Source organism: Eurosta solidaginis, chromosome 1, assembly GCF_040869045.1.
Source record: "Eurosta solidaginis isolate ZX-2024a chromosome 1, ASM4086904v1, whole genome shotgun sequence".
Taxonomy (NCBI): domain Eukaryota; kingdom Metazoa; phylum Arthropoda; class Insecta; order Diptera; family Tephritidae; genus Eurosta; species Eurosta solidaginis.
The window spans coordinates 20,357,567-20,429,655 of record NC_090319.1 but is presented as its reverse complement, the minus strand read 5'-3'; the positions used below and the strand labels follow the sequence as shown (position 1 = coordinate 20,429,655).

The window sequence follows — 72,089 nt, the reverse complement described above, 5'->3', positions numbered from 1 at the left end:
CATAAAAGCTCATTATTAAAAAATCAGGTGTGCTGATCAACCGGTTTCGAAAAGTCATTAAATGATTCCGGAGGGGTCACAAAATGATATAAAAATAGTCCCTAAATGATCCCGACGTGATCCCGGACAAATCCCGAAAACAATCCAGAAATTATTCCGGAAGAGCCCAAAATCATCCCGGAAAAGTCCCGAAATTTCCCTAAAGGGATCCCGAAAACCATCCAGAAATTATACCGGCAGAGTCCCCAAACGATACCGAAATAGACCCGATGCGATCCCGACAACCATCCGTAAATGATCCAGGAATACTCCCGAAAAAGTCCCGAAATAATCCTCACGGAATCCCGAACGGATCCCGAAAACTATCCAGAAATGATGCCGGAAGGATCCCCAAATGATCCCGAAAAAGTTCCGAAATGACCCTGACGGGATCCCGAAAGTCATCCAAGAATGATACCGGAAGGATTCCCAAATGATCTCGCAATAGTCCCGAAATAACTCCGACATATTCACGTACTTAGCAATGAATTCAAGTAGCCAGTTTTGATATTTTTATATACAAGTGGGTGTGACTTCAATTCGATTTTAAAACCTTTTAAATATGAAGTTCGCTTACCAGTTTGCAAAAATATTGCTCAAAGTATGTACGAGTCCAAGAAATCTTATTTGGAAAGTAGTTGATGACATGCCCGTTGTCCAAAAAAATTATGTGGATCAACTAAATGCAATATCAGTAATTTACGTGCCAAATTTAAATAACGTGGCTTCTTTAGATACTCAAATATTGCATGTTCTGTGCGGAAATTTCTATATACAGAAAGAGGCGTGGCTACTGACCGATTACGACCATTTCTTTTTTTGGAAATCTTTCCTATCATAGCAGAATACGGGTTACCAATTTTCACTTTAATAGTTGTATTGGAAAGAAATTTATTGCAAAAATCCACCGCAAGTTCACCATTTATACTACGAGATTTTCGAACTAGTTTGTTTATGATAAATTTCTAGTATTATTAACAGATATTTTCAAAAGTCGATAAGGTTTTAAATTTTAGGAATCCAGGAGAATCGATTGGTACCAAATTTTTTTAATTCGGATAAGCCGTTTCTTTGTTATCAAGCGGGACTTTTATTTCGGCCTTAAAAAATAAAAGTCTTGATTTAACTTTTATTTGTGGACTTTTATTTTTAAAAGTCCGAGTTTAACTAGTTCTATCGGACTTAAAAAATAAAAATACAGATTTTACTTTTATATGTGGACTTTTATGGAAAAAGTTCGAAAAATAAAAAGGATGCATGATTCGACATTATATTGCTATAGGGATACCTGGGAACTCAAACCTTTTCACCTAAGACAATTTTTTTAACAAGGACTTTTCGACTCCGAAAAAAATAATAATTATTTTCCGTCGCTGCTATAAAGCTTTGTATTGCACTTATTAACCCCTTTGAACCCCTGACCACAACTGTATGGTTTTAGCATTCTGCATTCAAAAACATGTTCGTGGCACAAAAGCGTTTGACCTATGCCTTTTTTAGGAGTACAAAACGATGACAAACCGGCTCGTCTGCATTGGGCCTAAGAAACGTATTTTCGATTTGACCACGGATTTAATCCAGAAATCGATGCATATGTATTATCGGCAAATAAATTAATTAAATATCTAGTTTTCAATATTTTTATTAAAAATATTTATTTAATTTTCAACTATATTGAAAACAAATAAGCCCTGGAAAGAATATTCCAATTGTTTTGAGTTGCTGGATGAAAAAAATGCTTTTTACTGTAATATGGAAAACTTTTAGTTTTTTATGCCTTCTAGACATAGAGAATGCCCATGATTCAATCAGAAGAGGTTTGCTCGACGGACAAATTTGTTGACAATTGCAGCCATTTTGCTCCCAAATCGAATTGACATCCGTTAACTGTGTTGTTTCTTTGCGATTTTTCGAAAAATATTAGTAGTAGAAATAGGAAGCAATCAGTTTACAAATACCCGATAAGTACTGAACTGCACAATTCCTTGAAACATTTATTTAAATTTTATGTTTAATTTATTAACTATGCCATGATCTATTAGTGTGGCTGAACATAGGTTTTATGAAAAGTACGGACACCAAGGAATCGTGCACTTTCATAAACCTATGAACATATGAAACCTAAACCACTTCAAAATGCATCGCTCAACGTCAAAAACTCGACTAGTAAATCGATTCACGTAAAAATGTTAGTAAATAATGGAGATGCCATTACGAAATATTGGTAAATTGAGCATGTTAACTTATTCATTCCGTATGTTCGGAACATTCGTCTCCGTTTAAGAATTTGGGGAATCGGTTTATATTTTGAATATTTTGTATTATGCGGTAGTATCAAACGAACGTGTTCCGAATATTCTAAATTAACGTTTTATCCGGAAGACTTCCATAAATACTTAACGTGAAGGAGCTCTCCGAAATGTCAGAATTAAATACTCCCTGTGTAGCAGGACCGCATAAAAGCTGAACTCTTCTGTCAAAGTCAAGACCGGAATATAAAGTTCTAAGACGATAAGCCATTTTCTTTTATTTTTTTTTTTTGTCAGACTATGTCGGCTGCGTTTTCAATATCGTTCAATCTCTAAATATTTTTCAAAAAAATTCCCATTATTAGAATTAGATTGTAGAACGCCTCACAATGTTTTTCATTAACTCCCTCTTATATCAAAATGCATTGAACTTATGGGGATATAGGGAGTTTTTGAAACAAATTTTGATATAGTGTATTTTTGAATAAAATTCTAAAGCAACATAGCTCTTTATCAATTCACGAAATATTTAGTAGAAAATGAATTATTTCCTCCAAAACCTGTTGGCATTTACAAATTTGTTATCAGTACTAATATACTACTAAAAGTACTTTTCTACTACAATTTTCGCTAAAGGGGATTTAATTATTACCCGTTTTCCTTACTTCGTAATAGCAACCTGTAAATATTTTTCAATTTGGGAGTGTCAAAGCTCTGCCGTCATTGAAGAACAAGCCTCTAGTAATTGAATCATGGAGAATACCCTAAACATTTTTTCCTTCAAATTTAATATTTATCATGATGACAAATTAATAAATTTCTATATTCTCTGCATCATTTCCCAAACACAAAATCAATTGTGCAGAGCAAAATTATTTAAATACGCAAATGGCTGCCGATAATCTTGAACAAATTCCAAATGAAATTGTCGTACCATTTAATATACCACGAATGCGTACTGTCACCGAAGAGTTAGCAGCTTGTCAACAATTATTCCAAAAACGAGAGTCACGTAAAGCAATCGAACCAATTTATGAGCAGAAATGCATACGAGAGCAAGAGGAGTCAACTATTTTACTGGCAAGGTCACGTCTACAAAATAAAATAGAAAGAAAATTTAACGTGCTGCGTTCACCATCATTACCACCATCAGTAAACAATAACACTCAAGCCAAAATTTCGCCACGTTCTGTAAATCTTTATAAAAAATAAATAACACAAATAAGTGAAGTTGTTCAAAAACGGTGATAATGTTGTTGCTTGGAAGACAAAATAAAATTCTGTAATATAAAACATTACATAATTATTAGCAAAGTTGATTGCAGTTACCAAAATTAAAAAATAGTTCTTAGTCATCCAATGTTGTGTTTAAATGTATTGTGTGTACTATGATACAAAAAAGAAGGTAGTTCCACTGAAATTTTTTTTGACGTATTTGGGAATTTTTGAAGTTTCACAATTTTTGTTGTTTTGCCAGAAGCGTTGCTATACCGTTACTGTTTAAGGCGAAATTGTGGTTTTTCGAAATGGAAATTTCCTTTAGGATGAAAACGAAATGGTCATCTCAAGCAACAATAATATGCTTTAGTACGATTTATGTGTATATATATCGATTGAGAATAAAGTAAAACATGCAATTTTATTGAAAAATAGTGGATAATGGCTCATACATTGGTTAATGACTCATATATTTATGGCAGATTGACCCGTAGACAGAAAAAAAAAATACACGAAAAATCCGGTTGTTCTAGCATGGCCCTACTATCATTCGTCTACAGTAAATATTTCTGAAGGCGTGTTGATAAAAAGTGTACCTCCAAATTCTGAACATCTATGTCAATGCTAAAAGGGCACAGAATGTGTATAAGCGGGGCTGCCTCAAGGTGACCCCTGGTACAATTGGAAAAAACACTCTCATAACTAGTGGCTACCTGAAGAGCTACAGGGTACTGTTCTCCCTAAAAAATGGTTTGACAATTCCCTCCTCAAGCGCAGCGCTTGAATTATACAATAAAAAAAAAAAAATGTGGACCTGTAGCCAATTTATTAAGAAATTGCGGTGTCGGTTCATAAGGACCTCCTTTGAGCAAGCAATTGACAAACGTGTATGTGTTGTCAAAATGTTCTGAGCAACGTACGGACACTTAAGAAGGCTATATTCACTTGCTTTGCATACTTCGGTCCATGTTTCTTCCACCAAAACAATTTTCAAGAGCTCGAAAAACTCAAGTGGCTAATGTCACACTAAACTGAACTACCTCCATTTTTTGTATCATGGTATGTACAGCAAACGCGCAAATAGCAATGTGAAATTTTAAAAAATTTCTTCAGTTAAATAAGTTTTTTTGTTCTTGATAATTTTCTCGAATCTCGTGACCATTGTGAATTCATACAAGTGACGTATGTTTGACAAAAACGTTCACAATAGTAAACAGCCTCGATCACCTGTTCAATCGCTGTTCGATTACTTAAATTATTTGCTCAATAGTTTTTTTTTTTTAATTTTTGTAGACGACTGGTTTATTGCATTATTTACATATTATAAAATGTTTGCTTAACTGGCTGCTCAGATTTTATCTGTTAACTAGATTTTTAAAAGTGAATGCAGTATGATTTTCAGTATACACATTTAAAATAAAAGCTGATTTGAGACGCAAATAGGCAATTCATTGCAGTTCAGTTTAATAACCGCGGGCAAAAAACAAACCTGTCTTCCATTCTCTGGCCATTCGCGACAGCCGTTTTCCCTGTCAGCAATTATTTGACAGGTAGGTATGGCAATGGAGGAACAGAAAGTTTTTTCACTTGTATGAATTCACAATGCTCGTGACTTCGCCTTTTTTTTTAGTTTCAGTTCAAAATCTTGCAATTGAAGTTCAGAAAATTACAATTGAAGTTCAGAAATTTCATACTAAGTTTAGAAAATTGCAACTGAAGTTCGGAAAGTTATAATTGGGGTTAAGAATTTCAATTTAAGTTCAGAAAATTACAATTGAAATTCAGAAATTTCATATAGAAAATTACTTTTTTTTTTTTTGAAATTTGATTTCAATGGTAGGGATTCTGAGATCCACATATACCAGATTATATTCCAACAGTATTGAATAAAATCGTATGTATATTATTTCAATATATGGCATGCCGCCATCTTTTTTGAAGTTGCTCCACCAACACACAGGTAATAAATACACTAAGACCAGAACCATGTGCGTAGGTTTCTGCGTAATTGAGGTTATATTATATTTAGATATATTCTGATTTCATCGTTTACTCCAAGCACGATACATTTTTTAGTTTTTTAAATGTTTTTAATTAAATTTTTTTGTCATTTCAATTCACGCCATTTTATTCGCAACCACATGAATAGCGTCCTTTTATAGCACGCGGTTGAGTTGTGGGGAAAAACGAACTTTACGCGACGACGCTACAAAACGAAGTGAGAAAATTACATTAAAGTTAAGAATTTTCAATTGAACTTCAATTATAATTTTCTGGACTTCTATTGTAACTTTCTGATAATCAATTATTATTTTCTGAGTTATGTAAGGCGCGATAACCTCCGAAGAGATCTAAGGCCGAGCTTCTCTTCCAATTTGCGTCGTGCTTCTCTTGATTTTCCCTACAAATTGGCCGGACGGGACCTAATGTTTTATGCCGACTCCGAACGGCATCTGCAAAGCAGATGAGTTTTCACTGAGAGCTTTTCATGGCAGAAATACACCCGGAGCGCTTGCCAAACACTGCCGAGGGGCGACCCCGCTTAGAAAAATTTTCTTCTAATTGAAAAACCTTATTTCTAAAATTTTGATGTTGCTTTGCCCGGGGTGCGAACCCAGGGCATACGGGGTGATAGGCGGAGCACGCTACCATGACACCACGGTGGCCACAATTTCTGAGTTACAAATAAGAATTCTTCACTTCAATCTAAAATTTCCGAACATCAATTGCAACTTTCTGAGCTAAAAAACGAAGAAGTGTAGAACAATTCAAACTAATGCGAATTCAGTACCAGGTGTTGTTATCCCAACAGCTATTTGCTCCTTCTTGATTATTTTCCATACAACGCCTTGTACAACAATATGTCAGTTAATCGGAATCAATGAAAATTTTCTTTTGACTTGACATTCTTCCGCACGGCGAATTGGTTGAATTCGCTTTGCCACCACCTGGTATGGATTCGCCTTGATTCAAACCAATATCAAAAACGTTTTCGAAAATTCGAAAAAAAAACAAATTTCGAATTTTTTATTTTGAATTTTTATGCTACAAAGCAAGGCGAATCCAATCCAATTCGTCGAGCAGAATAATGTCAAATCAAAAGAAAATTAGTATTGATTTCGATCAATGGACATTTTGCTGTGCCAAAGCATTGCTTGGAAATTATGAAGAAGCAATCAGCTGATGGGATGACATTACGTTAAGTGGATCTTCTCTGGAGTGCGTTTTATACACGATTTTTAAAGTTTCGTTCCACTTTGGAATTTTTCTCTGGCGGTTTCCTTTAAATATTGCTTAATGCGACCGAGGGAAGACCACAGCTGCTTAATTCGACTCTAGTCAAAGAGTAGCCTATGTTAACAGAGTCTGGTGTAGGATTTGACTTTCCTTAGCTTGGCGGCAAACTTGCCTTCAGCAAGTGGAACGAATTATTTTTCCTGCAGCTGGCTAAGCTACAGCCTGAAATTCTCCAAATGAGTTTATATTTTGTGATTAGTAAGTTTGTTAAATCTTGGCGGTAATACAGACAACGACGATGTAAAGTTCTATGTGGATTTCTGCCTTGGAAAACGTGTTCTCAGTAATGGATCTGTCCCACAAAAATCCCCTGCGGGTTGTGGGAGCTTATTATATATCCGCGATAGGTATGCTTGTGGTAAAATAAGTCCCGGATAAGAACTCTATTTTCTGATTACGGTCAGACGGAAAACGTTTAATGGACATGATTTGAGGGAGCGTAAATGGAATGGCCGAACTCTTTTATGAGAAGGTACCGATGGCCGACTGTTTCGCTTGATTAGTATCCTTGTCAAGGCAAAGGCCGACATCAGCGCGTTACAAGAAGCACGATGAACGGGGCAAAGCAGAAGAGCGATAGAGCCCTGCGACGTCTACTACAGATTCCAAATGAGCAAAGTGTGGGCAACGAAAGGGGAAATTTAGCCTGCACGATGTAACACCCCCAATTGATTGATGCATCAATTCTCCCAATTGGCTGAAGATACACCAATCTACTTGGACATCTCATGATCGAAGAAAACGAATTCAAATAAATCACGTAGCTACCTATGGCAGACTCAGTTCCAATGTTCTGAATGTGCGCACTCTACGAGTTCCAAATATCGACTCGGACTACTACCTTGCGGCAGCCAAGATACAAGCACGCATCTTTACGGCAAAGAAAATTTACACATGAAAATTTGTCATCGAATAGTAGCTCACGAAGTAGAGAGCTGGTGAACCCTTGACTCCTGCTCACTAAGAGCAATCTTAGATCTGACTATGTGACCGAGCAGTAAAAGCATGTTTTTCTCTCATAATGTACCGCCAATTAGGTAATGATGATGATGTTATTGTATTGTATCAAACAAATCAGAGAACTTCAAATAAAAAGCTCGAAATTTTCGTAATATATTCTCGAATTTTGAATTTTTGCGAAAATGTTTTTGAGATTGAAACTATGCACAACTAAAAAATTAATAGAAGTTGTTCGCAAAAATATCGAAAATAGAAATAGTATAGTTTAATGGACATCATTCTAAAGAACTTCCCTTTGCTATTTTTCTTATCACAGCTGTATATGTACAACGTTTGCTACGCTTACATATGTACATTAACCTTATTTGCCTCCATTGGCCAACTTTTCAAGAGAACTACAAATTGAATAACGTAAGGCGCTTAAGCTCTTCATAAGCCAATGTTGCACGACATAAACTAACACTTTAACTTGCGTGCAACATTGATACCGTTAAGGCAACAATACAACTGTATATGCGGCACTTGGCTAAACAATCTTAATGGATGCGCGTGTTTGTGGGTTATGTTTTTGTTGCTGTTTTCTTGGTATTGCATTGTGCTTTTGAACACATAAGCTATTATGTAGTATGTATGTTAGTGTTGTTATATTTCGTCCAAAGTTGATAGGCTTACACGTGTTTGTGGCTTGCTAATTGCCTTAAGGTGTGTCACTACCTGCACGCATACAATCAATATTTAGGATGGCAGGGGTATGCTGCGTATACTCAACATTTGTAATTGCATTACATGTGCCGATTTGATTTCAAACACCCAGGGACACGAATTTCGATTAGATAATTCATACTAATTTTGTTATATGTTACCGATCTTTTTTAGTCGCTACTTTCACAATAAAACATTTAGATATCCGAACACTGTAACTGTATCGATTGCGAGGAAGGAATCTGTCGCAGCTACCGCCTGAGCATTTGGTTGAAGACCAGCGTTGTTGTTGTTCTTGTTGTTGCGATAGCGATAAGGACACGCCCCGAAGGCCTTAGGGAGTGTTATCGATGTTGATGGTCCTTTGCCGGATGCAAATCCGGTACGTTCCGGTTACAAGCACCATTCAAGGGCTAGCCCTACAATTTCGGGAACGATTTGGTATGACTACATGAAACCTCCTAGGACTTTCCGGCCCTCCCACATCCCAAATACATGAGGAATTTTGGGTCGCCAGAGCCTCAGCTATTAAAGAGACCGAGTTCGCCACGGGTAGGTGAAATTTGACAATTGGGTTGGAAAAGCTATATATTGCGCTGGCAACCCTTTGAAACGGTTGCGCTACACAACCCCTTGAATAAATTTGGTGTTATAGTCGCCTCTTACGACAGGCATACCTACCGTGGGTATATTCTAAGCCCCCTAACCCGCGGGGGGTTTGAAGACCAGCGTCTACGACAGAGGTGAAAATACCCCGCCCTGGCCGGCGTGAACCTATCCATCGATTTTGTGGCCTCATACAGCTCAACCTCTTAAGTCATCTACCTGCAATTAAGCATGCATTCAATTCATCTTGTAAGGGCTGGTTGTATTTTAATGCACTGAATACCCTACATGACCGCCTGTTTGGATACATTGTTGAAAGCCCCGGTATTGTTTAAAAATACTCCTAAAAAGAGTAGATATTCCAAGGCTTTCTTTTTGTTTAAAGTCACCCTTTGCAGTGCCGTATCTACTTTTCTTTGGTGGAAGCATGTTAAACTTTGGACAACAGTTTTTCACCTTTATTGGACATATATAAACATTTATCAGCTTGTCAAAAGTTTTGAGCAGGAATTGTGTTAAAGTAATGGGCCTTTGGAATACAAATAACTCTACATGCTTGCCTTTGGTAGGAAAAAAAGAGATATGTAGCAAGCTCGGAACTGGTAATTTAAACTTTGAAAAGGTCTTCATCGCCCATTTTATCTTGGTATCATTACACACCAGCGCCGTGATCGAAGTGTAAATGTTGTCTGCAGGCTCTGCTGCATCATCACTCGATGGGAAATGTGCATCGATAAGCGCTTTAAGAGACTCTTCACTACTACGTGACCTTTCCCCGTTCTCTTTTTATTTTTTTCCGAACTATATTTCCCTAGCTCGGGCCGCTCTGTTTCGCTGGAGTACTCGTTGTCCTAGTTCCTGAAAAGACCTCTATACTCATCCCTGCTTCCCTGCTTACTTGCCGGATTGAAGGAAGGGTTTATGTGTCAAAATATCATATCCCAGTTTACCTTATTTAAATGGTTTATTTCTCGTTTCTAAAAAGTTTTGTTTGGGTATAACTTCTCATAAAACACAATGTGCTAAGCACTTGCTTTTCGTTACTACACTGAACTTTGTCTTATTCTTCTATTACTTAAAAAATTTGGCCAAGCTTCATACTTCTTTTCATGTTTATGAAAGGTTAGTTTTAGGGAAAGACATAAGTGGGATGTTTTGTTGAATAAACTGATGCCAAGTCAAGAATTTTAAGAATGTCACTCGGTCTGGCTTTAAAGGTGCTGTTGTATTTGCAGTTCTAATTGAAGAATACAGACTTGTCGCAATACTAGACACAACCGAATGCGTTTAGTTTTTTATAAACATTTCCAATTTTAGTTAGGACAAATTAGACAACTCTTTCTTGTAAATTTTTATGACATATTCTTTTCTGAATATAATGGCGCCCTGTTGGTTTTCCCTGAGCTCTCTCGCGAGTTCGTGTACCCCTTTCTTTAAGGCTGGAAATATGAATGATAACTCTAATACAGACCCATTGCTAAGCTTTCAGTTTGTTCTAAGATTTTCGAAATAATTATTAAGGAAAAACTTTTCTTTGTTGTTAAGAGCATTATAGATCCGCGCCAAAATGGGTTTGTTTCTGGTCGCTCTACAGTCACTATTTTGGCTTCTTTTTCGGACTTTTGCATATCAGCCTTTAAAGTTGGTTCGCAGGTGGATACCATATATACAGACTTTTCCAAGGCATTTGACAAGGTGTCTCATCAGCTTCGACTGAAGGAATTGAAGTTCATTGGTTTCCACTCGGCATTCTTAAGTTGGTTAAAGTCTTATCTGTCTAATAATTGTGTTGATATTGAGAATTTTAAGTCGCACACTTTTGTGGCAACTTCTGGGGATCCTCAGGTTGGTATCCTGGGGCCGATCTTGTTCGTTCTCTTTATCAATGACATTGGTGCTTGCATTCAGTTTTCCAATTTTCTACTTTATGCTGATGACCTGAAGCTCTTTCGTAGTATTGTTAGTCCTTCAGATGTTTTCCTTTTGCAGCGTGACCTGGATCTAGTTGACTGCTGTAGTACTAACATTCTCTACCTAAATGTTAAACAATGTTTTCACGTGTCTTTCTCGAAGTCTAGTAATAATTTTGTTTCACATTTCTATTTAGAAAGCAGTCGCTTGGATGCAGTCAATAAATTTGTTGTGTTGTATTTGATACTAATTTTTATTTTGTTAATCATATCTGCTATGTTCTTCCGAAAGCTTATAGAAACCTTGCTTTCCTGCGTCGTTATGCTACGGACTTTAAGGATCCTTATACCAGGAAGACTTTATATATTTCCTTGGTTCGCTCAAAGCTCGAGGATGCTTCTATTATTTTGAACCCTATTTACATCTGTCGTGTGGCTAGAATTGAAAGGGTTTAAAGGAAATTTGTTCGACTTGGGCTTGGATCTCTTCATTTCGAGGATCCGCTGCCTTCTTATGTGTCTCGGTGTACGTTGATTAACCTACAACCCCTGCACTCTAGAAGAACCTTGCACGGGCTTATGTTCGTGTTAGATCTCGTGGCAGGTTCGGTAAACTGCCCTGACCTGCCCGGGAAAATCACGTTCAATGTGCCCAGTAGATTACTTCGTTTTTCCCTACCTTTTTATTTGACCACTTCCAGAATGAACTATGTCCTTTTCGATCCTATTCTTCGCTCTCTAGCAGAATTCAATAAACTTTCGAGATGGCTAAATATTGATTTCTCTCAGTCGAGGGATGTTTTCAAGTCCCAAATACTTTTACATTTACATTTAGATATTTGTATGTGACCAGGCCTATGAAAAGGTGGCTTATGACTCAAAAAAAAAAAAACAAGTAAGAAAGGTTAAGTTCGGGTGTACCCGAACATTACATACTCAGTTGAGAGCTAGGGTGACAACATAAGGGAAAATAACCATGTAGGAAAATGAACCGAGGGAAACCCTGGAATGTGTTTGTATGAAATGTGTATCAAATGAAAGGTATTAAAGAGTATTTTATGAGGGAGTGGACCATAGTTCTATAGGTGGACGCCATTTAGGGATATCGCCATAAAGGTGGATCAGGGTTGACTCTAGAATTTGTTTGTACGATATGGGTATCAAATTAAAGGCGTTAATGAGTATTTTAACTGGGAGTGGGCTTTAGTTCTATAGGTGGACGCCTTTTCGAGGCGTCGCAATAAAGGTGGACCAGGGGTGACTCTAGACTTTGTTTGTACGATATGGGTATCAAATGAAAGGTGTTAATGAGTATTTTAAGAGGGAGTGGGCTCTCGTTTTATAGGTGGCCGCCTTTTCGAGATATCGCCATAAAGGTGGACCAGGGGTGACTCTAGATTATGTTTGTACGATATGGGTATCAAATTAAAGGTATTAATGAGAGCTTTAAAAGGGAGTGGTGGTAGTTGTATATGTGAAGGCGTTTGCCATATATCGACCAAAATGTGGACCAGGGTGACCCAGAACATCTTCTGTTGGATACCGCTAATTTATTTATATATGTAATACCTGCCAAGATTTCAAGGGTTCTTTATTTCGCCCTGCAGAACTTTGTCATTTTCTTCTACTTAATATGGTAGGTGTCACAACCATTTTACAAAGTTTTTTCTAAAGTTATATTTCGCGTCAATAAACCAATCCAATTACCATGTTTCATCCCTCTTTTCGTATTTGGTATAGAATTATGGCATTTTTTTCATTTTTCGTAATTTTCGATATCGAAAAAGTGGGCGTGGTTACGGTCCGATTTCGTTAATTTTAAATAGCGATCTGAGATGAGTGCCCAGGAACCTATGTACCAAATTTCATCAAGATACCTTAAAATTTACTCAAGTTATCGTATTAACGGCCATGCGGAAGGACAGACGGACGACTGTGTATAAAAACTGGGCGTGGCATAAACCGATTTCGCCCATTTTCACAAAAAACAGTTAACGTCATAAAATCTATGCCGCTACCAAATTCCAAAAGGATTGGTTAATTTTTGTTCGACTTATGGCGTTAAAAGTATCCTAGACAAATTAAATGAAAAAGGGCGGAGCCACGCCCATTTTGAAATTTTCTTTTATTTTTGTATTTTGTTGCACCATATCATTACTGGAGTTGAATGTTGACATAATTTACTTATATACTGTAAAGATATAAAATTTTTTGTTAAAATTTTACTTTAAAAAAAAATTTTTTTTTAAAGTGGGCGTGGTCCTTCCCCGATTTTTATAATTTTTATTAAGCGTACATATAGTAATAGGAGTAACGTTCCTGCAAATTTCATCATGATATCTTCAACGACTGCCAAATTACAGCTTGCAAAAATTTTAAATTACCTTCTTTTAAAAGTGGGCGGTGCCACGCCCATTGTCCAAAATTTTACTAATTTTCTATTTTGCGTCATAAGTTCAACGCATCTACCAAGTTTCGTCGCTTTATCTGTCTTTTGTAATGAATTATCGCACTTTTTCGGTTTTTCGAAATTTTCGATATCGAAAAAGTGGGCGTGGTTATAGTCCGATATCGTTCATTTTAAAGAGCGATCTGAGATGAGTGCTCAGGAACCTACATACCAAATTTCATCAAGATACCTCAAAATTTGCTCAAGTTATCGTGTTAACGGACGGACGGGGGGACGGACGGACGGACGGACATGGCTCAATCAAATTTTTTTTCGATGATGATTATTTTGATATATGGAAGTCTATATCTATCTCGATTCCTTTATATATGTACAACCAACCGTTATCCAATCAAACTTAATATACTCTGTGAGCTCTGCTCAACTGAGTATAAAAAAACACTACTACTACTAAGAAACTGAAGAAATTCATTGTTTAACTTTAACAGCTGTTTCTCGCAATTTCTTTTTTGAGTCATAAACCACCTTTCCATAGGCCGGGTCACATATAAATTAACCTTTTTCTATTATTATGCATATACTTTCTTTAGCTATTATCAATGCATATTATAATTTTTTACTTTTTTATAATTTCTATATCTAGTCTGTAAGATGTAAATCATAGACTGAATAAACTGAATAAAATTAAACACAATATATTCCAATAAATAGCTCCGGGTGATCCAGCCCAAAAGTTAGAATTAAAGAGTGCAACATGAGTGTAACATTTTTTCCAGAAAAGAAAACACCATTCGACTTGCCACAATCTGTGTTATTTTATGTATAACGAATCCCTTTACTTCATATCATTTTCAACATATTTATATTTAGTTTAACAAATTCCCATAGCTCTTTTTGTTTGCCTGCAGTCTGAACTCAACAAAAAGTTTGCGCTCAACTATAGTTTGCACGCTTCGTACAGCATATCAACTATTTCCAAGTATTTTCAAGGATATATAAAAAATGAGCTTTTATAATTCAATACCCATTGCTGCCAAGTTGCTTTTGTGCCCACGGACAGCAAAGCAATTTATCATTTTAGAGCGCTATTGAAGCAAATTTTCTTCAACTAAACGCAAATAAATTTAAGTAAAATAAGAGCAAGATGAGACAAAACTTAATAATATCTTGCCAGCGTTGGTGTTAATGTGACCAATGTGAACAATAGTAAAAGTAGCAGCAGCAGAATGAGTACAAATGAATAGGAGCAGAAAAATACAGTTTGTGCCATATTGCAATTTCACTTTATTTATAGTCGTTATTATGCAAGAGGGAATATGTCGTGACGTTATTTCATACTTTCGCCTTCACATTTCACATAACTTGTGCACCATCAAATTGTCACTGATTATGTAAGTGTGTATTAGGGTGGGTCGATTTGTATGGACGAAAGTTAACCGATATCGCGCCATCGATTTTTCGATAGGATTTGGGCTCAGGAAAAAAAGTTCCACTACGCATACCCAAAAAAAATTTTTTGAGCTGGGATATTTAATTTTTTTGAATTTTATTCGACTTTGATTTTTAAGGTTTTTTGCATGAACCACTAAAAAAATTTTCATATATGTGTATGTATTTTTTTATACCTTTCATAAACATGAAATGGTATATTAACTTTGGTCCCATGTTTGTAAGGTGGAGATATATAGAAGACAGATTCACCATTAAGTATTCCGAATTGATCAGGGCGACGAACTGAGTTGATATAGCCAGGTCCGTCTGTCCGTCCGTCCGTCTGTCTGTTTAAACGCTAACCAGTCCCTCACATTTTGCGATATCTCAATGAAATTTGGCACAAGGATGTATTTTTGCATTATATTAGACATTTGTCGGACCCGGTAGGATCAAACCACTATAACATATAACTTCCATACAACCGATCGTTCAGATAAGACGATTTTGGACATTCCTGCCGCAATTTAGAAAGTATAAACGTGAAACTCAGTGATATATATTCTAATATATCATAGAAGACATCCTGAAAAAATCACTTTGATCGGATCTATATGTATATAGTATATACCTATCCCATACAACCGATCGTTCAGATAAGGGGGTTTTTTGCCATTTTTTATTTTATATTTATCTTAAAAATCGTTTAGGTATCTACATCTGTTCACTATATATTTCTTATCTTATACATCCGATTATTTGGAGATTTGGAACGGGATAAGATTATTGTTCAGCCCCATTCATGAAAGATATGAATTCTTCGGCACAGTCGAAGACAGTCCCGTTCTTACTTGTTTTTAGAAGATAAGATTATTGTTCAGCCCCATTCATGAAAGATATGAATTCTTCGGCACAGCCGAAGATAGACCCGTTCTTACTTGTTTTTTTATACATGAAAATTTTACAATCAAATGAAAATTTTTTTAGTTGGTCATGAAAAAACCTTAAAAATCAAAGTCGAGAAAAGACAAAAACATGAAATCTCGATGTCTCGAAATTTATTTTTTTTGGGTATGCGTAGTGGAACTTTTTTTCTGAGCCCAAATCCTATCGAAAAATCGATGGCGCGATATCGGTTAATAAATCGAACCACCCTAGTGTTTATATATACTTACTTATAATTACGCATGTACCTATATGTGTATAGTAAAGACCTTCATACATCTTTCGCAAATAAGTTTTTTTCAATGCTTTACTATTTCTGATTTGAACACTTTTTATTTTGAAATTGATCTAATATCTACTCAGCCATTTGAGCGCCTTGCTGCAAGCTTTGTAATTTGTCTTTAACTTTTGCCATTTTGTTGTTATTCCTTTTAAACACACTTTGGTGCATACAAAGATGATTAATCTGTTTAAACTCAAATTGGGTGGAATATTTTTTTCTGCATATAAAATAGAAACATTTTAAGGCTTTTCAAGTTTCCAAATTACATATTCCTGGAACTGCGTTGCGCTTGGTTTTCAAAAGGTTCGATCTCTCTACCTTATTTAAAGTTATTCTATGGTAAGTGATAGGGGTAAGTTCTAAGAAGAACTGCCTACCAAGCACCTTCCAATCTTATCTTGTTATTCATGTTATGAACGTAGAAGATATCAAACATATTACTTGATTGGAACTGTACCACCTTTGATATTTGTAGATTACTTTGGATTGTATAATAGAAAAGGAAACCCCCTATATCTTTAGTGTGGACAACTCCCTACACAGTGTGGACCGTGCTCGCATCTTTTGGCGCGATTCCCCATAGACCAGATTATTGAACTTTTCTGATTAATGCATTTGGTGAACCTTGCATTCGTACCTTGCCATAAATGTTTGAAAAAATTCGGTGTTTCCACATCTAAATAAGGATTTTATTATACACTCTTAACTTTACTCCATTGTACCACCTTGCTGAATCAAATAATGGCAGCAGTTTATTTATTTCGTTTACCAGTTTCGCAGCATCGTTTATTCCCTCCGCGTTAAAATCGTACCATTTCCTCTCTTTGGCGTCTCTTAAAAAGCCACTTTCCTAATTTTACCTTCCTTTGGCTTACTAAAGTTACGAGTTTGGGTAATTAGCCTTTAAAAGCAAGCTGTGTGAAGCTCAGAGGGGATAAAAGTATTCATGTTACGTTCATATAGCAAGCCGCTTGATCCAAGAGAGATGCCCGCTTGTACTCGCACCTTATAGTGATCAGGCGCTGCTGATGAAGTCCCCCAGCTAGTCCTTATATCGATTATGATGTAATGGCCTATCTAGGTTTTCGCCTTTTTACATATGCTCACCACCAAACGGATGTTCAGTGGCGACGAGAGGATACTGGGCTGCAAAATAATGGAAGTAGTGAGCTGCTTGAATTGCATACAAAAGAATCACCTTGGTCATTCCCTAGTGAATGGCGAACAGAAGTTATCGCCACTTACAATAAACTCTACACACGGCTCTAGCCTGCATAACAGTGCCCAACAGTGCAAAAAGCTCTCGCTTTATTAAAACTAGCATTTAGTTTGGGGTTTTTATTCTGCTACTTGCTTCGCTCTACACGATGTAGATGGTAGCAGAGCATAAGAAATGTTATCACTTTTTTATGCAATGGCTTTGTTCTATGCTCTGTTCGTGTTTGAAGGCGGAGCAGAAACAGAGCATATTTTGCGCTGCTACTTCGGATTAGCAGGTGCAAGCACTGTGTTCTTCTATAAATAGGGGGATTTTTGTTTAACAAATTGCAAATTTACAGTTCCTAAAAAGATCGTTATTTTTAAATTTTTATACTCAGCTGAGCACAGCTCACAGAGTATATTAACTTTGTTCGCATAATGGTAATCCGTAACGGCATAAAATAATCGAGATAGATATAGACTTCTATATATCAAAATGATCTGGGTGAAAAAAGAAATTCATTTAGCCATGTCCGTCCGTCTGTCCGTCCGCCTATAAACACGATAACTTGAGTAAATTTTGAGGTATCTTGATGAAATTTGGTATGTAGGTTCCTGGGTACTCTACTCAGATCGTTATTTAAAATGAACGAAATCGGACTACAACCGCGCCCACTTTTTCGATATCGAAAATTTCGAAAAACAGAAAAAGTGCGATAATTCATTACCAAAGATGGGTAAAGCGATGAAACCTGGTAGGTGCGTTGACCTTATGACGTAAAACAGTAAGTTAGTAAATTTTTGGACAATGGGCGTGGCACCGCCCACTCTTAAAAGAAGGTAATTTAAAAGTTTTGCAAGCTGTAATTTCGTAGCCGTTGAAGATATCATGATCAAATTTGGCAGGCACGTTGCTCCAATTACTATATGTGCGCTAAATAAAAATTTGCAAAATCGGATGACGAACATGTCCACTTAAAAAAAATTTTTTTTAAAGTCAAATTTTAACAAACAGTTTAAAATCTTTACAATATATAAGTAAATTATGCCAACATTCAACTCCAGTAATGATATGGTGCAACCAAATACAAAAATAAAAGAAAATTTCAAAATGGGCGTGGCTCCGCCCTTTTTCATTTAATTCCTCTAGAATACTTTTAAGGCCATAAGTCGAACTAAAATTTACCAATCCTTGTGAAATTTGGTGTGTGCATAGATTTTATGACGATAACAGTTTTCCGTGAAAATGGGCAAAATCGGTTGAAGCCACGCCCAGTTTTTATACACAGTCGGCCGTCTGTCCCTTCGCTCGGCCGTTAACACGATAACTTGAGCAAAAATCGATATATCTTAACTAAACTTAGTTCACGTCTTATCTGAACTCAATTTATCTTGGTATAAAATATGGACGAAATCCGAATATGACCACGCCCACTTTTGCTATATCTAAAATTACGAAAAATGAAAAAAAATGTCATAATTCTATACCAAATATGATAAAAGGGACGAAACATAGTAATTGGATTGGTTTATTTACGCAAAATATAACTTAAGAAAAAACTTTGTAAAATGGGTGTGACACCTACCATATTAAGTAGAAGAAAACGAAAAAGTTCTTCAGGGCGAAATCAAAAGCCCTTGGAATCTTGGCAGGAATACTGTTCATGGTATTACATATATAAATAAATTAGCGATACCCGACAGATTATGTTTGGGGTCACCCTGATCCACATTTCGGTCGATATCTCGAAAACGCCTTCACATATACAATTAAGGGCCACTCCCTTTCAAAACCCTCATTAATATCTTTAATTTGGTACCCATATCATCCAAACATATTCTAGAGTCACCCCTGGTCCACCTTTATGGCGATATCCCGAAATTGCGTCCCCCTATAGAACTATGGCGCACTCCCTTTTAAAATAATCTTTAATACATTCCATTTGAAACCAATGTCATACAAACACATTTCAGGGTTACCCTAGGTTAATTTTGCTAAATGGTTATTTTCCCTTATTTTGTCTCCAAAGCTCTCAGCTGAGTATGTAATGTTCGGATACACCCGAACTTAGCCTTCCTTACTTGTTTTTTACTAAAGTACTTCTAACCAGTATGTGATATTTCCGAAAAAATTATTTTAAATCAATGATTTTAACAGACTTATACTAAAATTCTCTGGTTTATAAAGCTTCACACTTTTATTATTGAAAAAAAAAAAATAAATCAAATTTGAAACAATCCATATGGTTTCAAATTGGGGTCAGTGCCGCGCTGTATCGAAGCGTAGTTAAAAGCACCAAACAACATAAATTTATTAGTTAACTTGTTTTCACCGTAAGTGGAACACATTTCACGTGTGAAGCATTGTGAACAAACAACATGAGCAACGACTATAATTTCGAATTTAACTTAATCAATAATAATTGTTATAAATACTTATATATTGATTGATTATAACCAACTTCATATGGAGCATATGTACTCACTTTTAAATCCTCTAGGTACATGCATACATACATACATACCTTATCTAGTATCTACATTCACCACATGAAAAGCATATTTCGAACATTATGTTGTACTTGTATTATGGCTTTAATAAACACCTGCTGTTCACAAGCGTGTTTCGATTCATTTGTAGGTCGGCAGAAGCAATAAGTTGGAAGCAAAGTTTTAATGGCGCAGCCGCATTGTTTTGGTTGTGGTAAATCATGAATTCGAAATACCACAATTTAATCATTTCGGTATGTAGGGATTACACAAATGTGGCTCAAAATTTGTGGAGAAAACAATATAATTGGAGACAGATATGTTATAGCAAGTATGCTTATGAAAATATTAGTGTGACAAAATTATAAATTCATACTAGAGTACCCGGTAGATTCTCTTCTGCCAGAAAATTGGTTTGCCTAGGTTTCAAAAGTAATCCTCGCTTCCAATCTTCACTACACATACTGTTCTCTTTTACTTTATATACCTTTTTTTCTTCTATTTGTGTATCGCTTATTAAATTTATCTTTCCATCACTCCCATTCTCACCACAATTTCCTCTACTACTCTGATTCCTACTTCTTCTTCCACTCCCATTCCTACTCCCACAAACACTCCCAGTCATCTCCCACTCCTACCTCTACCTCTCTCACCACAATTTCCTCATAAGTATATAGAATTTCTATACCAAATATGGAATACCAGCTTCACCTTATCGGCTGATTTCAATGTATTTGTTTTTATAAACTATTACGAATTTTTATGACTCTAACACAGGTACAGTTTCTAAAATCTTATTCATCTTTATATATAACATATAGATAGATAATTGACCCGTTCTTATTTCCGATAATATTCCTCCCTGTGGTGTCGATACCCTCCCGGTAAGCAGAGGTATTTGACATATTGTAGCTCATACAAAAAACATTTTTATCTTTTTGCCTCTCCCCCTCCTCTATATGTGTGATCCCCGTCCCTCCTCCGTATCTGACCCTTGAACATTCTATACCTTTGTTCGTCTACTTCAACTTTCTTTTCCTTCCCTCAAGCTCCTTCTATTCTTCCTTATCTCGTTCAGTCCACAGCCTTGCTCCCTTTCCTATCTGCCCCTCGATTTTTCTTAATTTTTATCTCTTTTTCCTACTCACAATTCCTTTTTTATCCCTCAGCCTCACCCGCCCATTCGTTTTCCCTCTTTTAAATTCTACTCATATCTCTTATTTTCCTTTTTCGAAAGGCTCACAGCAAACAATAAATTTCAAACAAATAGCACCATAGCTAAAACTTTTTCGAATAGGTGAGTCCTTTTCCCACATGCCGGAAAGAATATTTTCCAAATATTAAACGTATGAAAAGGGCTCCTATTTACTCAATTTAATGAAATAGCACCTTAATTTGGTATTTTCATGATATATCAGGATATGAGAAGAGGGTCCTTGATGCGCCAACCTTTTTAGAACATGGATATATTAGCGTCAGCATTTTGCTCCATAGGCTAGAGAATGAAGAAACCTTAAGAATCCCTAAAACGACAGAGCTTGTACTCTGAGAAGATTCAAGGAAAAGGTTAAGCCACAATCATGGAGTAAAGAATTGAGACCTCTTAGAGAGCAGGTAAAAGGCTATTTAAAAACAAGTAAGGAAGGCTAAGTACGGGTGTAACCGAACATAACATACTCAGTTGAGAGTTATGGAGACAAAATAAGGAAAATCAATCTGGGGTAACCCTGGAATGTGGTTGTATAACATGTGTATCAAATGAAAGGTATTAAAGAGTATTTTAAGAGAGAATAGGCCATAGTTCTATGGATGAACGCCATTTAGGGATATCGCCATAAAGGTAGACCAGGGCTGACTCTAGAATTTGTTTGTACGATATGGGTATCAAATGAAAGGTGTTACTGAGCATTTTAAGAGGCAGTGGGCCTTAGGTCTATCGGTGGACGCCTTTTCGAGATGTCCCCATTAAGGTGGACCAGGGGTGATTCTATAATGTGTTTGTACGATATGGGTATCAAATGAAAGGTGGTAAGGAGTATTTTAAAAGGGAGTAATCCTTAGTTCTATAGGTGGACGCCTTTTCGAGATATCGCCATTAGGGTGGGCCAGGGGTGACTCTAGAATGTGTTTGTACGATATGGGTATCAAATGAAAGGTGGTAAGGAGTATTTTAAAAGGGAGTAATCCTTAGTTCTATAGGTGGACGCCTTTTCGAGATATCGCCATAAAGGTGGACCAAGGGTGACTCTAGAATGTTTGTACGATATGGGTATCAAACGAAAGGTGTTACTGAGCATTTTAAGAGGGAGTGGGCATTAGGTCTATAGGTGGGTGCCTTTTCGAGATATCGCCATTAGGGTGGGCCAGGGGTGACTCTAGAATGTGTTTGTACGATATGTGCATCAAACGAAAGGTGTTACTGAGCATTTTAAGAGGGAGTGGGCATTAGGTCTATAGGTGGACGCCCTTTCGAGATATCGCCATTAGGGTGGGTCAGGGGTGACTCTAGAATGTTTGTACGATATGGGTATCAAACGAAAGGTGTTACTGAGCATTTTAAGAGGGAGTGGGCATTAGGTCTATAGGTGGACGCCTTTTCGAGATATCGCCATTAGGGTGGGCCAGGGGTGACTCTAGAATGTGTTTGTACGATATGGGTATCAAATGAAAGGTGGTAAGGAGTATTTTAAAAGGGAGTAATCCTTAGTTCTATAGGTGGACGCCTTTTCGAGATATCGCCATAAAGGTGGACCAAGGGTGACTCTAGAATGTTTGTACGATATGGGTATCAAACGAAAGGTGTTACTGAGCATTTTAAGAGGGAGTGGGCATTAGGTCTATAGGTGGACGCCTTTTCGAGATATCGCCATTAGGGTGGGCCAGGGTGACTCTAGAATGTGTTTGTACGATATGGGTATCAAATGAAAGGTGGTAATGAGTATTTTAAAAGGGAGTAATCCTTAGTTCTATAGGTGGACGCCTTTTCGAGATATCGCCATAAAGGTGGACCAAGGGTGACTCTAGAATGTTTGTACGATATGGGTATCAAACGAAAGGTGTTACTGAGCATTTTAAGAGGGAGTGGGCATTAGGTCTATAGGTGGACGCCTTTTCGAGATATCGCCATTAGGGTGGGCCAGGGGTGACTCTAGAATGTGTTTGTACGATATGGGTATCAAATGAAAGGTGGTAAGGAGTATTTTAAAAGGGAGTAATCCTTAGTTCTATAGGTGGACGCCTTTTCGAGATATCGCCATAAAGGTGGACCAAGGGTGACTCTAGAATGTTTGTACGATATGGGTATCAAACGAAAGGTGTTACTGAGCATTTTAAGAGGGAGTGGACATTAGGTCTATAGGTGGACGCCTTTTCGAGATATCGCCATTAGGGTGGGCCAGGGTGACTCTAGAATGTGTTTGTACGATATGGGTATCAAATGAAAGGTGGTAATGAGTATTTTAAAAGGGAGTAATCCTTAGTTCTATAGGTGGACGCCTTTTCGAAATATCGCCATTAGGGTGGGCCAGGTGTGACTCTAGAATGTTTGTACGATATGGGTATCAAACGAAAGCTGTTACTGAGCATTTTAAGAGGGAGTGGGCATTAGGTCTATAGGTGGACGCCTTTTCGAGATATTGCCATTAGGGTGGGCCAGGGGTGACTCTAGAATGTTTGTACGATATGGGTATCAAACGAAAGGTGTTACTGAGCATTTTAAGAGGGAGTGGACACTAGGTCTATAGGTGGACGCCTTTTCGAGATATCGCCATTAGGGTGGGCCAGGGGTTACTCTAGAATGTTTGTACGATATGGGTATCAAACGAAAGGTGTTACTGAGCATTTTAAGAGAGAGGGGGCATTAGTTCTATAGGTGGACGCCTTTTCGAGATATCGCCATTAGGGTGGGACAGGGGTGACTCTGGTATGTTTTTGTACGATATGGATATCAAATTAAAGGTATTAATGAGGGTTTTAAAAGCGAGCGGCCCTTCGATGTATATGTGAAGGCGTTCTCGTGATATCCACCAAAATGTGGACCAGGTGATCCAGAAAATCATCTGTCGGTTACTGCTAATTTATTTATATATGCAATACCACTAACAGTATTCCTGCCAAGATTCCAAGGGCTGTTGATTTCGCCTTGTAGAACTTTTTCATTTTCTTCTACTTAATATGGTAGGTGTCACACCCATTTTACAAAGATTTTTCCAAAGTTATATTTTGCGTCAACAAACCAATCCAGTTACCATGTTTCATCCCTTTTTTCGTATTTGGTATAGAATTATGGCATTTTTTTCATTTTTCGTAATTTTCGATATCGATAAAGTGGGCGTGGTTATGGTCAGATTTCGCCCATTTTTTATACCAAGAAAAAGTGAGCTCAGGTAAGTACGCGGGCTAAGTTTAGTAAAGATATATCGGATTTTGCTCAAGTTATTGTGTTAATGGCCGAGCGGAAGGACAGACGGTGGACTGTGTACAAAAACTGGGCGTGGCTTCCACCGATTTCGCCCATTTTCACAGAGAACAGTTACCGTCATAGAATCTATGCTCCTACCAAATTTGAGAAGGATTGGTAAATTTTTGTTCGACTTATGGCAATAAAAGTATTCTAGACAAACTAAATGAAAATGGGCGGAGCCACACCCATTTTGAAATTTTCTTTTATTTTTGTATTTTGTTGCATCATATCATTACTGGAGTTGAATTTTGACTTAATTTACTTATATACAGTAAAGATATTAAATTTTTTGTTAAAATTTGAATTAAAAAAAATTTTTTTTTAAAAAGTGGGCGTGTTCTTAATCCAATTTTGCTAATTTTTATTTACCACATATAGAGTAATAGTAGTAACGTTCCTGCCAAATTTCATCATGATATCTTCAACGACTGCCAAATTACAGCTTGCAAAACTTTTAAATTACCTTCTTGTAAAAGTGGGCGGGGCCACGCCCATTGTCCAAAATCTTACTAATTTTCTATTCTGCGTCATAAGATCAATCCATCTACCAAGTTTCGTCGCTTTATCTGTCTTTTGTAATGAGTTATCGCACTTTTTCGGTTTTTCGAAATTTTCGATTACGAAAAAGTGGGCGTGGTTATAGTCCGATATCGTTCATTTTAAATAGCGATCTGAGATGAGTGCTCAGGAACCTACATACCAAATTTCATCAAGATACCTCAAAATTTACTCAAGTTATCGTGTTAACGGACGGACGGACGGACGGACGGACGGACGGACGGACGGACGGACATGGCTCAATCAAATTTTTTTTCGATCCTGATTATTTTGATATATGGAAGTCTATATCTATCTCGATTCCTTTATATATGTACAACCAACCGTTATCCAATCAAACTTAATATACTCTGTGAGCTCTGCTCAACTGAGTATAAAAATGCAAGGCGCGATAACCTCCGCGGAGATTTTAGGCCAAGCTTCCCTTCCAGTTTGCGTCGCGCTTATTTTAATTTTAATTAATTGGTGGGACGGGACCTATATTTTGTATGCCGACCCCGAACGGTATCTGCAAGGCATATGCATTTCCACTAAAAAGGTTTTCATACCAAAAATACAACAGAATGTTTGTCAAGTCACTGCCGAGGGCGACCCCGGTTGGAAATTTTTTTTCTAATAAATGTTTGAACAGAGGATTTTTCATAACAATATACCACCGCCATTTTTAATCTGACAAAAGTTGCGAAAAGCGAGGAGTGCTGCAAAAAATATAGAGATCTGTTGACGATTTATGAACGTGAAATGAGGAGGGCAAAAAGGGTTTCATGGAAAAAATGTCTATGCGGACAGAGAATGCTCCCGTGAATCGGCCAGACTGAAAAGGTCCTCCTGAACCGCGATACAGTCCTGGGATTACAAAAAAGGACGATGAAAAATGGACACACAGGAGCGAAGAGTACCCTGAGGCACTAATTTATATACACTTCCTATACGGAGATGATGTGGAAGAGTTATGTAATAACGTATACACTACTTATAAGGAGCGGGAAGCACCAGGATTGGTGACGAATATCAAAGTTGAATGGGCAATAAAAACGTTTGCCGAGTTCAAATCGCTGAGTCCAGATGGAACGCAAGGAATATGCCAGAGATATCTTTCTTGGCTGTGCGTGAGCTTTCACACATGTCTTGAAACGGCCAGTCATCGACAGTCTCACCTCGATTGTAATACATTCGGCCTTAACAAATTGGATCGGCTCTACATTAAGCTGTAGAACGACCACATCGTAATGTAGTCAATGCGAGGATAAAAAGTCTATTAACAGATAAACGCCGCATGTTTAGAGATGGGTAAGGGGAAAATACCCGATAAATTGGTTACATATGGTAAAAATGGGTAAATATTTACCCAAAAGAAGGGTAAAAATAATCTTTTGGAAAAAATGATCATCCTGTATGAGCCTATTGACGTATATCATTTGAACATGAGTCCTAAAAGGGTTGTAAACAGCTCATATTATACTCTAATGGAACTCTTTCCAGCGCAATTTTTAACCCTAATAAACTCTGATTATATGACACCTAATTGGCCTGTTTATTATGCATTGTCAGCGCTTACTGGGCGCATATATAGTTCGACAAATCAGGAAAGAGCGTGGCAGCTTTGTGGTCACACTAAAAATGTCGAGAAGCATCCATGAGCGGAAAAACGTGGATGCTTATACAAAAAAAGCGTAGAAAGGGTGTAATGTACAAATGCAATTCTTTTGTATTAAAATTTGTTTTGTATCAATATTTGTTTCAACTCGCTCAGTTATGTGTTTTTCAGTAACTTTTCAGGAGATCAAAAAAACTTATTTCTGGTTTCCATTTTTGAAATATTTTATGGAAAGTACGTTATAGATGTGTGAAGGAAAAAATCATGTTTTTTAACCCATTACGACGTGATAAATATTTGCGCCGTTTTATAGCACATAGCTGCTTTTAAACATGATTAAAATTTTCTTTTGGCGGTGGGGATATGCATGCAATTTTTGCCGTTATTCCTCATAATGCTTATGGAGATTACCCCTTAAGCCCCTGGGAGGTATAACTTCATCAATCAGATTTCTGATGGGATGCCCAGGTTTCTGGGTATTCAACAGAAACTGTTTGTTTAGCATTTTATTTCTCTCCCAAATTGGGAGTACTCTCGCCTCGTACGTGGTGTTCTGGGAACATGAGCAGACAGCCTGCCCGTAGCGGTTCTGAGGGCAGTATTTTGGCGGGCCTGTATTTTCCTCCAGTGAGTAACCTTTAGGCTTGGCGACCATATCGGGGACGCGTAGCATGAAATCGGCCGGCCAATTGCTTTATAAGTAATAATGAGCGTTTCTTTGTCTTTACCTAAGTGCTGCCGGAAAGAGATTTGATGATTTTATTACGGCTCTGGATTTTAGGTACAATCCAAAATGTAGATCCTGATCGAATGTCACACCCAAGATTTTAGGGTGTAAGACAGTCGGTAGCGTAATGCCGATGTCGGGATCTAATAAATTATATTGCACTGTGTAGTGGGTGATAAACGCGATACCGCCTGCATTTCCGCTCTCGCCATCTTTTCTGTGGACATTATGTCCATAGCAGGTCTGCAGAGCAGATCTTGCTGTGTGTTTGGTCTCTTGTATCGCTGCAATGCGGATGTTATGCCACTTCATGAAATCAACTATCTCCGTGATTTTCCTAGTTAACCCAATCAGTTTAACTGCAGCATTTTGAAGTGCAAGGGGGGAGACATCGTAACTCTGAGGGTAAGTGATAGGTGACTACGTCTAAGTTGAGGGAGGCCAGGACGCAATTGCTGTTGTGGCCCTTGAACTTGACGTCCCTGAGTAAGAATTTGGGTACCCGGTGTAGTTGGGTTTGCGGCCTGGCAGTATGGCACCATGAAATCCGACAGGGGGTTGCCGTCGGTGAGACCAGAACATCTAGGAAAGTGGCATCGTCCAAGGCAGAAGGTGCATTGGGCAGGTGTTGCAAACATATATATTCTTTGCTGGCAAGGATCTGCTGGGAGGATAATAATTTGTGATATGGACGCAACAAATTAAATGGGGTTACACTGAGATGACAGCCCTTGGTCGGGACCGGCTGCCTTGAGAAGCGAGAAGATTTGTAATTATTTTTTACGTTGATATCAGAGCAATTTCGCCAGCGATTAAAAAAAATTATAAGCTACTGGGTGAGCACATAACTGTTTTCGATTACTTCTAAACCAAAAGAGATATAAAAAAACGGCATATGCAGAAATGTGGGCTCTATATAGTGATAATAAAATAGGCAATAAAAAATAAATTTGAAAAAAAACACATAACTGTTTTCGTTAGCGCAGCGACGATATGTACATAAATATTTCATAAATGGTAATTTTTGAATGCTAGGTTACGAGCTTTTAAGCCTTTAAATAAAAGGCAAAAATTAAATTTTCTTTTACCGTCCTACGTGTTTCAATGCGTTACTGATTCCTACATTGCCCACTTATTTTGGACTTGTTTCGAATACTTAAATTATGATCATCGTAAGCATGTTTGAGGGGCAGCTTTGTTTGCGTAAATAAGTGTAACTTAAAAACCTTCTCGAAGCGCTTACAGTTAGAGGATATTGATGCCAATTTGTGATCGGTCGCACTTACTGGATAAGGCGAAGCAAAGCTACAACAACAACGAGAAGCGCTTACAGTTCTGGAGTTCAGCATGGGTCCGAAATATGTGAAAAATATCAGCCTCAGAAATGCTACCACCTAATAGTCTTTTATGATTCCAATTTTACGAAATTATGAACAAACGAAAAATATTAAAATTAGTAAACTAGGCAGCTTCGCAATAAAAACTCAGACATTTTTCTGCGACAATTTATTCTAAACAAAAATTTAATTCAACTAATACTTATTTCCTTTCTATCTTATCCTCATTGGAGTTTTATCACAACAATTTTCTCTCCTATGTTTTCCGCTTCGGATATGTGTCAAAAATTCCTTCTAAGAGCCCTGAAATGGTTTCATTAAAGAACTCAAAGTTAGCAGTATATGAGGCCAATTAGGCTCATATACGATATCGGAAGAGGGCTTGTATAAGACTTTTGTTAGAGGCATAACGAGTGCAAACGATCCAAAGTTTGGACCTCCTTTCAGACTAATTGTGACTCCCAGTGTTTGCTGGGTTGTTTGTTTAAAATCAAAATGAAATTTTTTAAATTTCAAATGACGTATAAAGTTAATTGCTGAAATGTAATTCCAAGCAGCCTCGATTCAAATGATTTTTAAATATCCAAAAATAGATACGAACAAGTAAGGAAGGTTAAGCTCGGGTATAACCGAACATTACATACTGAGTTGAGAGCTATGGTGACAACATAAGGGAAAATAACCATGTAGGAAAATGAACCGGGGGAAACCCTGGAATGTGTATCAAATAAAAGGCATTAAAGAGTATTTTATGAAGGGGTGGGCCTTCGTTCTATAGGTGTTCGCCTTTTCGAGATATCGCCATAAAGGTGGACCAGGGGTGACTTTAGAATGTGTTTGTACGATATGGGTATCAAATTAAAGGTATTAATGAGAGTTTTAAAAGGGAATGGTCGCCCTGCACAACTTTTTCATTTTCTTCTACTTAATATGATAGGTGTCACAACCATTTTATAAAGTTTTTTCTAAAGTTATATTTCGCGTCAATAAAACAATCCAATTACCTTACCATGTTTCATCCCTTTTTTCGTATTTGGTATAGAATTATCGCATTCATTTTCATTTTTCATAATTTTCGATATCGAAAAAGTGGCGTGGTCATAGTCGGATTTCGTTCATTTTTCATACCAAGATAAAGTGAGTTCAAGTAAGCACGTGAACTAAGTTCATTAAAGATATGTTGATTTTTGCTCAAGTTATCGTGTTAACGGCCATGCGGAAGGACAGACGGACGACTGTGTATAAAAACTGGGCGTGGCATCAACCGATTTCGCCCTTTTTCACAGAAAACCGTTAACGTCATAAAATCTATGCCCCTACCAAATTTCAAAAGGATTGGTTAATTTTTGTTCGACTTATGGCGTTAAAAGTATCCTAGACAAATTAAACGAAAAAGGGCGGAGCCACGCCCATTTTGAAATTTTCTTTTATTTTTGTATTTTGTTGCACCATATCATTACTGGAGTTGAATTTTGACATAATTTAATTATATACTGTAAAGATATTAAATATTTTGTTAAAATTTTACTTTAAAAAAAATTTTTTTTTTAAAGTTGACGTGGTCCTTCTCCGATTTTGCTAATTTTTATTATGCGTACATATAGTAATAGGAGTAACGTTCCTGCCAAATTTCATCAAGATATCTTCAACGACTGCCAAATTACAGCTTGCAAAATTTTAAATTACCTTATTTTAAAAGTGGGCGGTGCCACGCCCATTGTCCAAAATTTTACTAATTTTCTATTCTGCGTCATAGGTTCAACTCATCTACCAAGTTTCGTGGCTTTATCTGTATTTTGTAATGAATTATCGCACTTTTTCTAATTTTCGAAATTTTCGATATCGAAAAAGTGGGCGTAGTTATAGTACGATATCGTTCATTTTAAATAGCGATCTGAGATGAGTGCTCAGGAACCCAAATACCAAATTTGATCAAGATACCTCAAAATTTACTCAAGTTATCGTATTAACGGGCGGACGGACATGGCTCAATCAAATTTTTTTTCGATCCTGATTATTTTGATATATGGAAGTCTATATCTATCTCGATTCCTTTATATATGTACAACCAACCGTTATCCAATCAAACTTAATATACTCTGTGAGCTCTGCTCAACTGAGTATAAAAAGAAATATTCCGGGTATTTCCATAAAAATAGTAAATACCCCGTAAAATCCCATCTCTACGCATGTTGCGGTAATTTCGAATCATTATTTAACAGGTCTGTGGTTAATATAAACAGCCAAACTAGCTATTAAGTGTTGCAACCAAAGAAGTGAAAAACCTCTTACATATGTTTTCTTAAATATCCTAAAATAATTATTTGAAGGGCTTTAAATTAAACAGAATGAAATTTGAGCGGTTACATAATTCTTGTTATTACCGTAACCGTTTCATTTAATTATTTTCTTTGCCCAAATTAAACTTGATTTGCTTTATTTTATTAACTAAAAGATGTTTTTATATACGTATGTACATATAAAGAGTTTATCATAAAATTAGCATACTAACATACATACGTATACCTTATTAGGTGTATAGCTACTTCTGTATGTGCATATGTAGGAGGTTTCTAAAAAATCCGCCTTGTTAAGTGCAACTTTAATCGGATATTTACACAGATTTTCTGCAAATGCTTACAACAAACCCTACCAGCCAAAGGGCTAAACGATAAAAGAGCAAGAAAATATAAAACAAGTAAGGAAGGTTAAGTTCGGGTGTAACCGATCATTACATACTCAGTTGAGAGCCAACATAAGGGAAAATAACCATGTAGGGAAATGAATTGTATGACATGTGTATCAAATGAAAGGCATTAAAGATTATTTTATGAGGGAGTGGGCCATAGTTCTATAGGTGGACGCCATTTAGGGATATAGCCATAAAGGTGGATCAGGGTTGACTCTAGAATGCGTTTGTACGTTATGGGTATCAAATTAAAGGTATTAATGAGGGTTTTGAAAGGGAGTGGTGGTTGTTGTATAGGTGGACGCCATTTCGAGATATCGCCATAAAGGTGGACCAGGGGTGACCCTAGAATTTGTTTGTACAATATGGGTATCAAAAGAAAGGTGTTAATGAGTATTTTAAAAGTTTGTAATCCTTAGTTCCATAGGCGGACGCCGTTTCCAGATATCGCCATAAAGGTGGACCAGGCGTGACCCTAGAATTTGTTTGTACAATATGGGCATCAAATTAAAGGTATTAATGAGAGTTTTAAAAGGGAGTGGTGGTTGTTGTATAGGTGGTCGTATTTTCGAGATACCGCCATAAAGGTGGACCAGGGGTGACCCTAGAATTTGTTTGTACAATATGGGTATCAAAAGAAAGGTGTTAATGAGTATTTTAAAAGGGAGTAATCCTTAGTTCCATATGTGGACGCCGTTTCGAGATATCGCCATAAAGGTGGGCCAGGGGTGACTCTAGAATTCGTTTGTGCAATATGGGTATCATCTGGATATCTGGCGGCCACCGTGGTGTGATGGTAGCGTGCTCCGCCTACCACACCGGCTGCCCTGGGTTCAAACCCCGGGCAAAGCAACATCAAACATTTTAGAAATAAGGTTTTTCAATTAGAAAAAAATTTTTCTAAGCGGGGTCGCCCCTCGGCAGTGTTTGGCAAGCGCTCCGGGTGTATTTCTGCCATGAAAAGCTCTCAGTGAAAACTCATCTGCCTTGCAGATGCCGTTCGGAGTCGGCATAAAATCATGTAGGTCCCGTCCGGCCAATTTGTAGGGAAAATCAAGAGGAGCACGACGCAAGCTGGAAGAGAAGCTCGGCCTTAGATCTCTTTGGAGGTTATCGCGCCTTACATTTATTTATTTATTTTTAATATGGGTATCAAACGAAAGGAGTTAATGAGTATTTTAAAAGAGAGTGCGCCTTAGTTCTATAGGTGGACGCCTTTTCGAGGTATCGTAATAAAGGTGGACCAGGGGGACTCTAGACTTTGTTTGTACGATATGGGTATCAAATGAAAGGTGCTAATGAGTATTTTTAAAAGGGAGTGAGCCTTCGTTCTATAGGTGTTCGCCTTTTCGAGATATCGCCATAAAGGTGGACCAAGGGTGACTTTAGAATATGTTTGTACGATATGGGTATCAAATGAAAAGTGTTAATGAGTATTTTAAAAGAGCGTGGGGCTTAGTTCTACCACTACTTCGTGTGAGCTCTGCTCAACTGAGTATAAAAATTCCAAACAGTTTGAATGAGGCATAAAAGTGCCGAAGCATGCAAGCCAAATGTTAAATAGTAAAGGCGAAGAGCGGGGAGCTGTTTTGATATGTATGTCATACACTTACATGTGTTGATATTTGATGCTTGTATTAAAGCGCCTGTGCGAATGGGTTGTATAATTGGGGAAAGGGAGGCAGAGGTAGTTGGTGAAGGTTACTATGAGGCAGCATAATAACTGATGAGCGGACAACAAAAGGAAGGAAGGAGGTAAGCAAATGAAAGCAATTGTAGGCATTAGAAAGCATGAAATTAATACAAGGAAGGATAGAATAGCGACAAAGGGATAGTTTTACGAGTGCAAAAATGTGCAACGCATAAAAGCAATGAACCACGAGGCACATGCAAAAGCGAAAATGAAAATTTGCACGAAATGCTCTTGAAACGTCTGAACAACTGTGTACATTTATGTATACCTTACCGTTATATTTATGTATTTATATAAGTATAGGTATTATAAGGGGTGCTCTTAGTTTCTATAATTTAAAATTGTCTTTGTAAACTGCCCAGTCATTGGTTCTTTGCTTATGGTATGGGCGAATGCAGAATGTACGAATGGAGAAAAATAACGCTGGATAACAAATTCCAATTTTTTTCTGCACGGCGTCTATTATGAAATTCCTATATAAAATCACCACCTCATTCCGAAAATTAAAGTTTGAGCAATTCCAAAATGGTTTGAAGCTTTTAAAAGGTAATAAAATTTGATATAAAATGTGCATACAACACTTTTTGCTGGGCCCTGCAGATTCAAAGATAACGAACAATCATTACGGATTTTTTCAATTTTTTTGTAAAAATGTAAAAAAATTTGTACTTTGCGAGGAACGATCTCTAAAACTTTTTATTTTTTTGCAGATTTTTTTTCTCTCTAAACTCTGTTTTATTACAAAAAAATAAGCTTTCAATCAAAACAAAAACAGCCTAACAAAAAGTATATGCACAGCTTATAGCAAATTTTATTGCCTTTTAAAAGCTTCAAACCATTTTGGAATTGCTCAATTCGTTCTTGAGATATATATGATTAAGTAGACCGAATTTGTTTTTTTTTTTTTTGGTAAAACCGTTATTCGTAAATATCTCAAAACGTGACCATAGAATTAAAAATAACCTTGATTTTCGGAATCAGGGGGTGATTTTACATAGGAATTTCATAATGGCGTCTCTGGTGAATTTTGGCTGTAAACCAGTGTAAGAAGTAAGAACCGAGCCGGAACTGAAACCGTACGACGTAATATAAATTTTTTTTTTCAAGTGCTAACGTTATGTTATCGGTAAGTTATCGGTTTGTTGTAGAAGTGCTATAAATTGGTATCTATAACAAAGGTGGTCAATGAGTTAGCGATTTTTTATAGAAAAAGTTATCAACACAAATTTAGCAATGAATCTATTAGTTATCAATGTATTATCCGAAAGTTGTATATTTACTTTCAAAATTTTATCGATTTGTTACCTAAAAGTTATCAGTTTTTCGTCGAACGTTAACGATTTATTGTAGAAAAGTTGTCAATTCATTATGGATTTGCTATCAAAAGTTATAGATTTCCCATCTGAGCTTTACTCGTTTGTTACAGACATGTTATCGGTTTGTTCTTACAGACTCGTCGGTTTGTTATTAAGCAAATTCCAATAAAATAATTTTAAATCCATGAGACATCTTTAACCCACCGATAACTCGGCGATAATAATAAGCTATAGATTATAATTCGACAATAAGACAATATTTCGTAACCAGTTGTAAGCGAAGCCGACGAAGCTCTTCTTAAAAACCAGAATTTAATTGTTGCAGGTAAAGTAACCTCAATAGGTCGCAGTGCTTAACCTCACAACTCCTCTAACCTCTGTTGTTGTTGTAAGGGCACTCTCCGAAGAATTGGGGAGTGCTATCGATGTTGATGACCCATTGCCGGATACAGCAGGACCATCTCGGGGACGCTTCATTATGACTACATGAAACCTTCTAGGCCGTAACTCCCTCCCACCCCCTATATCCATGAAGAACTTGTGGCCGTCAGAGCCTCGGCTGCTTAAGAAACAGGACTCAGCACGTGTAAGTGAGGTTGACAATTGGTTTGGAGAAGCTATAAATTGCGCCGGTAATCCTGTTAAAGTAATGTGCTACACATTCCCTTGAATCAATTTGGTATTTAAGTCGCCCCTTATTATAGGCATACCTGCCGCGGGTAAATTCTAAGCCCTCTAACCTCGGTTTTGGTTTAACTTCAACACCATCATGTTAACCAGGTACCCAAATTGCTATTTCTTTTATAATAAAAGTGCTTAAAAAAATTATTTCCGCACTTTTAATTGTTTAGTCTGAAAGAAATCCGGATCAGCCGTTCAATAGTTATAGAGTGCGACGTTTTTTTGTCCATAAAAAATAAAAGTCCGCACTTAACCTTTATTTGTGGATTTTTTTTTTAATGCAGTGTGTATTCCCGGGACCCCATTAATTTTATTCAAGGACAATTTTTGAATTGGACTTTTTCGACTCAAAAGTAACTATTGGAATGTGATAACACATTTAGCTTCACGACTAATTGGCATTCGTGCATTATTTTAGGAAGTAAGGATGGCTCAGGATGTGATCAGCGTCTGAGCAAGAGCTCTGACCGCCCTAGGCTAATAATTGTTTTTGCGTTTGCAAATCTTTTTACAATTTTTTCAAATTTTATAGTTTGTAAAAAATCACTTTCTATGTAAATTAGCGAGAGCGCTGTAACTTTTTGCTGACGGAGCGTGGAGCGCAAGCATTTTTTACTCTTTTAAGTGCTGAAAAAGACCTTTCACCTCTGCAGTTGGTAACACTCATTGCCAAAAAAATTCTTAATATTATCTCCACATTCGGGAACATACATGAAATATTAAAACTTTTTATTAACTGCAACAAACCCTTAGGTGTTCTCGCAGAAATAGAATGCTCGGACTCGATGTCAGATTTTAAAAACTGCGCCAAATGGTTGTATTTTTCTGCAAAAGTTTCTTCTAAATCAATGGCATATATTTGTTTTAACCCATTAGCTTTGCTTCTAATTAATTCACTGTCATCTAGTTCATGCAATTTCCATAAGAAACCAAACTTTGTATTTACTGTATTATAAATAATTTGCCGGTTTTGTAAGTGCAGTTTAAGACAATCAACCGCTGCATAATAATTATCAATGATAAAAGATCGCCTCCCTTCTAACTCATCGATTATAGAGGATGACAGGTACGTTGGAGAAACTCTACCTTTTTGTCCAAATCTCACCAAATGTTCAGCCATGAAAGGATCAAATTTAGATATAAGCTCAATACATCCAAGAAAATTTCCGTTTAGTGCAGATCCAATAATTTCATTTTGACCGTGAAATGGAAGCCCGCAAGAAGCTAAAAACTTAATTGTTTCTTTACACGTACTAATTCATTTCGCCAATGAGTTATTTCTTCATTATATTGTTTGACTATTTGCGTATCCAATCGTTGTAAAAGTTTTCCTCTACATACATATTGTCCCAAATATTTACGATGATCCGGAGAATTGTCGTGATCAGTTATTAAGTTAGAATTTTTCCAGTTATTAAATCCACTTTTGCCAAATACGGATGTTCCTCCATATAACTTGCAAGCACCACAAAATACACGACCAGTAGATTCTGAGTATACTAACCAGCTTCTCTTCACAATTTCGCCATTAACAAGCTTTATCTCAAACATATTTTTAAACAGAAATCTTTTTTGACTTTTATACTGGCTTTCCGATCTAGAAAAATCTAATTCTTCATTTTGTTGTAATCCTTTATTAACAATATAATCTCGTAGTTCATCGTTTACTTGCCACAGTGCAGGGTCACTTGACGGGATAAACGGCTTTTCTTCTGTTACAATTTCGTCTTCGTTGTAGATCGTTGGCGTCGCCACTGTAGGGCTAGTGTTAGACGGAGAAACGGAGAATAAACAAACCGCGGTAGGGTGACCAGAGAAAGAAAATGTTGGCGACAGTGCAGTATTCGTCACCGTTTCGTTCCTTTCTGCAGAGATCGTAAAAAATGTTTCTAGTTTACGAGTATGTTTTAAAATGTTTTCTATCTTCTTTTGCTTTTCTTTTGCTTTTTTCCTGTATTCTGTTCCATTTGCCTTTTTTGCTATCGAACTACTCTCGTTACTGCTCATGGTCTTAAAAAACACAATCACTAAGGGAAGGACAATAAATATCAATCAACAAAATCGAATATACGCGAGCGCGTAATAGGACAGAAGAGACGAACGACGACTAATGAAAGAAATAACACAAATAAATGAAGCACGGCAACAAAGTATATAAACTTTATAAAATCTAAATACCGGGGATTCCCCGAACGTCGTTGATATGTTTCATTGTGCGCAGCAAGCAGCGCTGTTGCCAGCTCACTCACACGTTCGACCATTGACCGATTCGAATGACTAGCCAGAGCGCTTTTTTAAATTTCAAAATTTACCAAAACAGTTAACGTAACTAAATTTCTTGCAAAATAGGCCACAACTGTGCTGCACTTTTCCTATTTGATTCCGTTTCTTTCTTTGAAATGCTCACTTTGTGACTTGAAAACTAAAGGAAAAGCAAACTCGAACTCAAGCAATATCTGAAACAAATTATTTTGTATGTAGTCAAAGTGCCTGCCGAAATTTCAATTTTCTCTTTTGTGTATTTGTTTGCGTGTGCAAAGGTAATTAGCCAAAAATGGCAAATTGTTTGCTGTATTTTAATGTTGGCCATATGGTGGCAACAAAAAAAGAACAACAAACTTCTACAAGTAAAACTTTCAAGAAGAAAATAGCAATTTGAAGAAAATTTAAACCATAAGGTCATTTGATTATTTGGACGTAAAGTTAAGTACATTTTATTATAAAAAAAAGGGGTTGGAAACCGAATTAAGGGGGGGGATTCCACTTAAACAGGCATAATACCAAAACAAACCGGGTCGGCAGCTATAATTGGTTAATTACTTACTTAATTAACGATTAAACGTTTAAACGGCTAAGCGCATTTAAATCGGTGTCCACTTGGTTCTACCAGCGGAGTGGGGCCGCCATCCACCATTGCTTCCGTAGACGGGTTCCCATAAAAATACTTTCTTAGCCGCATCATCATCTTTTATTCGAACAATAAGAGAAAGCCAGCGTAGACGCTGTGTTTATTTTGCTATACCATTTTTAATGCCTGCATAAAGCTCGTACAGCTTATCATTAAATTTTCTTCAATAATCGCCGTTGTCAACGCGTGGAGGTCCGCAAATCTTTCGAAGAAACTTTTCTCTAACATTACGAAAGCCCCCTCATCTGATACTGTCATGGTTCATTATTCTGCACCATACAGCAGGACGGGTATGGCAAATGACTTCTGGATCATGACCTTCTTTTGCCAGAAGAGGACTTAATTTTACAATTGCCTACTTAGTTCAAAGACGCATTTATTGGCAGAAGATTTTTTGCATGATGTCAAGTTCAATTTATGCCGCAGATATCGAGGCCAATGCTACGGTTAAGTTTTGCAGTTTTTCTCCAGCACCAAAGTAAAGAAATATTTCAGAAGGGGGTCACCTTGTCTGAAATCTGACTGTGCTGATAGAGTTGATCAACGTCAATTTGCGCAGTCTTATAAGTTTTGCAGTAAACCCAAATTCAAACACAGCATCATATAGACAGCACCCTTTTTTCTGCTGTCGAAGGCAGGTTTTTACCAACATTTGGAGCATAGTGAAGATCTGGTCGTTGATAGGTTCACAAGGTCCTAAGTTGTACAGATAAGGTCCAATCAGCCGATTCACGGAGGACTTCAATCTTTCGCACAATATGCTTGATAGGTTTTTATATGCGATGCTAAGAAGGCTGATTGCGCAATAGTTAATTGCGCCAACTACGCACGATCTCCCTTCATGTGGACTGGGTTTAAAGTACATTTGGATTCAAATCGTCGGTCATGCACTCGTATTTACCATATTTTCGTCGCCGTTTTTTAATAGTTCTCTAGTTATTCCAACAGCGCCCGCGGTAATTTTTTTTTTTAAGCTGGTTACTGCTATTTAGAGTTCATCATGGTCGGGTGATGGAACATTAATATCCTCATCATCGTTTGCAAGCTCGGATTCGTCATCTTCAGTGTGTGTTCCATTGCCCCCTTTATTGAGAAGTACAGAGAAGTGTCCCCTTAGGAGTTTGCCGCGGGCTTAAACCCTTCTGTTTGTTGCCGAGTCTTTTTGGTGAATTTTGCTGACTTTATTTCTGGGGACAAGCGGATCAAGATCCCCACTCTTACGCTTTCTGCCTCTGCTTTTTCTGTCTGTAAAGGCGAGGCGCCCTTACCCTTCACGTTTTAACTTCAATACTTTATAAGCGACAATAATTTCTGCCGAGACATAACAACAGCAATACAGAATTAAATCAATATTTACGAATATTCATTACCCTGCAAAAAATGCGATTAGTCTAGGATGAATCCGCGATGAGTCGAAAAACAGTATGCCACCAATGCCAGTTTTGATCTCTTTGCATGATCGAACTGTTCTCTTTTGTTTGAGCATGTCCTATTAAGAGACTAATTGTAGCCATTTATACCCGAAAGGGATCGATAGGATCAATCCTCTTTATACCTATATGGGAACATAAGGAGACTAGTCACTTTTCGAATCAATAAGGACTCACATAGGGCCCAGTCGCATTTTACATGACAGAAACACAATCGAAGGGTTTGCCAAGACACAAAATCTATTTGATGTAAGTTGTTCTGCCCGCTTTTCAAAATGGAATAAAAAATATTCTCCTAAAATTTAACCCTAACTCCGGCGTAGTCATTAAGTCCTAGTAAATTAGGTTCAGTGTAGGACTCCGCATTTTTCTTAAATAATTCGATTCGATCACCTGTTATATTTCTTATTTTACTCATTTCGTTGCCGTTTCCTTAAAATGGGCTACATTAATTTCAAACTGACTAATCCCAACTGTACCCGAAAGGGACTAAATGGGATCAATTATGCCCAAATGCAGACAAAAGAGATCAATTGGGAAGCAATCCATTTAAGGATTAATCGCACGATTTTTTGCAGGGTATATTCTCTTAAAATCTAATACCAGTACAAGGCGATTATGCTGAGAAATGTTTATTGGAATTGATAATAATAATTGCATTTTCATACTTAAAAAAAACATTTAAATCGTGTTTAAATTCGAATTTAATTTCTTTGGATTTTTTGTAAGGCATGTACGATTTTTGGAATACATGGCCATTGACAATGCTTTAAGATGCGATAACTGCAATTGCTCGATGAAAAGTAGAAGGAAAGAAATAATGAATGCACGTAAACGCACACATGTCGATTTACATTATACATCCACACATATCCGTTTGCAAGAGTAAAGTCAAGAATGCAAAGATGAGCGTTAAAAAAGTAAATATGAAAAATATCTGAAAGGCTATCGAAAATAAAATTCAACTTCATGAGAATTTCAATTGAAATTCAGAAAAATATTTGCGTCTTATCAATTGGAGTAGGTGGGGTAGAGATGCAGAAGAAGAATGAAGGTATATATAATGAATGCATACAAGCGTTCAGTGCTATAATTGAAATTGGAAAAGTTAACTTAAATAGAAATTCATATGTTATGTATGTGTATTTTTGAACACATATTCACATTAATATACATATATGGATACACATATATCCACTGCAACGCATACAAATTTACGTATGTACTTATGGTATTTTGCATACATATATATCAGGGTGGTTTTATCTTATATGGTTCAAAAAAAATGTAGCTTGTTTAAATACCTCATTTAAGTTTAAATTTTTGGTTCAGGGTCCATTTTGATAATTTGTATACTCAGCTGAGCAGAGCTCACAGAGTATAATAACTTTGATTGGATAACGGTTGGTTGTACAGGTATAAAGGAATCGAGATAGATATAGACTTCCATATATCAAAATCATCAGTATCGAAAAAAAATTTTATTGAGCCATGTCCGTCCGTCCGTCCGTCCGTCCATCCGTCTGTTAGCACGATAACTTGAGGAAATTTTGAGGTATGTTGATGAAATTTGGTATGTAGATTCATGGGCACACATCTCAGACTGCTATTTAAAATGAACGAAATCGGACTTTAACCACGCCCACTTTTTCGATATCGAAAATTTCGAAAAACACAAAAAGTGCGATAATTCATTATCAAAGACGGATAAAGCGATGAAGCTTTTAAAAGAAGGTAATTTAAAAGTTTTGCAAGCTATAATTTGGCAGTCGTTGAAGATATCATGATGACATTTGGCAGGAACGTTACTCCTATTACTATATGTATGCTAAATAAAAATTAGCAAAATCTGAGAACGACCACGTCCACTTTAAAAAAAAATTTTTTGTAAATCAAATTTTAACAAAAAATTTAATATCTTTACAGTATATAAGTAAATTATGTCAACGTTCAACTCCAGTAATGATATGGTGCCACAAAATACAAAAATAAAAGAAAATTTCAAAACGGGCGTGTCTCTGCCCTTTTCATTTAATTTGTCTAGGATACTTTTAATGCCATAAGTCGAAGAAAAATTTAACAATTCTTGTGAAATTTGGTAGAGGCTTAGATTCTAGGACGATAACTTATTTCGGTTATTATCAGTTGAAGCCACGCCCAGTTTTTATACACAGTCGACCGTCTGTCCTTCCGCTCGGCCGTTAACACGATAACTTGAGCAAAAATCGATATATCTTTACTAAACTCAGTTCACGTACTTATCTGAACTCACTTTGTATTGGTATAAAAAATGTCCGAAATCCGACTATGACCACGCCCACTTTTTCGATTTCGAAAATTACGAAAAATTAAAAAAATGCCATAATTTTATACCAAATACGAAAAAAGGGATGAGACATGGTAATTGGATATAATATAAAATATCACTTTAGAAAAAAAATTTGTAAAATGGGTGTGACACCTACCATATTAAGTAGAAGAAAATGAAAAAGTTCTGCAGGGCGAAATTAAAAGCTCTTGGAATCATGGCAGGAATACTGTTCGTGCTATTATATATATAAATAAATTAGCGGTACTCGAAAGATGATGTTCTGGGTCACCCTGGTCCACATTTTGGTCGATATCTCGAAAACCCCTTCACATATACAACTACCACCAATCCCTTTTAAAACCCTCATTAATACCTTTAATTTGATACCCATATCGTACGAACACATTATAGAGTCACCCCTGGTCCACCTTTATGGCTATATCTCGAAAAGGCGTCCACCCTAGAAATAAGGCCCACTCCCTTTTAAAATACTCATTAACACCTTTCGTGTGATACCCATATTGTACAAACACATTCTAGAGTCACCCCTGGTCCACCTTTATGGTGATATCTCGAAACGGCGTCCATCTATAGAACTAAGGCCCACGTGCTTTTAAAATACTCATTAACACCTTTCATTTGATACCCATTTCGTACAACCAAATTCTAGAGTCAGCCCTGGTCCACCTTTTTGGCGATATCCCTAAATGGCGTCCACCTATAGAACTATGGCCTACTCCCTTTTAAAATACTCTTTAATACCTTCTATTTGATACCCATGTCATACAAAGACATTCCAGGGTTACCTTAGGTTCATTTTCCTACATGGTAGTTTTCCCTTATTTTGTCTCCATAGCTCTCAGCTGAGTATGTAATGTTCGGTTACACCCAAACTTAGCCTTCCTTACTTGTTCTCAATAGACATTTATGACATAAAACTGAAACTTGTTTTTCTTTAAGATATACACATTAGGGTGGTTTTATCTCATGTGGTAAAAAAAATGTAGCTTGTTTAAATACCTCATTTAAATTTTAATTTTTGGTTCAGGGTCCATTTTGATAATTTTTGTCAATAGACATTTATGACATAAAACTGAACTTTTTTATATTAGGGTGATTTTATCTCATAGGGTTAAAAAAATTTAGAATTTTTTTAAGGGCACCCCCTTCCCCCCTCCCCCCCCCCCCCCCCTGAAATGTTTCCAAATACCAAACTTCCAAAAAATCGAGATTTTCAAACTTTTAGGCCTCACTGGCACGGGTTCACATCTTCCAATCGTTCTCAAATTTTGGCAATCTTAAAATTTAACAGAAATAAACATTTAAGGGGAGTACCCAGCCACCCAAAAAAAAATCCGACATTGAATTTTTAAAACCACCCTAATATACATACCTACATATAAAAATGCAATTCAATGTATCTCCGCTTTGTGTATGTTATACGATCCTTTGCGGCTCTTATGCACCCACAACGTAGTAGTTGTTGTATTTCACTTTAATTTGTAATTGAACAATCAATCAGGAAACGTTCATGTCCGTTTTTTACATTTTGTTTCCTTTACCGTTTTTGCGTGCCGTTCTGTAGATGGCTTTAAAAATTTTGTGCTTAATGAGTGAATATACAAATGAACATTTTACTACGTATTAGTGTAACATATTTCGACCTGACATAATTCCAACAATTTTCAAATGTCACGACAAATTAAAATCAAGGAAAATCACATCCTACAAGACAAAATTCAGACAAAGCAACAACTCCAACTCAAACAAGTCAAATTTTCAGAAATAATAGAAGCTACAACGAAGGGTCAAAACTGGAGCAATTTTTTAGGCCCAGGATATAGAAACAAGCTTTTAACGTGACTACGTTCCCCTTTAGGCTCAACCGCACAATATTAGACACACGGATCTAATTCCCCAACTATCTACACCATGTTCCCCGACCAAAACACTTCGTCGCCGACTCATTGATACCAAATTTGCCTGTAAACGGGTGTACAATAGCAGGGTCTTACTTTGGTACTTCACTCCTTGTCATTTTAAGGATAATGGCTTCCGGTTGCAAGGATACTCCATCATATTCTAATACTTTGGCTCATCGGTTGTATGATACAATTCCACAATACATGTATAAAAGGATGTGAACAATCTTCTCTGAGCACCATGATAACCTGCATCAAATTAAGGGGGTGTGATTACAAACTTTTAATCGGTTTGTATAAATGTCCACTCGATTTAACGACAATAAGCCTCATCTACTTTTCATATTCACCTGAGTGAATGTAGATTGGAGTCTTCGATAATAATCCTCATCTACTGACAACACATACACATATCCAATTCGGCATAACCTAACGCAGTTTTAAATATTTCAAATATATTTCAATTATCAATTGCGCTCCTCAAATGATAGACATCTGCTAAGTTACCTATTTTGTCAACAGGTATGTACACTTTGAGGTCATAATTAAGGAATTTGATCAACCTTTCCGTCGACCTTCCGCAGAAGAGTCATTGAAAATGTATGCCTAGGCAAAATTAAGTAAAAAAGCTGGTACTTCACATTAACACTTATACTTCACAACTAATTGCGTGTTTAAATCAAACTGATTACTGACTACACAGCTTGCGCTGCTTTTATACTCTCCGTTGCTTCATTCGCATATTTATACTAAAGTCTAGACGTTTCGCCTTCTAGAACTGCTGTATCTCCTGCTTGGTAATTGAGCTACATATATGCGTGTTTATGTATGAGTAGCAACTTCGGCTGATGACTACATGTGTGTGGGTTATCTCTTCGTCGCCTCATATTTATGTGTATAAATGTCGATTTATGTGTTCATGTACACCAGTGTGGCTCGCTTTAATGTTTTTGTTGTTGCGTGATTATTACTAATAGCCTAGTGATGTCGACATTCGCCACAATACCATACCGAAAGTCCTTGGATCAAGTCCCGAGCAAAGCTGCACCAAGAATACACACGAAATTTTTCGGATCCGTGTGCTTTTTCAGATAAAGCTACCTATTTCAACAGGACATATTTTTAAAATCTGTTAATTTTTGTACGGATGCGGGTAATTTTTTGAGCCAGGTACTTTCTTAAGCCGAATAATTTTTTGAACCGGGCAATTTTTCAGAGCCGGGTACCTTTTTATAGGCAGTTTCTTTTGAAAAAACCGGAAACTTTTTTAGATACGGGAACTTTCCTGAGCCGGTTCCTTTTCACGAACCGATATGTTTTTAGAACCAGATATGTTTTAAAACCGGGTATTTTTTAGCCTAAAATTTTAAGGACCGAGCACCTTTTCAGAACGAAGAAATTTTGCTAATGAATGTCTTTTTATAGAAGCGGGTACTTCTTCGGATCCGGGTACTTTTTTAGTGTTGTGATATACTATATACTTATATACTGCTACATACTCACATACATGAAAGGGAAGCTAATGTGAAGTTAGATTAGGCTGACCTGGCCGGCCAATTGAGACCTCACATAGACTGTTTTTGTCCATAGTGTTAAAATAATTTTTTTGACGGCCAAACGGAGAAACACCAAATATGTACCAAGATTTATGTTATAGAATAACTCCGTCCTCTTGGCAAATACTAGAAGTCGTTTTAGACCTAGCTGAATTGCTGCCCCAAGACCTGGCAACTCTGCCGCTCCTAGTAGCTGAAGCCTTAACCTCATGAGCGCAGGACATAAACACAGAACTTGCTCAACTGTTTCTTCCTGCAGCCCGCACTTCCTACATCTGCTTACTGTTGAGGCCTATCTTATAAGCATGTGATGCTAGAAGGCAGTGTCCAAGAAAAAATATGAGCAAGAGATTTGCATATGATCTTAAAAATTTTAAAGCGCTGCTTCTGTCAACGCCTTTTCTGCCTTATGGATGCTGCATATTTTATCTTGTCTCTTCTTGGTTCCTCCCAACCAGATTGAGGCGTTTATCGTCGATTCATTGAGTGCTGCATCCTCCTTTGGCAATTCATCGGCCTTATATGACTGCTAACCCAGTATAGATATATGGCCCGGCTCGAGTGAAGTCTCTCCAATGCATCTTTGCATTCCAAGATATTTCTTTATGAAGTACTGTTTGAGATTATTAAGCACGCTTCTCCCAGAATTTCTGCTGCTTTCTGCACGGATACAGTTTCTCCCTAAAAGGCACTTCAGTGACCTGGCAGCCTGTATGATCTACTTTTTTCTGGATCGAAACACTAAAGAGCGAACCCGACCCGTTCCGTTAAATTGGTGCCAAGCTAATATAAGAGTATTAAAACCTCCTGTTTTGCAAAAACGAACGTCATTTGGAAGCACAAAAGGAGTTCAAGTCTGCCTCCATAAACCCCTCCCAACTCAGTGGAAGTCTCTGTCTTCGTCTGCTACAAAGCTGCGGTATCGACTGAAATACTTTCTTGGCCCGTGCGTCTTCGTCCATTCGGACAACACGCCTTAGCCAACAAAGCCTTCGCGTTTATTTCACTACACTATCTTTGTGTCGGGAACATAAATTTTAGGGTTAACTTTTATCACGAATACTCCAAGAGCCATATAACCTTCTTTCGACACTGTCTGTGATACCGAGACAGGGCGGGTATGATGTATGACTTTAGGGAGTTATTTTTGTTCGTTGAAATAGGACTTTACGCTTGTTGGCAAGAGTTATATTAAGCTGACATTGAAAATACTGGCAGATTTAATAGCCATTTCGGTAATGCCAAAGATCTTTTCAGATGTCTTTGTATTTTTTTTAGATTATATTTTTTAGATTATATACCCCCCTCGATCCGATATTGGAAAGCGAGTTGTCAGATTTTTAATTTTGCAGTCTTTTTGACAATATGTTCTACGAAGCTTATAAACCTCGTTTAATAGACAAACTTACTTAATTGGCGCTTAACCGTTTAAACGGTTATGGCCGTTCAACAAGGGGCGCCAACCGGCGCCAATTGGTGACACCAAGGGAGCTTAAATCGTTTTCCACCTGGTCCTTCCAACGGAGTGGGGGCCGCCCTCCACCTCTGCTTCCATAGGCGGGTTCCGATAGAAACACTTTCTTGGCCGGAGCGTCATCTTTTATTCGCATAACATGGCCTAGCCAGCGCAGCCGTTGCGTTTTAATTCGCTGGACTATGTTGATGTCAGCGTAGAGTTCGTTCAGCTCATCGTTAAATCTTCTTCGGTACTCGCCATTGCCAATGCGTAGAGGTCCATACATCTTTCGAAGGACTTTTCTCTCGAACACTCCCAGAGCTGCTTCATCTGATGCTGTCATGGTCCATGCTTCTACACTAGACAAATGGGATGTGAGTTAACGGTGGGTATTTTATTTTGCTGAAAAAATCTTGCTAGTTAATCACTGCAAACAGATTAAATGAATTTATATCCATTTAAGTAAACAAGTAATTGTGAAAATTTAATAAGTCATTTTAATTTCTGTCAAATATTACTTATCCACGTACAAGAAATCACTTAATACGTCGTGGAAATGGTGTCAACGTGGGAAGCGCACCACGTGATGGCCGACGTGTTGTTGAATGTAGTAATTGTTGTAATAGCTCAACATTTACTCGTCCTCGCTCTTGCGATATCTGCACCGATGCCAGCGCTGCTTTGTTAATTGTTGCAACATTTTGTGGCTGCAACTTCTGCTGTACAACTGTTTGTTGTCCCAACTGCTTAACCAGTTGCTGCTTCTGTTGTTGTTTTAGTTGATTTTGTGGTTTCAGTTGTTGTTGTGCAAACGCTTGATAGTTCGTTGTTGTTGCTGTTGTAGCTTGATATTTCGTCTGCGCTGTCTCTGCTGACAATGTTTGATGTTGAGCTATAGCGGATGGTTTGAGTACTGAAACTGTAACTGATGCTACAGTCTTCGCTTCCGGCGCTTGCAATGCTGGTGCCACCTCAGGATACAAATCTAATACGGGTACTTCTAACGGCGTTTGTTGTTTAATCTTTTGTTGCTGATGTTGTAATTTTTTTGATTGTTCCGTTTTCAACAATTTCGTTGGCTTCATCGGTGGCGCCGGTATTCCACTAGCAATCGTTGTGGTTGCTGATATATCTGTTGCTTTGCTAGTAGTAGAAGCTGCAACGATAAACGACATTGTTTTTTCGTTCTCGAAATCAGCATTGGACAGAGGTGGCAATAAATCATTAAATGGGAGCGATACTGGCGATGGCAACCCTTCATCATTTATTGCCACAGCTAGACAACTTGGGTCAAGTAACGATGTAAAACAGGCAAAAACGACAGCCACTGCGTATGTTGTATTTAATATCTGAAACAAAGCAAATAAGAAAATATTACACATATATTCATACAAACATGTGTAGATAAGAGTACAATGAACGAAGAAAGCTTGTGGTAAATATTTACAAATAGGGCCTGTAGAGATGCTGAGTTTTATGCCAATGCATAATTATTAAAACGAAACAGCGGTTACGAACTATTGACGAAAATTTAAACCAAACCAAGTAAGGTTGTCTAAGTTCGGGTGGGTGTAACCGAACTTTATATACTCAGAGTGTGATCCGCCAATTTAAAAAAAAATTCTCCCAATATCACCTTATAGTAAAATTTGGTAAGTGGAATATCATTGATACTGTAAAGAATTTCGGTGATTCCCGTCTACTAACGTTTGAGTCGCTGAACAGTCGAATAAATAGCTCCAATATTCAGTATTGCAAAATGGTCATTATTTGGACTACTTTGAGCGTAGTACAATTATATTTCAATATCACGTACTTCTCAATCGCGTATTTAAATCAAAATGATTATTGATTTCTCGGTTTTCTAATACTCTCGGTTTTTTCGTTCACTCATTGCTCCTAAGGTCTAGTCATTTCGCGAACAGTGGTATCTCATGCTTGGTTGCTAGCTATATACATGTATATGTGTAGTTTTCTTCTAGCCATACGCTTGTGTAGGTGTGACTACGTAACTACTTCTTCTCTTAGCTGATGACTGCATATGTGATATATCACTTCACTTCGAGCTACTGGTTATGTGTGTGGAATGTTCTTCGTTGCCTTGTAAATAAAGGGCCAATTAATGATGACTTATCCATAACCAGATAAAACAGCGGATCGAACTAAGCTTATGGAAATCAATGTAATGGATTAATAGTGCCATACCATAACGCTAACGCCATAACCAAACCATAGCCAACCAATTGGTTTTTGCTTTTTCGTAATATCCGTAACCTAAAAATATTTTAGTTGGAGAATTTATTAACTTTTTGTAGATTTTATTTATTGTTTTGGATACATTTTGACTAAAAGACTTATTTATTGTGGTATATGATTTTAATTTCTTGCGTTTTCTTCATTTTTATAAAATTTTCACGATTTTTAGGTTAAGGCATCAATAACTGATGCCAATTTGATATGGATAAGTAAAAATATGGTTACGATTATGGCGTTAGGGTTAAGGAAGTTTAATTGGCCCTTAAGTGTCGCTGCTTGTTGTTTTTATTGTTGTGATTATTTACTAACAGTATAGTGATGTCAACATTCGCCACAATACAATATCATTTTTCGCTAAAATATAGCTTATTAGACTACAATAATACAACACTTTTGAATTCCTTTTATAAAAAAAACAGGCGTGCTCGTTTACCATTCCCATACATTTATACATGAAATATTTCCTGCTATAAGGAACATTTTTGTACCCAATCATGTCACGATCAGGGAATTTTTCTTCGAGTTATGGCTCCCGAAACAAAGAAAATTGCTTAATCATAAAAGGGGCAGTGCCACGCGCATTTTCAAGAATTTGAATTTTTTCCTATTTCTTGTTATAATACCGCTTGGGAAAAGAAATATAGCCTTTTTGCAAATATATAGCTTTTGCATTCATTCACGACTCCTTTATAGATCTTTTATATAAAAGTTTGCGTGCTCCTAACCGATTTCGTACATTTTTCATCGCAGCATTCCTTATAGTAAAAGGCAAGCTCCCTGCTCAATTTTGTTATAGTGGGTTTAACGGTTTTTGATTTATGATTAATAATATTTGTAAAATTGATTTTAACACAAGTGGGCAGTGCCAGGCCCATTTTCAGAAATGATTTTAAAATTTTTATCAAGAGTCTTGATTTCAGTCCACACATCAAATTTTACTGACTAAATAATCATGTTTTTTGTGTTGTCCAAAATGTTATATATATAACAAGTAAGGAAGGCTAAGTTCGGGTGTAACTGAACATTACATACTCAGCTGAGAGCTTTGGAGACAAAATAAGGGAAATCACCATTTAGAAAAATGAACCTAGGCTAACCCTGGAATGTGTTTGTATGACATGGGTATCGAATAGAAGGTATTAAAGAGTATTTTAAAAGGGAGTGGGCCATAGTCCTATAGGTGGACGCCTTTTCGAGATATCGCCATAAAGGTGGACCGGGGATGTCTCTAGAATGTGTTTCTACGATATGGGTATCGAATTAAAGGTACTAATGAGGGGTTTAAAAGGGAGTCACCCTCCGTTGTATATGTGAAGGCGTTTTCGAGATATCGACCGAAATGTGGACCACGATGACCCAGAACATCACATGTCGGGTACCGCTAATTTATTTATATATTTTGGCGAATATTAGCAACATTAAGGGATACTATCATCTCTAAGCCGATGCTAAGCAGTGACTTGTATGCACATCATTAAATCAATCATTATGTCTACCCATATGTCCATACGAGCAGCAGAGAAGAGACGCACAAAAACATGCATTTATGTATCTTATCTTAGATGTTCACAAAAGAAGACAATAATTTGTGCAAGTATTACTCACGTACACACGCGCATATGAGAAGCTATAAACGTAGTTGTGGCTGGTGATTTTATAGCTGATAATTAACTAGTAAATTCTAGAATAGAAAAGCCTAGAAGAAAGCAACGAGGAAACCAGGCAGTATAAAAGGCCGCAATAGTAGGGGCGCGACAATCAGTTTGATTTAAGACGCTATCTGGCGAGCAATAGAAGTGTTATTGTGAAGTACTTTACTAAAGGCCATATTGCATTATTGAATAGTGGAGTTATTTATTCAACAGTTTAGTGATTCGAACGTTAGTATTAGGTTGCAAATAAGAGGAATTTCAGTAAATTCGTCACAATATGTTATACCACGAACAATATTCCTGTCTAGATTCCAAGGGCTTTTGATTTCGCCCTGAAGAAATTTTTGTTTTCTTCTAGTTAATATGGTAGGTGTCACACCCATTTTACAAAGTTTTTTCTAAAGTTATATTTTGCGTCAATAAACGCATCCAGTTACCATGTTTCATCCCTTTTTTCATATTTGGTATACAATTACGGAATTTTTTTAATTTTTCGTAATTTTCGATATCGAAAAAGTGGGCGTGTCGGATTTAGGCCATTTTTTATACCAAGATAAAGTGAGTTCAGATAAGTACGTGGATTAAGTTTAGTAAAAATATATCGATGTTTGGTCAAGTTATCGTGTTAAGGCCGAGCGGATGGAACGACGGTGGACTGTGTATAAAAACTGGGCGTGCCTTCAACCGATTTCGCCCATTTTCATAGAAAACAGTTATCGTCATTGAGTCTTTGCCACTACCAAATTTCAAAAGGATTAGTAAATTTTTGTTCGACTTATGTCATTAAAAGTATTCTATACAAATTAAATGAAAAAGGGAGGAGCCACGCCCATTTTAAATTTTCTTTTATTTTTGTATTTTGTTAGTTTACTTTTCCATTTTCAAGATCACAGCTGGTCATAAAATTGGTTTTGAATACCACCTTCCCCTCTATATGAAGTAAACCCCATTGACGGTAGCTTTAACTACTTAAAGAAATGTTACTTTGCAACGATGTAGTTTCAGACAAGACTGACGTTGATATATGACAGATTCTAAGATGATCCTAGATTGGCGGGACGTACATACCAATATCTTTTCTTGCAAAGCTTGACATATGATCACTAAGCAATTCGAGTATTCTAAAACGGTATCTTCCAAGGAGGTGCAGCAAAAGATGGTTCATAATGAGCTGAGTCGCACAGCATGAACTTTGTCGTATGAAAATTTTAACTATCAGAAAAAAATGTGGCATAATGAGTTCTAACTGCTTAAGAGCATGTCCCGGAAACCTAGAAAAGCATGGAGTTTGCTTTATTCGGGCCAGCCTGATCATATATTTAAAGTTTCTGCTTTCTAATTTGCACTTTATGGCAATATAAACCTCAATCCTGATCGCTCGGCCTCTGTTTGAAATTATTTAAGCGAGTTCGCTTGCATAGTTCCATGAACAAGAATGTGAGCCCACTGAGATTAGATTTTCCCGGCCTGAAACTCTTTTTGTAATCATGATGACATATTTTAAGCTGAAGATCTTCGTAAGCCTTTCATTTAAATCAAGTTGGGTGAAGCTTATACGTTTTAAGCTGATCGAGCAAAATGCAATGACGTGACCTTAATTTAAAAAAAGTTGTTTCTCCAAGTTGGCATATTATGCGACTTCCGAATTTGAATGAATGAAGCAACATTGGCACTTTTTTTGCTCATTCAAAGTAATTATCTCACAAATTCAATGTCGGGCACATTTAAGCAGACGTCGTAGAATCTAAACAACGTTTTCGTTTGCTCAAGATATAGGGCCACATTCTCTATTACGAAACGAACGTTTGTTTCGCCTCAGAGATGAATTTCTAGTGTATTTGCACTATGTAAAACGATGGCAACATTTCATTTGACAAGTGCTTTCGCCTTCCTGCTTTAAATGAAGTAAGAACAAAAACGCCGAATGAAAATGATAGAGAATAGCATTGCTAGACGAAATCGTTTTGAGGCGAACCGTTCGTCTGAGCTATGGTTCGCAATACAGAATGAAGCACATAATTTGCATTCATGAGGCCCTCAACCCAGCAGAAATTGCTATTTTCAATGTTTTCCGAATTTGAGTTCAGCCGAAGATTTGTTGGTTTAAGTTTCCGAACTTCACTTATTGGTCCCCTGTCTACAGTACATGACTTACTTAGTGACAAATGCCTCATTTTAGATCCACCTCAGGGTAGATGTACATGGAGTAGAAAGAAGAGTTCCATGCTCTGCAGGGCTGTCACAACCTACGGAGTGCTTATGCCTATTGAGGTAGGGTTAAGTGAGTTATGACAATGTTTTAATTATTACCCTACAGCAACTGGAATTTCGCGTTTGCGTACATTGTTTTTCCACCCAAAAATATAGTGAGCTTATATATATTAGGATGTGTCTTATTTATGCGGATACTCAATCTTCCATAAAAAAACAAAAATTCTTAATAATCTCATTAACGCTCTATTGAATGCCTAGTAGAGTCAAAAATCTAGTCGGTTTTGCTAGTTGTATCGGATTTTATTGCCAAGGTTACTGAGACTTGGTCTGCAAAGAGCACATTAAGTTCATCATTATATTCCATTTTCTCTCCACACTAGCCTTGATACCGAGCCATACAACAGAAAACACACCTTTGTCATCACACCTTTCTCTTTCGCTCAAATACACAAAGATTCATGCCATATTCTATTGAGACCGTCCACCATTAAGAACTCTACAACAGGACAGGTATGATGGACGATGTTAGTAGTTCAATACCGGAAACTCGAACAGGACATCAGATTTCACAAGAAGACACGAGTCACTATGACACAGCTTCGATCTGGATACTGTAACATTTCAAAAACCTTACTTTTACAGAATCAACCCCTACATACGCAATGTAGGCGGCGAGGAGTTGGTAAAGCGCGCGCATCAGCTTCTTCGCAAAATATGGGCGGACGAGCGCATGTCCGACGATTGGAATCTCAGTGTTCTTTGCCCAGTTCAAAAGAAGGGGGATACTGCTAACTGCATCAACTATCGCGGAATTAGCCTTCCCAATATCGCATATAAGGTCCTGTCAAGTGTATTATGCGAAAGTTTGAAGCCCACCGTGAATCGGCTGATTGGACCTAATCAGTGCGGCTTCAGACCTGGTAAATCTATCTTCGACCATATTTTCACAATGCGGAAAAAACTCTCGAAAAAATAATATACACACATTACATCTTCGTCGCATTTGAAGCCGCCGTCGACAGCACGGAAAGCAGCTGCCTATATGCCGCTATGTCTGAATTTGGTTTCCCCCCAAAACTTATACGGCTGTGCAAAATTACGTTGAGCAACACCATCAACTCAGTCAGAATTGGGAAGGACCTTTCCGAGCCGTTCGAAACTAAATGAGGTCTCAGACAAGGTGACCCCCTATCGTGCGATTTCTTTCAATTGATGCTGAAGAAAATTATACTAACTGCAGAACTTAACCGCTCTGGAACAATATTCTATAAAAGCGTGCAATTACTGGCATATGCTGATGACATTGATATAATCGACTTAAACACCGGCGCCGTTAGTTCTGCTTACTCCAAACTGGAAAAAGAAGCGGTAAAGATGAGTTTGATGGTGAATGAGGACAAAACGAAGTACCCGCTGTCAACGAGCAAAGAGTCGGCGCATATACGTCTTGGCAACCACGCTACTGTTGGCAGCCATAATTTCGAAATAGTAAAAGACTTCGTTTATTTGGGAACAAGCATCAACACTAGCAACAACATCAGCACTGAAATCCAGCGAAGAATCACTCTTGCCAATAAGTGCTACTTTGGACTAGTACCGTAGAAGATTTAACGATGAGCTGTACGAGCTATACGCAAACATCAACATAATCCAGCGAATTAATACGCAGCGGCTGCGCTGGCTAGGTCATGCTATGCGAATGAAAGATGACGCTCCGGTCAATAACGTGTTTCTATCGGAACCCGCCTATGGAAGCTGAGGTAGAGTGAGGCCTCCACTCCATTGGAGGGACCAGGTGGAAAACGATTTAAACCCCCTTGGTGTGGTCAATTGGCGCCGGTTGGCCGAGAGAAGGAGCGACTGGCGCGCCTTGTTGGACGGCCATAACCCTTTAAACGGTTAAGCGCAAATTAAGTAAGTATGTATTCCTGACTGCAAATTTCTCAGAACTCCTGATAGAAGATAACAAGCAACAACACTTGACTAAAATCCCAAGAAAAAGACAGGCCAAATTATTTACACTCCCAGCAACGAGCGCGTCAGCCAAACTCATAAATCTAAGCAGAAAAAAGCTACAAACTCCCACTCCGCACTACAAAAGACACTGCATTCTGTGATATCAACTTAGAAAGCTAAATGTATCCGATAACCAATTCTGTCGGTTTTACAAGCTGGTATACATCGCTCTGGCATGACTCTTAGTCCTTCGTGATATGATGTAAAAAACCTGCATAAATACATTAAGAGCATCCATTTTCAATAAAAGGCTGAGAGGTTAAGCGTTATAGCTCTAATTAAAGGCTCATCGAAACCTAATAAAAATTGCAACGATAAATTGTATCAATAACAATGAGAGCTATCGGTCTTGCTGGATGCTACTGCTACATGAAATAGAATATAGGTATGACGAAAAACTTATAGAGCCTTATTTTTGTTAGTTGATAGACGTACTTTTTCGCAAGAATGATGTTCTGTGTTTTTGCTAATTTGATCTACAACTTTTTATCTGCTCTTCATTTGTATAGCTCAGATAAAAATCATTCCAATACCTTCGCCGTATATTTCCATCATAATTAAGACCTGATAAAGTATTATCTAATAGAATGAGTAGGACGATTTTCTTCATTTGGTTGAAATTCTCTGTTTAATTTTATTGGCAGCATTGTTCACTGATATACAACTTTTATTGTTCGTTCAAGTAGGCTTTGATCTCATTTCGCATACTCTCAATGCGACTCAACCGCTACCACTTTTATTGTTCGTTCAAGTAGGCTTTGATCTCATTTCGCATACTCTCAATGCGACTCAACCGCTACCACTTTTATTGTTCGTTCAAGTAGGCTTTGATCTCATTTCGCATACTCTCAATGCGACTCAACCGCTACCAGTACGACGATTTTACTCTTACCAACACAGCCACAGTTTAAATTTTGGTGACCACTGTTTATTCTTAAACTGTATTAGAATAAATTGGCATTGGAGTACTTCGTGGTCGTTTCCTTCTAAAATATATAGATGAGTTTAACAAAAGCTTGTGCATTATGAGTAGATTGCTCGTATTTTTATGGAGAACGGTAGATTGGGTGACACTGGCGCCATCTGATATGGAAAAGTAGCCTACTCCCAAATTTTGTTGAAAGCAAATCATAAGAAGAATAATTTGACATTTGCTTTGGCTAAGGGTGTTGGCACACTTTGCAAGTCCAATTATTTTTCCCACTGGTTGGTAAATTTTCTAACATTTTTCGCAATTAAAAACTGCAATATAACAATCGAAAACGACACAAAATATGTTAACAAGTATTTTTGTTGTATAGCGAGAATGTTTATAACAGCGCTTCGCGAAATGTTGTATGTGAATGGGCAAGGCGAAATAAACTTCAATTGTCAAGTCTGAAGTTCCGTCATATTTACAAGCGCAACATCTTGGTTGATTTTGGCGATGCCACTGGAATGCATAAGCTTGTGTTAAGCGAATCTAAATGAAAAATGTCATTGTGCCGCGGCCTTAAATCAGTTTTCGCTTGTTCTTCAAGCCGTAAATATCTCATGCGCAAATACGGTGCTGAAGCGTTTTTCACTATTTTCCATGTACTCATATAATATTAAAAAACAAAGTAAGGAAGGGACTGTCTTCGGCTGTGCCGAAGACTTCATACCTTTCATGAATGGGGCTGAACAGTAATCTTATCCCATTCGTAATTTCCAAATAATGCGCTGTATAAGATAAGAAATATATAGTGAACAGATGTACATACCTAAACGATTTTAAGATAAATATAAAAAAAATGGCAAAAAACCCCCTTATCTGAACGATCGGTTGTAGGGGATATATATTATATATAGCTCCGATCGAAATTATTTTTGCAGGAAATCTTCTATGATATATTAGAATATATCTCACCAATTTTAACGTCTTTATATTGGAAACTAAAAGAGAAAAATTGTCAAACATCTTTCTATGTGAACGATCGGTTGTATGGGATAGGTATATACTATATACATATAGCTCAGATCCAAGTGATTTTTTCAGGAAATCTTCTATGATATATTAGAATAAATATCACCAAGCTTAACGTTTTTATATTGGAAATTAAGGGAGAAATGGCTAAATTTTCTATCTGAACGATCGGTTGTATGGGAGATATATGTTATATATAGTGGTTCGATCCTACCGGATCCCACAAATGTCTATTATAATGCAAAAATACATCCTTATGCCAAATTTCATTGAGATATCTCAAAATTTGAGGGACTGGTTTGCGTTCAAACAGACAGACGGACGGACGGACAGACGGACATGGCTATATCAACTCAGTTTGTCGCCCTGATCAATTCGGTATACTAAGTGGTGAGTCTATCTTCTATATATCTCAAAGTTACAAACAGCGGACCAAAGTTAATATACCATTTCATGTTCATGAAAGGTATAAAAATGTTGATGCGTATCTGTGCTATAGACTGAGCACGAATATTATAATCAATTAAACGAAAGTTTAAGAACGGCAGCGTTAGAGCAGATGAATTTTCACTGAGAAGCGTTTAATGACAGAAATCCGCTCAAAGTATTTGCCAAACCACTGACAATGGATGACTTCGCTTAAAAAAACCTTTTTATTCTAAAATTTTGATGTTGTTCTGCACGGTACTTGAACCTAACATTCTCTGTATGATAGACGGAGCACGCTTTTACCACACTATGATGGCCGCCATTTTAGAGTTATTTATGCACATATTTTCGTTAACAAGTTCCAAAAACATAGCGGACTAGGGATTAATGAGCGCAATTCATAGCTTTCGCAGCGCAATTGTCAACCTCACTTGCGCGAGGCGAATCCTGTTAGAAATGTGCATGTATCGCACACATATTTAGAGGCCCTGGTGGCCCCAAGTTCATCATGGAAATAGGGGATGGGTGACGGGATTTTTTAAAAGGTTCACTGTGGTCATATTAAATCGTTCCCAAGATAGTCGGTCTAGTACCTTAACCTTAGAAAGATAACATTATTTTTTTAACCTAAAAAGATAGCGTACGTCTGAGATACGTCTTCGAGTTTAAGGAACCTAAAGATATAAAAAAAAACTTTAATTTTTTTCTGTTTTTTTTTTATTCATTTATTTGATATATATTCACATGTTTTAAATTTTTTTAAGAAAAGTATTCTTTTTTCAGTATATTAAAAATTAAGTTTGACTTGTCTAGGACTTGTCCTTACAAAAATCATTTTTTTCAAAGGACTTCAGTTTATAGCAAAAAAATTAAAATAAAATACATATTTTTGTACTTCAATTCAATGAATAAACTGTTTTAAACTATACTTAAAAAATATTAGCTAAAATTGCCATTTTAGGCAAAACTTACATATAAAACAAGTAAGGACGGGACTGTCTTCGGTTGTGCCGAAGACTTCATACCTTTCATGAATGGGGCTGAACAATAATCTTATTCCGTTCGTAATCTCCGAATAATCGGATATATAAGATAAGAAATATATAGTGAACAGATCTACATACCTAAACGATTTTTAAGATAAATATAAAATAAAAAATAGGTAGGTACTTTGTGTGAAGATGCAAAGTTTAAGGTTTTTTGTGGTCTGCGTGTAAAAACTATGACTACGAATCACGTATTTCAAAAATATATGACGAAAACGTAACTATTTGATGAAATTTGATGAATTTTGAAGATTCTAGCCGTAAAAAAGGGGTCAAAATGACAGTTTATATGAAGTATATAATATATATACAACCGACCTCTATGATTTTTTCAGACAACAATATATGCTATATACGTAAGCATTTTGTGAAATTTGAAGCTTCTAGCTGTTAAAGCGGGGCAGAAATTGCGCAAAGCTTCTTATCTGAACAATCGGTTGTATGAGATATATACTATATATACAACCGATCTCTATGATTTTTTCAGACAACAATATATGCTATATACGTAAGCATTTGGTGAAATTTGAAGCTTCTAGCTGTTAAAATGGGGCTGAAATCGCAAAAAAAAAAAATATATATACTATATATATATATACTATATATACCATCATATATATATTATATATCACCGATCTCTATGATTTTTTCACACAACAATATATACTATATACGTAAGCAATAGGTGAAATCTGAAGCTACTAGCTATTAAAATGGGGCTAAAATTGCGAAAATATATATATATATTCTATATATATATATACTATATATACCACTATATATGTACTATATATACCACCGATCTTATGAGTTTTTCAGACAACAATATATGCTATATACGTAAGAATTCGTTGAAATTTGAAGCCTCTAGCTCTTAAAATAGGGCAGTAATTACGAAAAGTTTCGTATCTGAACAATCGGTTGTGGGGGATATATAATATATATATGACCGATCTCATCAATTTTTTCAGGCAACAATATGTGCAATATACGAAATTATATGTTGAAGTTTGAAGCTTCAGTCTGTTAAATTGAGTAAGATATTACAAAAATCCTCTTTTTCTGAAAAATCGGTTGTATGGAGGATATATGCTATAGTGGTCCGATCCGGCCGGTTCCGACAAATGTCTAATCGGACACCCAAGTACACCCGCTCACCAAATTTTATCAAGATATCTCAAAAATTGAGAGACTAGTTTGCTTACAAACAGACAGACGGACAGACGGATAGACGGACATGGCTAAATCAACTCAGCTCTTCAACCTGATTATTTCGGTATACTTAATGGTGGGTCTATCTATTTTCCTTTAAGGACTTACAATTTTGGGTTTCGTGACGAAATTAATATACCATTTCATTTTCATGAAAGGTACAATTAGTCATGTCACGTATTCACGTAAAAGATAACGATACGTCTCTTAGACGTATTTTAAAAAAACAATCGTATATATTTCAGCAAACAAAAAAGTTACACTGACAAGCTGGTAATGGTAGCTGAGAAAACTGAGAATGAGAATGTTCTCTCTTTACGATTGTGGGAGACTGAGAGCAAAATTTAAATGACGTACGTCTCACAGATGTACGTTACCGCACTAGGGTTACTGAAACGTACCAGATATTAATCCGGTAAAGGGCACGAACATCGATAACACTCCCCAGAACCTTCGGGTAGGGTACTTATCGCTGCAACGTTGCCAAAAACAACACCAACCTAGCAATCGTGCAGTTGTGAGAGTGTTGTAGATAAAGGCGCACCCTAATAAGATGGATTCATTTGTATGTATTACAGAGAAAAACGTCTGTTTTTGCAACATTTTCAACTGCCTGTTGTGATTTATGGAGTATGCCGTCGGTGTTGAAATGACATCCGAAGTACACATAGTACTAAAGAAAGTGAGATTTCACACAATGTTATCAAAACAAAGATTTTACACGCACCGATGAAAAGGAAATTAAAGATTGTACTGCACTGCATGGATATTTCGGTTTCTTTCATTTATCATTTCGTTACTGTTTTGTACCTACGCAAAAAAATGCGTTCTTCCACTGCCTGGCAGCCGCAAAATACGATATTAAATTTAAAAAAAGAAAAAAAAAATGTTCACTGTCACTGTTATTCCGTAAATCAATTTTGCTCTATCGATCAAGCAACAACAACACAGGTCACAAATCAGAACTCACATTCAAATATTTCATGATGTTCGTCAAATGTTTTTTATGTGCTTATGCAGCTTTTTTCAACTTTTCTCTTTTTTATCGTTTTTGCAGCTATGTTTTTCAATTTATTTCTCTTTTTCTGACGCTCTATTTTTTCGTTAACCCCATAAAAAAAAATTTTCCTCTAGTCCAACCATCTATGCAATTTTAAAGTTACTGAAACATTGCGCGTGGTTCATAGTGCCTTATATTAGCTCATTAGCTGGCTTCATTCTTATATCTTTTGTCCAACTGCACAGTGTTTCAATTTTCTGGTTTAACAGCCTTGCATATCTACTAAATCGAGGTAATTATATAATTAATTAAAGCAAATATTAATAGTTCAGACTAAACATAAGAGTAATTGAGTAAGCATAGAAAAAAATCATGTATGCTAATGATTATAAAATTATTCACTAAAATGACAACAAAACAAGTTTTCTGTGCGGACTCCAAACAATTTAAGCGCCGAAAGTTTGTTGCAGACAAAAACGCTGTTACTTCTTGTTTGAATAAATTAAATGCAAAAGTTTAATATAATATATTATAACCGGCTAAAGTTGTGAAGACCAATTAAGCAAAGAAGTTAAAATTTGACTCAAGCCGAATATAATGCATATAATCAGATGTTTGACTTGGTTTGGCTTGCTTGAAAGACAATTTTTTGGGTTGTATAAGATCAACTAGATATCTTAGGTATTGTTATGCGAAGTCTTCCTAAGTATGATCGCAAGGGCAGCGCACTTTTATTACTAGATAAATATTTCTAAAATCGGGATATTTGTTGCTATGTTGCAGATGACAGATGTAACGATTGTAGAATGGCTTAGAACAATCTTTGGGGATTGCACAAAACTTAACCACTTCCCGCAAGCGCGTAGAATGGCTCAAAAAGTTTTCACACCGAAAGTGGGCAGAACCAATCAGCTTTATCTAAAAGGCTGCAGGCCTATAATTTTGACAAATTTTCTGTTCAAAACTCTAGAGATATTAATAGATGTGTACATTAAAACAAACAAACATAGATGAAGCATTGTTCTTTTCAGCACAACAACATTCTTACACCAAAGAGAAGTCAGTCGATAATGCTTGCATTGGGTAATCATGAATATAGAAGGAATATGCCATTGGTGTTCTGCTGGATATTGCCGGGGCTTTCAACAATGTCTCAAACCAAGACATTTTGGACAGTGTCAACTTAATTGAAGTGCATACGGCTGTAACAAATTGGATTGACTCGATGTTGTGCTACAGAATGATCACTATGCGAGGCCACAAAAACTATAACCTAACAAACGCGACAGGGTGGGGTATTATCACAAATGCTGTGGGCGCTGGTCATCAATAAAATGCTCAGGTGGCTCGAAAGAGAACCATTTATACTCACACTTCAGTGGCAGATTTCTAGTTACCATCAAACAGCTCTCTAATGGATCAGGCTCTTTGGGTTGTATATGCCTGGACATAGGAAGTCGGGATAATCGCACTGTATGCATGAAAGAGGATGTTAAGATGCTCGTGAGGTGAGATTACAGGGTTTGATAAGCGCAATACACAGCTTCCGCGACCCAATTGGCAACCTCACCTACGCGAGGGGAATTATATTACAAATATGAACGTATCATACATATATTTAGCAGGCGAGGCTCCGGCGACACCATCTGGGGGATGGGAGGACGGCAACGCCTAGAGGGTCCAATGTGGTGGTAATAAATCGTTCCCGAGATGTTCGGATTTTTACCTTATTGAGTCTGATTTCTAGAACATATCGGATCTTTTTTCGGTAAAGAACCATCCCCATCGATAACACTCCTAAAAAAATTATTACATTATTGCATTAGATATTGAAGCCCATACTGATGGGCTATGTGGTTCTTGGTTGGTGCACAGCCACACAAAAAAGTGCGTATACCAAAAAACCAGAGATGGTATGCGGACTATCAACGATTAGCAGAGCGGTAGCCTTAAAAACTTCCTCGAGAGCATAACCACATGCCATTTTGAATATCCCGCTTAAATACCGCATGGTCAAATATATAGCGCTAGCAACTTTAACAAGGAGTCGGGTCTGATATCTACTGAGGCGATCCTGAAAAAGCAGCTCCTACAAGTTGCCAGTTCACTGCATTGTCTTTTAGGCAGAAATTGAAGGCGTGAAAAAAGTAGCTGGAGAAGGCGTGCTTTACATGCAGTCCCGTCCATATATAGATTGATAGTCAGGCGGCGATCAATACAATTATCTCACACAGTACTTCATCAAGAAGTGTTCTGTAACCCAAAAAGGTTTTGGACCATACTGCAGTACTGAGCTTTCGGTCATTTAGGGATAAAAAGTCAAAAAACAAGGCCGGTGCGTTGACAAAGGAGGGTGCAGCACTCCATGAATCGACGGTATACTTCCCAATCCATTTGGGAGAAATCAAAAGAAGAAAAGAGTTGCGTAAGGTTTATCAAGCAGCAAGGTCATGAACAGAAGTGAGTGGCTGCATAATTTTTAGGATCATCTGCACATCCCATCGCATAAGACACACAAATTGGCTCATATATCAAATGAGAGAAGACCTTAGGCTCACGATGGGTATGCTAATTGGACATTGTCTTCTGGTGTCAAATGCTTAGAAGTTATGACACGTCAGTAACAGCAGACGTAGGATGTGCGAGCTGTGCGAAAAAAAGATTGGGCACGTTTTGTGTTCGTATTCTGGGCTCACAAGGTCAAGGCACTAGCTACTAGGGTGGTAGATTTGTCAGATCCCGAGGCAGCTATTATAGTAGGTCCTTAAAAAAGGAACCACGGAGTTATTTTATAACATATGTCCTGATATCTAATTGGAGGTTTCTCGTTTGGTCATCAAGCAAACTCTGGTAACTCTATTGACACATTCAGTCTATGTGAGGTCTTTAATGATGGGGGAGTTCACTTTTACCTAACCTACTAATATGAGTACTTAGGAAAAACTATTGGTTATCGTTCGATTTCGCCCATTCTCAGTACCAATCTACTAAGGTCGGAGATAAGCCAAGATACCAAAGATATCTAAATTTTTTTCTCAACTTCTCGTTCTGGCGAGCAGACTGACGGACGGATATGGCTCAATAAAAAGATTTTTCGATGTCGATAACTTTAAAGTTATACTTTTGTACAAGTATACTCTCGGTATAGAAAAAAGGATAATTTGGTATCCATCTTGTTATGGCCTGACCTAAACACAAAAGAGGCCGTCCACGCATTTTCTTTGTATATTTGCCAACAGAGCCCGTAAAACCATTTATTTTAACTATGCTTATAAAAATCGCTGGAATGAAGCGGTTTCTTGAATTTAACTACTACCACTTTTTCTCGTTTTTTCACTGATTTTTGACCGGTACCATACACAGACACATCGAAATTTGTTCATGCCGTTAGAAATTATCGTTAGTCCAATAAATTATAATACTTTTTCAGATGAGAGTAACTATTTATACAAATTCAACTATTTTCTAATGACGCTAAGCAACTGACTTGTTTGACCAGCTGCTTGTTAAACGAATAGTGATGATGAATATTATCATTGAATCACAATATATTACTTACTTAATTGGCCGTGCTAAGCACCAATTAAGTAAGTAATAAACTTAACTGAAGCTTAGCCGCATAAACGGTTTCGGCGGTCCAATTCATAGCATAAACTGATTATAAATCGTCTTCTACCTGGTACTTCCAATTGATTGTGGGTCGCTCCCTTCCTCTGCTCCGTAGGTGGGTTCGTATAAGAATAACTTCTGGGTCAGGGTAAAATGTTTCATGCAAGAGAGAAAAATTAAAGCTCACGATGGACATACTAACTGGACACTGCCTTCTAGTGTCAAATGCTTATAAGCAAGGCCTCATCAGGAACAGCAGATGTAGGAAATGTAAAATGCAGGAAAAATGGTTGAGCGCCTTATGTGTTCGTGTCTTGCGCTCACGTAATCAAGGCTTAAGCTCTTACGAGCGGCATAGTTGCCAGATCTCGAGGCAGCAGTTAAGCCAGGTTCTAGAAAACTGCTAGTAATTTCCAAGAGGACGGAGTTATTCTATAACATAAGCCCTGGTAACTTCTTGGGGTTTTTTTCGTTTGGTCGCCAAACAAATTCTGGTAATATAACGTACACATTCAGTCTTTATTAACCGGCCAGTTTCAACTAACCTAGCCATACAACTTGTTGTTAGTTATTGTCGAAAACCCAAAAAATGTGTACGATTTGCACCGCACCAACCGCGGAATGCTCCATAACATCAAATACGTTCGTTGAAAAGCTAACACGACGAGACTCATAGATATTACTAAAGCGCGGTCGCAAAAAGTCAATTTGGCATGCAAAGACTTCGTAAATTTAAAGCATAGCTAGTAAAAGTCAAGTAAAAGGAAATATATATACTTGCACTTAGTGTCAGGGTGTCTTAATATGAGAAAGTTGAGACAAAAATTGATTCAATCGAAATTAAATGCATTACTTAGTGTGCGTATCAACACTGCTCATTAGACTGATTTGATTGTACATGTCAGTAGACTGGCGCTTAACGGGTTTGGACATCCAACAAGTAACACCATCAAACACATCTATACCGCTTCTTTTTCCAGCTTGGAGTTAGCAGAACTTACGGCCCAGGTGTTCAGGCCGATAATATCAATGTCATCAGCATACGCCAGCAAATCGCACGCTTTTATATAATATTATTCCAGAGCAGTTAAGTTCTGCAGTTGGTATTATTTTCTGCATCATCGAAATAAAATAATCGCACGATAGGAGGTCACCTTCCTGGAACCTCGTTTAGTTTTGGGCAAAGAGCTCCTTTCCAATTCCGATTGAGCTGATAATGTGCTCAATGTCATTTTGCAAACCCGTAAAAAGTTTTACAGGAAAACCAAATTCAGACATACCTGCATATAGGCAGTTCCTTTTCGGGCTTTCACACCCTTCTGCTTTTGAAGCCAGCTATTATTTCCTTGTAAAAAACTTTTCATCCAATTTGAAAGCATTTTTTTGTTTTATTATCTTCATACAGTCTAAAGTCTTTTTGCGTACCCTTATATACCGCGGGCAGACTATCAAGCAAACTACATCTACGTATTACTCCATAGTAAAAAGATAGCTTAACAACAATCTCTGTAAACCAAAATGGATTAAAACTAGCACGCCAACAGATAATTTATACGCACGCAAGGGATTGAATAAAATACAAATTTTTCCTTGAAATTTATTTGGGAATTGTATGCACCCAGTAGGAAATTGATTGTTGGGCGTCACTCGTGCGTATGGCGTAAAAAAATGTAATTTCTCAGAGAAACCTTCAGCAGATGTTTGTTGTCAGTTGAAGTTGGGGCAAGCGTTTATTTCGTCGGCAGCCATTGATTTTGGAATTACTCGCAGTGTTTGACGAAAATCGCCAGACGATGCACGTGCACAAACAATTGTATATTCCTCCCAATTGATTATTTTCGATGTTGACTAAACTTTGGCTGTTACTGTATTCATGTTGGTTCTTCTAAATTTTGAAGATTTAACGTCAATTTCAATACAAATGAGCCGTAAGGCATCTTTTTAACGATGTGGCTGCTATTCCAGAAAGAGCAACTGCAACTGCAATGTTGGATCTCGCACGAGCAGCACCTGAAATTACTACCTTACCAGTTCCACCAGTGGTATCGAGGAATTATATACCGCCATTTCTAAAATCAATTGCGTTCATTAACGCACCATAAATTTCCTTTATTGGGGCCTCAAGAGAGTCTTATTCTTTTGAACTGCTTAATCTCACTCGTAGTGACCGTATTCACGGTCCCGTCCCAATTCTCGATTAAATGCCTCATTCATTTCCCAATTTGCCTCGGGTTTTCCTAGCCTAACTAAAAACCTACCTCATAACTATGAGGTAGCACATGTCCACGACCAAGCTTGATTACGTATCTTCTCATTCATCTCAAGATCGGGATTTCTGGAACTGACATGGGTTCGATGTAAAATATCTTATGAAATATTATTCGTATGTGCCACATGATTTATTTCCTTTTTTGGCCGTCAGTAGGTACTGTGATTTTTAAACGGTTGTGAAAGAATTTTGTAATTGAAACTTCCCGATAAGCTAAAAGCTTGAAACTTGGAATATAGTTCAGAACCTGATGACAATGCAATAATAAAAAAAAACTCAGATAGGTGGCGTATGGATCGAAATATTTCAAAAAATCGCATTTGTGGCCCGATTTGTTTGATATTTGGAACACATAATACATACAAGAATAGAAAGATACCTATGAAAAAATCGCCGCTAGGTGGCACAAGGATCGTGATATTGAAAAAAATCGTTTTGTGGTCAGATTGGGTTCATATTTTGAACAAATAATACATTAAAGAATAGAAAGAGACCTATGAAAAAAATCGCCCCTGGGTGGCGCAAGGATCTAGATATGCAAAAAATTAGTATTTGTGGTCCGATTTGGTCCATATTTGGAACACATAATACATACATGAATAGAAAGCGACATATGATGTCCGATTTGGCTCATATTTCGAACAAATATTACATACAGTCCGGTAGTGACATCAAATATTTTGGATGTTGAGGAGGGAAAAGCATACGTGGCGCAGAGTCGAGTAAAGTCTTTGGAAGGATTTTGTGTTGAGGACTTAGATTATAACAAATTGTCAGGAAAGAGTCCTTGTAATAATGAGTCACTAAATAAACTAAATAGAATGAGAAATAATAGGCAATTAAATAAAGACTAAAAACTTGAAAATAAAATAATAAGACAAAAATATGAGTTAAACGGTTTTATTGAAAACAATACTTAATAAAAAAAATAAATGTAAGGCGCGATAACCTCCGAAGAGATCTAAGACCGAGCTTCTCTTCCAATTTGCGTCGTGGTCCTCTTGATTTTTCCCTACAAATTGGCCGGACGGGACCTACATATTTTATGCCGACTCCGAACGGTATCTGCAAGGCAGATGAGTTTTCACTGAGAGCTTTTCATGGCAGAAATACAATCGGAGCGCTTGCCAGACACTGCCGAGGGGCGACGCCGCTTAGAAAAATTTTCTTCTAATTGAAAAATCTTATTTCTAAAATTTTGATGTTGCTTTGCCCGGGAGTTGAACCCAGGGCATACGGTGTGATAGGCGGAGCACGCTACCATCACACCACGGTGGCCGCCAATTTCTATTGATAGTCATATATAAGACCAACTGAACCTTAATCAGGTTATGCTACGCCTCACATTTTTAGAAATTTCACGGGTTCAACGCTTTTATTTAATTTTCTGATCAACGCCCTAGATTGATGCGGAGTGTTATGACTAGTACCTAGGACCTACCTAATTATTTTCCAGCTTTTAGTATTATTATTTCTTAATTTAAGTATTGTTTTCAATAAAACCGTTTAACTTAAAAAATTGTTTTTTAATTATTTATATATTATTGAACTCAAGGCCGGATTAAATAAAAAATTTTTTTATTTAATTTGTTTCATTTAATTGTCAATATTTCGGCTTCATTCTGAAGTCAGCATCAGGACTGAATGTTCAAATGCGCTTTGCAACAGGTAAGATGGGTTCGATGGAAAACATTTAGGGAAGTTGCTGAGATAATAGCTTCGTAATTGTCGTATGCCAATGGGAATATTTTTGTAGTAAATTGAGTTATGTTGGGAATATTGTAGGATTAGCAGTGCTTATTGAATCAGATACATTAGTTCCCTCGCATTTACAAGCAAAACCCGCAAATACAAGCATTCTTTGGATGAGCTGTATAGATTCGACCAAGGGCATCAGTACAATGCACATCCGGATAACTAGGAACTACATCACTTTGCTTTAGTCATTGAAAATCGCTTTAGTAGATAAACTGTTCCTGCACGTAGAACAACATTCGTAGCCGTGAAATATATATAAATGAGATGGCCGTTCTCCGGATGCTCCTCATTTTGGTTTATGTCTCAGAAACGGGTTCATAGATGGTACACCTTGTTGAAGCACTCATCAACACCCTTCATTTTATACTTGTATGATACTGACACATTCTATAGTCACCCCTGATTCACATTTTGATTCATATCTCGGAAATGGGGAAAAACGATAAAAGAAGTATTTTAAGTTCGTTTCCGAGTTTAGAACCTAACATAATTTTTTTTTTTTTTATTTATATGAAGATATGTCTTATATACCTAAGTTGCCAGATTATTTTCCCGCCGACCATTGTTGGCTGTGTTTCATTTATGTGTGTGTGTGTATTGTTACTTTAATAGCTTTTTTGTTACTTTTCAACTTATTCTTAAGAAAATGTAGTGTGTGGCAATTTTTGTGCTTAACTTAATTGTTATTGTTGGATTACTACTCGATCGTTTATGACCGATGTTGTAAAAACTTTCGGTTTACTAGGTAAGGCTGTAAGACTAAGTAAACTATGTAAGTACATGCATACATACACATATGTGTTTGTTGCTGAGGAGTAAGCATTTAAGACAAATCGGCATTTTTTATGAACTTAAAAACACGTACATAAGTATGTAAGTGGTATTTGGAGTATTGGGAAGGACCTATCCGAGCTGTTTGAAACTAAACGAAGTTTCAGATAGGGTGTGAACACTATCGTGAGATTTCTTAAATTTGATGCTGGATAAAGCTATAAAAGCTGCAGAGCTCAAGCGCTGCAAATTCTGGCGTATGCTGACGAAATTGCTATCATCGGCCTGAACACCCGCGCTGTAACCCTGCAGTCAAAATCTAAAGTAGTCAGCAAAGATTCTAGTCAGCTTTTGTATAGTTCATTGACAATGATTGTGCAGTGTTATTCATACTAGTTATTATTTAAATAATTTATTCGACTAGAATTTCGTCTGTCGAGTGCTTTCTGTAGCCAATTTTCAATGTATACTTCAGTTGACAATGATGGAGATCATCCAAATCAACGGGCACATAAACACAAGCATGACGAGTCGCAACTCACCGTTAGCCCAAAGGAGGTTTAAGAAGTCATTGAAAAAGCCAAGCCTTCCATGTCAATAGCCCCAGACGGAAAACTTATGTCGATGGTAAAACACCTTGGCCATGAGGGCATCAGCAGCCTAGCACATTTTTTATACTTGTCGTTAAAAGCCTTTGCCATTCCAAATTAAAGGAGAATGGCAAGGATATTACCCTTTTCGTCAGTAACGAAAAATTTTAAAGCCGTCATGATTCACTCATTTAAACAAAATCCTTCGGTTGTATAGCCACCAGCATGTCTTCCGTAACGTGCCCCGTAAACCCTATTAAAACTCATCATAGGACGGTGCTAGTGCAGCTTGGCCTGTATTTGACACAGTCAGCCAAGACTGGCTCGTTCCTTCTCCATCAGATAGATAAATAACTTATTGTGGATTACACTGTTACCATAAATCTATTGTGCCAAAACCTCCTTCACAGCACCTCATCCAAGACGACTTCCTTGATGGTCCTTAGCAGTTCCCTTGGCTTGAGGGATTTAATGTGGGAATATGTTCTGGCCATGGTGAGCCCATAAACTTAGTCCTGCGTTTTGAGATTGCATCACATTCCAGGAGGATATGGTCTGCCGTCTCCGCTGATCGATCACATACTTTTAATGTATGTGTATGGAATATAACGAATAAAATGTATATGATCAAATTTATCAATTTTCAAGTAATTTTTCAACCCGATTAGCATTAACTAGTAGGATGCTGATGCAAATATCGACTAGTATGCCAACTGGTATTACAATAAAGCATAGACCCAGTAGTATGCCTACTGGTATGTTGATGTTGAATACACTAACTAGTATGTCAGTTGGTATGATATTGGTGTATATAATAACTAGTATGGCATCTGGTCCGATGTTGGTGTATATAATGATTAGTTTGTCAATTGGTATGATGCTGACGCAGATAATGGCAGTTGATATTTCATAGGACATCGCCGTGTTAAAAATGCCAGTTGCTCATATCGAAAAATTACAGAACTGATACTAGTTGGGATTTTAGGTAAACCAGTATTATTCTAAAAACAAATCTACATGGCACACAAATTAATATAGAGACAAAATGTCTCAATTGTGTTGTTAGTGTAGAAATGAGAAAAACTGAATTAAGCATGAAAACAAATACCAGCAGGATGGCCTAGTGGTTAAAGGCTACTGCAGTTTCACCATGTGATTCACGGTTCGAATCCCGGAGAAACCTTTGATATCATTACAAAATTGCCTGATGATGATTACGTGGCGGTTTTCGAAATGGTACCATCGCAATATGCCAGTAAATGTTTCTTTCTTTTCAGTTTCTCTTAGAAAACATAATAATTGAAATTCAATTATTATAAGCCGGTGTTAAGCTCATGAATTCTTTTATATAAATATAAACTGAACACACCATTAAACAAACATACATAAAGTATTATTCTAGTTTACAACTAGTTGGTTTTACTGCAGGGAATTTCTGCTTACTCCAAACTGAAAAAAGGAGCGGAAGAGAAACGTTCCTATTTCTTAAAGATCATCTTAGTTTTACATGTAGTCTACAATTGCAGACTTCCGGTAGCCTATCTAAGTTTTATATCCCGGTTACATCATTAAGTCCGAACCAAAATCGAGCATTCTGCTCCCTAGTGAAGTTTATATTTCTGCAGTGAGACTATTTTGCAATGGGATTGACGTTATACTGTTGCGATATTTGTAAATACAACTTTGAAACTAGCTTTATCCTATTTTCAATCTACAAGGTTTTTTCAAGATTCCCTCAAAAATTATAACCACAACAATATCTCACTCAAGTCTTCTCACACCAAATAAACTAAGTAGTATATACAACCATCCACTAAAGGCAAAAGCAAACCCCAGGTGGCAAATCATAAAAATAATTTCGCACAATTTGATGAATTTCAATGCTTGTTTATGTTTATCCATTTTATACAATGTTTCCTGCAAATTCAATCATTGTTTGCCACAAAAAGCTTTCTTTTCATATAAAGTGCACATTTGCTTTTTTTTTATGGCTACGTCACAATCAGCTTTTTCATAGATCGAACAACACAAGCGCCGTTTGAAAGAGAAAAATTGGCAAAACTCAATTTTTGCTATATATAAAGCACAGGAAGAAGAATTCGACTTTTTCTTTGACTATAAGTGCTTTCACACTTTGTGAATGAAATGATTTTTTTCACTCTTTGATACTTTTCCTATTAAAAACTGCATTTCAATAAAATAATAAAAAGTTTGTATTTGAATGGGCAAGGCAAAATAAGTGTCAACTGCTAAGTCTGAAGTTCCTTTATATTTACAAACGTTACATCTTGCGTGATTATGGCGATTTTACTGTCATGCGTAATATTGTGTTGAACGCAGCTTTATGAAAAAGTTTCATTCTGACGCGGCCATTATTTATGGTGCTATCCGTGCATATAAAATTTGTATTCTAGAAAAGTATAAGTTTGTATGTGCCACTATAAAACTCTCGAAAGATAACTTTATTTTGCAGACAATTTTTATTTCCTTTTTCGATGTACCAAATTTGCTTGCTCATGATACCCAGTATTTCATTTTTAGTGTTGTTATAGATAATGTGATATATGAAATTTCTCAATTTGTATGCTACACACAATTTCATAAGTATAAAAGATAACAATATGGTCGAACAAAAATAAAATAAACATAAAGAACAAGAAGTAGTAAATATTGTAACGATTTTACTGAAATTCCTCTTATATGCAACCTTCTGCTAACGTTCGAATCACTAAACTGTTGAATAAAATAACTACAATATTCGATAATGCAAAATGGTCTTTATTAGACTACTTTCAAAATAACACTTCTACTGCTCGACAGATGGAATGCTTAAATAAACTGATTGTCGTGCCTCTACTGTTGCTGCCTTTTATACTGTCTGGTTTCGTCGTTGCATATTTCTAGGCTTTTCTATTCTAGAATTTACTAGTTAGTTATCA

At 37.0% G+C, this 72,089-nt stretch overlaps 1 protein-coding gene across 1 annotated transcript; it reads right to left on the bottom strand.

Annotated features, from left to right (window-relative positions):
* Nucleotides 1-46,785: 46,785 nt before the first annotated feature.
* LOC137238909 (nuclear transcription factor Y subunit beta-like) lies at nucleotides 46,786-60,299 on the bottom strand. The gene is made up of 2 exons (XM_067763938.1): nucleotides 60,124-60,299; nucleotides 46,786-47,732 (listed from the first exon to the last, which is right to left on the bottom strand). The coding sequence occupies exons 1-2, from the start codon at nucleotides 60,136-60,138 to the stop codon at nucleotides 46,920-46,922; spliced, it is 828 nt and encodes a 275-aa protein (XP_067620039.1). The 5' UTR covers nucleotides 60,139-60,299; the 3' UTR covers nucleotides 46,786-46,919.
* Between the last annotated feature and the right edge of the window lie 11,790 nt (nucleotides 60,300-72,089).